General features: G+C 42.7%; 1 protein-coding gene, 25 non-coding genes and 8 pseudogenes across 27 annotated transcripts; 1 reads left to right on the top strand and 33 right to left on the bottom strand.

Moving 5' to 3' along the window:
• Positions 1-27682: 27682 nt before the first annotated feature.
• Positions 27683-27766, bottom strand: LOC123100939 (small nucleolar RNA U36a). The gene has a single exon (XR_006448547.1). It is a non-coding gene; the product is annotated as a small nucleolar RNA U36a (small nucleolar RNA).
• A 322-nt stretch (positions 27767-28088) lies between these two features.
• On the bottom strand, positions 28089-28171 carry LOC123100884 (small nucleolar RNA R16). The gene has a single exon (XR_006448511.1). It is a non-coding gene; the product is annotated as a small nucleolar RNA R16 (small nucleolar RNA).
• A 601-nt stretch (positions 28172-28772) lies between these two features.
• On the bottom strand, positions 28773-28868 carry LOC123100837 (uncharacterized; annotated as a pseudogene).
• A 312-nt stretch (positions 28869-29180) lies between these two features.
• On the bottom strand, positions 29181-29301 carry LOC123100971 (small nucleolar RNA SNORD14). The gene has a single exon (XR_006448574.1). It is a non-coding gene; the product is annotated as a small nucleolar RNA SNORD14 (small nucleolar RNA).
• Positions 29302-30935: 1634 nt separating this feature from the next.
• LOC123100834 (small nucleolar RNA R30/Z108) lies at positions 30936-31031 on the bottom strand. Its single transcript, XR_006448471.1, has one exon. It is a non-coding gene; the product is annotated as a small nucleolar RNA R30/Z108 (small nucleolar RNA).
• Positions 31032-31126: 95 nt separating this feature from the next.
• On the bottom strand, positions 31127-31230 carry LOC123100924 (small nucleolar RNA Z107/R87). Its single transcript, XR_006448534.1, has one exon. It is a non-coding gene; the product is annotated as a small nucleolar RNA Z107/R87 (small nucleolar RNA).
• An 88-nt stretch (positions 31231-31318) lies between these two features.
• Positions 31319-31405, bottom strand: LOC123100935 (small nucleolar RNA U31b). Its single transcript, XR_006448545.1, has one exon. It is a non-coding gene; the product is annotated as a small nucleolar RNA U31b (small nucleolar RNA).
• A 342-nt stretch (positions 31406-31747) lies between these two features.
• LOC123100908 (small nucleolar RNA Z43) lies at positions 31748-31843 on the bottom strand. Its single transcript, XR_006448522.1, has one exon. It is a non-coding gene; the product is annotated as a small nucleolar RNA Z43 (small nucleolar RNA).
• Positions 31844-31949: 106 nt separating this feature from the next.
• LOC123100892 (small nucleolar RNA snR60/Z15/Z230/Z193/J17) lies at positions 31950-32044 on the bottom strand. Its single transcript, XR_006448518.1, has one exon. It is a non-coding gene; the product is annotated as a small nucleolar RNA snR60/Z15/Z230/Z193/J17 (small nucleolar RNA).
• Positions 32045-32475: 431 nt separating this feature from the next.
• LOC123100934 (small nucleolar RNA snoR8a) lies at positions 32476-32561 on the bottom strand. Its single transcript, XR_006448544.1, has one exon. It is a non-coding gene; the product is annotated as a small nucleolar RNA snoR8a (small nucleolar RNA).
• Positions 32562-32745: 184 nt separating this feature from the next.
• LOC123100916 (uncharacterized) lies at positions 32746-32832 on the bottom strand (annotated as a pseudogene).
• A 165-nt stretch (positions 32833-32997) lies between these two features.
• LOC123100923 (small nucleolar RNA Z102/R77) lies at positions 32998-33081 on the bottom strand. The gene has a single exon (XR_006448533.1). It is a non-coding gene; the product is annotated as a small nucleolar RNA Z102/R77 (small nucleolar RNA).
• Positions 33082-33177: 96 nt separating this feature from the next.
• On the bottom strand, positions 33178-33264 carry LOC123100919 (small nucleolar RNA Z102/R77). The gene has a single exon (XR_006448531.1). It is a non-coding gene; the product is annotated as a small nucleolar RNA Z102/R77 (small nucleolar RNA).
• Positions 33265-33328: 64 nt separating this feature from the next.
• LOC123100917 (uncharacterized) lies at positions 33329-33427 on the bottom strand (annotated as a pseudogene).
• Positions 33428-33475: 48 nt separating this feature from the next.
• Positions 33476-33556, bottom strand: LOC123100922 (uncharacterized; annotated as a pseudogene).
• Positions 33557-33617: 61 nt separating this feature from the next.
• Positions 33618-33705, bottom strand: LOC123100921 (small nucleolar RNA Z102/R77). The gene has a single exon (XR_006448532.1). It is a non-coding gene; the product is annotated as a small nucleolar RNA Z102/R77 (small nucleolar RNA).
• Positions 33706-33907: 202 nt separating this feature from the next.
• Positions 33908-34022, bottom strand: LOC123100868 (small nucleolar RNA Z278). Its single transcript, XR_006448495.1, has one exon. It is a non-coding gene; the product is annotated as a small nucleolar RNA Z278 (small nucleolar RNA).
• A 137-nt stretch (positions 34023-34159) lies between these two features.
• LOC123100847 (small nucleolar RNA Z223) lies at positions 34160-34254 on the bottom strand. Its single transcript, XR_006448480.1, has one exon. It is a non-coding gene; the product is annotated as a small nucleolar RNA Z223 (small nucleolar RNA).
• Positions 34255-34705: 451 nt separating this feature from the next.
• Positions 34706-34801, bottom strand: LOC123100836 (uncharacterized; annotated as a pseudogene).
• Positions 34802-35195: 394 nt separating this feature from the next.
• Positions 35196-35292, bottom strand: LOC123100859 (small nucleolar RNA Z103). Its single transcript, XR_006448492.1, has one exon. It is a non-coding gene; the product is annotated as a small nucleolar RNA Z103 (small nucleolar RNA).
• Positions 35293-35520: 228 nt separating this feature from the next.
• On the bottom strand, positions 35521-35613 carry LOC123100879 (small nucleolar RNA R64/Z200 family). The gene has a single exon (XR_006448506.1). It is a non-coding gene; the product is annotated as a small nucleolar RNA R64/Z200 family (small nucleolar RNA).
• Positions 35614-35828: 215 nt separating this feature from the next.
• Positions 35829-35902, bottom strand: LOC123100864 (uncharacterized; annotated as a pseudogene).
• A 184-nt stretch (positions 35903-36086) lies between these two features.
• Positions 36087-36179, bottom strand: LOC123100878 (small nucleolar RNA R64/Z200 family). The gene has a single exon (XR_006448505.1). It is a non-coding gene; the product is annotated as a small nucleolar RNA R64/Z200 family (small nucleolar RNA).
• A 214-nt stretch (positions 36180-36393) lies between these two features.
• Positions 36394-36467, bottom strand: LOC123100863 (uncharacterized; annotated as a pseudogene).
• Positions 36468-36519: 52 nt separating this feature from the next.
• On the bottom strand, positions 36520-36634 carry LOC123100869 (small nucleolar RNA Z278). Its single transcript, XR_006448496.1, has one exon. It is a non-coding gene; the product is annotated as a small nucleolar RNA Z278 (small nucleolar RNA).
• Positions 36635-36864: 230 nt separating this feature from the next.
• Positions 36865-36953, bottom strand: LOC123100851 (small nucleolar RNA Z223). Its single transcript, XR_006448484.1, has one exon. It is a non-coding gene; the product is annotated as a small nucleolar RNA Z223 (small nucleolar RNA).
• A 194-nt stretch (positions 36954-37147) lies between these two features.
• On the bottom strand, positions 37148-37231 carry LOC123100883 (small nucleolar RNA R16). Its single transcript, XR_006448510.1, has one exon. It is a non-coding gene; the product is annotated as a small nucleolar RNA R16 (small nucleolar RNA).
• Positions 37232-37755: 524 nt separating this feature from the next.
• On the bottom strand, positions 37756-37851 carry LOC123100838 (uncharacterized; annotated as a pseudogene).
• A 723-nt stretch (positions 37852-38574) lies between these two features.
• On the bottom strand, positions 38575-38689 carry LOC123100870 (small nucleolar RNA Z278). Its single transcript, XR_006448497.1, has one exon. It is a non-coding gene; the product is annotated as a small nucleolar RNA Z278 (small nucleolar RNA).
• A 128-nt stretch (positions 38690-38817) lies between these two features.
• On the bottom strand, positions 38818-38913 carry LOC123100848 (small nucleolar RNA Z223). Its single transcript, XR_006448481.1, has one exon. It is a non-coding gene; the product is annotated as a small nucleolar RNA Z223 (small nucleolar RNA).
• A 44-nt stretch (positions 38914-38957) lies between these two features.
• LOC123100938 (small nucleolar RNA U36a) lies at positions 38958-39042 on the bottom strand. The gene has a single exon (XR_006448546.1). It is a non-coding gene; the product is annotated as a small nucleolar RNA U36a (small nucleolar RNA).
• A 54-nt stretch (positions 39043-39096) lies between these two features.
• Positions 39097-39180, bottom strand: LOC123100881 (small nucleolar RNA R16). The gene has a single exon (XR_006448508.1). It is a non-coding gene; the product is annotated as a small nucleolar RNA R16 (small nucleolar RNA).
• Positions 39181-39226: 46 nt separating this feature from the next.
• Positions 39227-39314, bottom strand: LOC123100882 (small nucleolar RNA R16). Its single transcript, XR_006448509.1, has one exon. It is a non-coding gene; the product is annotated as a small nucleolar RNA R16 (small nucleolar RNA).
• An 836-nt stretch (positions 39315-40150) lies between these two features.
• LOC123098386 (J domain-containing protein required for chloroplast accumulation response 1) lies at positions 40151-45987 on the top strand. 2 transcript variants are annotated; one of them, XM_044520358.1, is made up of 9 exons: positions 40151-40670; positions 41453-42087; positions 42258-42568; positions 42733-42847; positions 43223-43308; positions 44317-44376; positions 44474-44551; positions 44871-45047; positions 45712-45987. In XM_044520358.1, the coding sequence occupies exons 1-9, from the start codon at positions 40240-40242 to the stop codon at positions 45748-45750; spliced, it is 1932 nt and encodes a 643-aa protein (XP_044376293.1). In that variant the 5' UTR covers positions 40151-40239; the 3' UTR covers positions 45751-45987. The 2 variants fall into 2 exon arrangements, with proteins under 2 accessions (XP_044376293.1, XP_044376294.1); XM_044520359.1 differs by lacking the exon at positions 40151-40670 and adding an exon at positions 40832-41049.
• The last annotated feature ends 23133 nt before the right edge of the window (positions 45988-69120 follow it).

Raw genomic sequence — 69120 nt, 5'->3', positions numbered from 1 at the left:
GGAACAAGTGATCGAGCGACGACATACAAGAGGCGAACCACCAATCACAACTTGGACGGAAATGAAGGATGTCATGAGAGCTCGCTTTGTGCCTACACACTACACTCGTGATCTCTTCAAGAAGTTGCAACTCCTCAAACAAGGCACGAAGACGGTAGAAGAATACTACCAAGAAATGGAGATTGCCAAGATACGAGCCAATGTCAAGGAAGACGACGAGCAAACTATGGCACGCTTCTTGAACGGCCTCAACCACCAAATCAAGCGGATTGCCGACTTCCAACCATACTCAAACCTTCTCAAACTAGTTCATCAAGTGACCAAGGCCGAGCGACAAGTCCAAGATGACTTCAAATACGCCAAGTACTCGTCCAAGACTTACGGCTCCTACTTTCAAGCTCCCGAGACTTCGGCAACTCCTACCTCAACTAGAGCATCACCAAGTATCGGCGACAAGTCAAGTTCCAAGCAAGCTACGCCTTCCTCGACTCATTCTCTGGCAAGCACCTACAAATCCAAGACTCCCTCATCTTCGGCGCCACCGAACGACCCCGTCAAGACAAGTTCTTTCAAGTGTTTCACATGTGGTGGCCGAGGACACAAGTCCTTCGAGTGCACCAACAAGCGAACCATGATCTTCAACGATTATGGCACATATGACTCGATGAGTGAAGAAGAAATTGAAGCCCTTGAGCACGTGGCCATGCACCGGCGCGTCAACGAAGATGAAGATGATAAAGTGTTTTGTGACAATGATTCAAGTCCCTCTCTCGTGGTCTCCAAGGTCTCGGCGCTCCAACACCATCAAAAGGAAGACCAACGGTGCCACATCTTCCACACCAAGGCCGGCATCAATGGAAGTTCCGTGAAGGTCATCATCGACGGAGGAAGTTGTCACAACTTGGCAAGTGACGAGCTATGTTCCAAGCTCCAATTGGTTAAGAAGAAGCACCCTCGTCCCTATAAGGTGCAATAGCTAAGCGACTCCGGCACTATTCAAGTGGAGCATACGGTGCAAGTTTCTTTCAAGATCGGCACCTACGAGGACTGATACGTCTCCGTCGTATCTACTTTTCCAAACACTTTTGCCCTTGTTTTGGACTCTAACTTGCATGATTTGAATGGAACTAACCCGGACTGACGTTGTTTTCAGCAGACTTTCCATGGTGTTATTTATGTGTAGAAACAAAAGTTCTCGGAATGACCTGAAACTCCACGGAACGTCTATTTGGAAATAATAAAAAATCCTTGCAAAAGATTAAGACCAGGGGGCCCACACCCTGGCCACGAGGGTGGAGGGCGCCCCCCCTAGGGCGCGCCCCCCTACCTCGTGGGCCCCCTGGAGCTCCTCCGACCTCAACTCCAACTCTATATATTTGCTTTCGGGGAGAAAAAAAATCAGAGAGAAGAATTCATCGCGTTTTACGATACGGAGCCGCCGCCAAGCCCTAAAACCTCTCAGGAGGGCTGATCTGGAGTCCGTTCGGGGCTCCGGAGAAGGGGATTCGTCGCCGTCGTCATCATCAACCATCCTCCATCACCAATTTCATGATGCTCACCGCCGTGCTTGAGTAATTCCATCATAGGCTTGCTGGACGGTGATGGGTTGGATGAGATCTATCATGTAATCGAGTTAGTTTTGTTAGGGTTTGATCCCTAGTATCCACTATGTTCTGAGATTGATGTTGCTATGACTTTGCTATGCTTAATGCTTGTCACTAGGGCCTGAGTGCCATGATTTCAGATCTGAACCTATTATGTTTTCATGAATATATGTGAGTTCTTGATCCTATCTTGCAAGTCTATAGTCACCTACTATGTGTTATGATCCGGCAACCCCGAAGTGACAATAATCGGGACCACTCCCGGTGATGACCATCGTTTGAGGAGTTCATGTAGTCATTAGCTTTGTTCTGATTCTCTATTAAAAGGAGGCCTTAATATCCCTTAGTTTCCATTAGGACCCCGCTGCCACGGGAGGGTAGGACAAAAGATGTCATGCAAGTTCTTTTCCATAAGCACGTATGACTATATTTGGAATACATGCCTACATTACATTGATGAATTGGAGCTAGTTCTGCGTCACCCTATGTTATGATTGTTACATGATGAATCACATCCGGCATAATTCTCCATCACCGATCCAATGCCTACGAGCTTTTCACATATTGATCTTCGCTTATTTACTTTCCCGTTGCTACTATTACAATCACTACAAAACACCAAAAATACTATGTTTGCTACCGTTACCACTACTATCGTATTACTTTGCTACTAAATACTTTGCTGCAGATATTAAGTTATCCAGGTGTGGTTGAACTGACAACTCAACTGCTAATACTTGAGAATATTCTTTGGCTCCCCTTGTGTCGAATCAATAAATTTGGGTTGAATACTCTACCCTCGAAAACTGTTGCGATCCCCTATACTTGTGGGTTATCAAGACTATTTTCTGGCGCCGTTGCTAGGGAGCATAGCTCTATTCTTTGAGTCACTTGGGATTTATATCTGCTGGTCACTATGAAGAACTTGAAATATGCTAAGACAACAATTTATCCCTCAACTACGAGGGGAGGTAAGGAACTGCCATCTAGCTCTGCACTTGATTCACCTTCTCTTTTGAGTAAGCTTGCGACACCTAAACCTGCTTCTGTTGTTCATTCTGATATGTCGCATGTTATTGATGATGCCACTTCTGCTATGCATGATACTTATGATGAAACTACTTATATGCTTAATACTACTGTGCCACTTAGTGAATTTCTTGATGAACAAATTGCTAGGGCTAGAGAGAAAGAAATTATTGAAACTGATTATATTGATGAAAGTGATGATGAAGACTCGCCTGTTATTCCTGAGGGTTATGTTTTTGATAAAGAAGCTTCTTTAGCTATTTTAGCTTGCAAAGATAGGTATGAGCTCAAAAGGTTATTAGCTAAATGGAATCAGCAATCTCTTATGGATAGAATGAAACCTGACCCTGCTTTTTCTACTTCACCTATCAGTGTTACCGATAAGGATTATGAATTCTCTGTTGATCCTGATATAATTACTTTGGTTGAATCTGATCCTTTTCATGGTTATGAATCTGAAACTGTTGTGGCACATCTTACTAAATTAAATGATATAGCCACCCTGTTCACTAATGATGAGAGATCTCGCTACTTTTATATCCTTAAAATATTTCCGTTCTCATTAAAGGGTGATGCTAAGATATGGTTTAATTCTCTTGATCCTGGTTGTGTGCGTAGTCCCCAGGATATGATCTATTACTTCTCTGCTAAATATTTCCCTGCTCATAAGAAACAAGCTGCTTTGAGGGAAATATACAACTTTGTGCAAATTGAAAAAGAGAGTCTCCCACAAGCTTGGGGGAGGCTTCTCAAGTTACTTAATGCTTTGCTTGATCATCCTCTTAAGAAAAATGAAATACTTGATATCTTTTATAATGGACTAACCGATGTTTCCAGAGAGTACCTGGATAGTTGTGTTGGTTCTGTTTTCAGGGAAAGAACACCGGATGAAGCTGAAATTCTATTGAATAATATGTTGACAAATGAAAATAATTGGACACTTCCTGACCCAATTCCTGAGCCTATTCCTAAACCAACTCTGAAGAAGAGAGGTGTTCTATTTCTCAGTCCTGAAGATATGCAAGAGGCAAAGAAATCTATGAAAGAAAAAGGTATTAAAGCTGAAGATGTTAAGAATTTACCTCCTATTGAAGAAATACATGGTCTTAATTTACCGCCTGTTGAAGAAACATATGATCTTAATCCTTCGCCTATTGAAGAAACTCATGGTCTTGATAACCCGACACAGGTAGTAAAGGTAAATTCTCTCTATAGATACGATAAAGCTGAAATCCCTCCTACTAAAATTGCTAGCCAATGCTTGGATGAGTTTGATAACTTTATGGTTAAGCAAGAAGATTTCAATGCTTATTTTGGTAGACAATTAAAACAAAATGCTTATATGATTGAACACTTGGGTGATTATATGGCTAATGTTAGAGGTGAACTTAAACTCATTAGTAAACATGCTTCTATGGTTACCACTCAAGTAGAACAAGTACTTAAGGCTCAAAATGATTTGCTCAATGAATTGAATAGTAAGAAAAATGATTATGCTGTTAGAGTGGCTACTAGAACTGGTAGAATGACTCAGGAACCTTTGTATCCTGAAGGCCACCCTAAGAGAATTGGGCAAGATTCTCAGAGAAATAATATTAATGCACCTAGTCCTTCTAAAAAGAAGAAAAATAAAAATGATAGGACTTTGCATGCTTCTAGTGAACCTATTGCTGAAACACCTGAGAATCCAAATGATATATCTATTTCTGATGCTGAAACACAATCTGGTAATGAACATGAACCTAGTGAAAATGCTAATGATGATGTTCATGATGATGCTCAACCTTGTAATGATAATGATGTAGAAATTGAACCTGCTGTTGATCTTGATAACCCACAATCAAAGAATTAGCGTTATGATAAGAGAGACTTTGTTGCTAGGAAACATGGTAAAGAAAGAGAACCATGGGTTCAGAAACCCATGCCTTTTCCTCCCAAACCATCCAAGAAAAAGGATGACGAGGATTTTGAGCGCTTTGCTGAAATGATTAGACCTATCTTTTTGCGTATGCGATTAACTGATATGCTCAAAATGAATCCTTATGCTAAGTATATGAAGGATATTGTTACAAATAAGAGAAAGATACCGGAAGCTGAGATTTCCACCATGCTTGCTAATTATATTTTTAAGGGTGGAATATCAAAGAAACTAGGAGATCCAGGAGTACCAACTATACCATGCTCCATTAAAAGAAACTATGTTAAAACTGCTTTACGTGATCTTGGAGCCGGTGTTAGTGTTATGCCTCTCTCTTTATATCGTAGACTTGACTTGAATAAGTTGACACCTACTGAAATATCTTTGCAAATGGTAGATAAATCAACTGCTATACCTGTCGGTATTTGTGAGGATGTGCCTGTTGTGGTTGTAAACATTACTATTTTAATGGACTTTGTTATTCTTGATATTCCCGAGGATGATAGTATGTCTACTATTCTTGGAAGACCTTTTTTGAATACTGCAGGGGCTGTTATTGATTGCAACAAAGGCAATGTCACTTTTCATGTTAATGGTAATGAGCATACGGTACACTTTCCGAGGAAACAACCTCAAGTTCATAGTATCAACTCTATTGGAAAAATTCCATCGATTATATTTGGTGGTTTTGAATTTCCTCTTCCTACTGTCAAGAAGAAATATGATATTCTTATTATTGGGGATGTGCATATCCCCGTTGAGGTAACATAGTGTTATTCGGAATTTCTCCGGTTCCATGTTATTCGGAATGAGTTTATTAACAAGACTTGATCAACCTTGTTAGTGGATTCTTTTTGATGAGCATGAGATGGATGAAACTAGAAGACACAACCTTCTGTACCCTCTTTCTACTTTCAGTTATTTAGTTGAAATAAAGTAAAAATAGTATTCTTCTGTCTGCTTTCTGATTTATCCGTGCAATATAAAAATACCCCAAAAATAAAAGTTCTCCAAATGCCCTGAAAATGGAATATGATTTTTTCTAGAATTTTTGAGAATATCTGGCAGTGAGAGCATAGCAGGAGGGGCAAGCACCTGGCCATGAGGGTGGAGGGCGTGCCCTACCCCCCCCCCCCAAGGGCGCGCCCCTGCCTCATGGGCCCACGGTGGCCCTCCTCCACTCATTCCTGCACCCATACACTCCTTCTTCCTCCCACAAACACCAATATCCAGCTCAAGCACGAGTTCTAGCTCATTTTGCTGCGATTTTCGATCTCCTTGCTCAAAGCACCTCTCACAAAACTGCTTGGGGAGATTGTTCCTTGGTATGTGACTCCTCCATTGGTCCAATTAGTTTTTGCTCTAGTGCTTTATTCATTGCAAATTTGTGCTGCCTAGGTGACCATGTTCTTGAGCTTGCATGTCAAATTTATATGGTTCCAAGTATTTCTAATGCATGCTATAGGCTCTAGGCACTTGTAGGAGTAGTTGCTATCAATTTTATTGAGGTCCGTTCACTTTTGTTTGAAGTTACTAAAAAATTCCGAATATTTCAGAAAATAATGAAGAGATTTTTGAGGGGCTCGTCGAGCCGAAGCTCGAAGGAAAAGCAACATGAAGAAGCACAGAGGCCCAAATATAATTTACCTCGCACCGCGGAGGTTCGGCCGTGTGAATGGCCTTCCGATAATTTCTTGAGAGAAGCCGGGATTTATGATGATTTTCATTGGCTGAGAATGCTGGCCTCACCGACTTCCTCCGCGACCAACGTCATCAGTATCTCTTACTCACTAATACTTTTGTGCAAAACTTCTACTATTTTCCTAAAGAAACACCTCCTTCAGTAGAGTTTCATTTATATGATGTTGTTAAGAAAATGCCACTAGAAGAATTTTGCAAGGTTTGCAAAATACCTTTCGAGGGTACCTTAGATGAACCACATCGTAAATATGTGGACGGGTTTATTGACACCATTACTGTGGGGGAAACTAGGAAGGTTTCCGATGCAAGAATCACTAGCATACATTTTCCTGTTTTACGCTACTTTGCCATATTTGCTAGTCGTTGCCTGATTGGTCGCAGAAACTGTGGAAACCTTAGTGTTCCTGATATTATCATTTTGTTCCATGGTTTATTTTCTGATAACTCTGTTAGTATGGGCGGTATTATTGCTAAACGGTGAAGTTTGAACCGTACTAAGGGTCCCATCTTTGGAGGTATTTATGCTTCACGCCTTGCTGCACATTATAACATACCTATTAGGCTCTATGAGAAAGAAGAAAAATTGCTGCCCAATGCTTATTTAGATTATAAGAGTATGGTAGTGCATGATTTCATTGTTAAGAATAGGGAAGGGGAGCTTAAATACAAATTGTTCTTTGATAAACATCACCATGAGACTATTACCTTGCCTGCTCCTTCCCTGTTTAATTTATCTGAAGGTCCGTATCTCGTTCCGTGGGCGGCCATTCAAGCTTACCGGAACCCTACACCAGCCCCGGAGCCAGAACCACAATTTGAGCCTCCACGACAGTCTGATTACTTTTGGGAACCGGAGATGACTGCCAGCCAGTGGCAGTCAGAGTCCTCTTCATCTCAGTACGACCCCAGCTACACCTACGGGTATCCGCCAGGCCATCCTTGGCAATGAACCAACTTAGGCCAAAAGCCTAAGCTTGGGGGAGTACGTATTTCCCACCGACATTACATTTATGTTCACACACTCATTGCTAAATGTCGGTGCTCATACTTTTTCATTGTAATATCCATGCTAGTTTATTTTCTTTTTCCTGCTTTCTTCTTGTGTGTTTAATAAAATTTAAGAAAAACAAAAAAATTAGTGTAGTTTTTAGTTAGTTTACTTTTCTTGCTGTAGTAGTAATAATTAAAAAGAAAACCCAAAAAGATTTCCCGTTCTTCTTTTGCTTGTTGGGAGCTTTCCCGTGTAAATAGTTTTCATTTCTTTTCTTTTCTTTGGGGGTCGATAGGAGAAGACCATGATTAAATTGTTGAAGTGGCTCTTATATGCATTATTGTTGATTTAACCAAGAGCCCATATTACCTTGTCTTCTCCTGTTTATTGAATGCTCGCAGATTCCAGCTTAGTCCAATGCATGTGCACTCTTATTATTATTCACATCGTTTGGTCGTACAAGTGAAAGGCAATTATGATGATATATGATGGACTGCCTGAGATGAGAAAAGCTGGTATGAACTCGACCTCTCTTGTTTTTGTAAATATGATGAGTTCATCGTTCCTGATTCAGCTTATTATGAATAAATATGTTTGCAATGACAATTAGAGATCATAGTTGCTCGTGCCATGCTTGATTAGCTATGAGTTATAATGGTTTACCTTGCGTGCCAACATGCTATTAAAATGGTTGTGATGTGGTATGATGGGGTGGTATCCTCCTTTGAATGATTTAAGTGACTTGACTTGGCACATGTTCACACATGTAGTTGAAATAAAATCAACATAGCCTTCACGATATTTATGTTCATGGTGGATTATATCCTACTCATGCTTGCATCCAATGTTTATTAATTTTAATGCATGTTTATGAATGTTGTCGCTCTCTAGTTGGTCGCTTCCCAGTCTTTTGCTAGCCTTCACTTGTACTAAGCGGGAATACTGCTTGTGCATCCAATCCCTTAAACCCAAAAGTTATTCCATATGAGTCCACTATACCTTCCTATATGCGGTATTTACCTGTCGTTCCAAGTAAATTTGTATGTGCCAAACTCTAAACCTTCAAATAAACATTCTGTTTTGTATGCTCGAATAGCTCATGTATCAACTAGGGCTGCCCTTATCTTCCATGTTAGGCGGGTTATTCTCAAGAGGAGTGGACTCCGCTCCTCATTCACGAGAAAATGGCTGGTCTCCGGGATGCCCAGTCCCATGCTTTATGCAAACTAAATCAAAATAATTGCAAACAAAACTCCCCCTAGTTCTGTTGCTAGTTGGAGACACTCGTTGTTTCGAGCAAGTCATGGATTGATGCTTGTTGGTGGAGGGGGAGTATAAACTTTACCATTCTGTTTAGGAACCGCCTATAATGTGTGTAGCATGAAAGATATCACCATCTCTTGGTTGTTATGTTGACAATGAAAGTATGCCGCTCAAAATATTATTTATCTCTATTTCAAAACCGAGCTCTAGCACCTCTACAAATCCCTGCTTCCCTTTGCGAAGGGCCTATCCATTTACTTTTATGTTGAGTCATCACCCTCTTATTAAAAAGCACTAGCTGGAGAGTACAGCTGTCATTTGCATCCATTACTATTAATTTATATTGGGTATGACTATGACTGGATCTATTTTACCATGAATTACAATGTCTAGTCAGTCCTTGATCTTTAAAGGTGCTCTGCATTTATGTTTTGCGGTCTCAGAAAGGGCTAGTGAGATACCATCTTGTTATATCATATTATGATTGTTTTGAGAAAGTGTTGTCATCCGAGATTTATTATTATGGCTCGCTAGTTGATTATGCTATTGATATGAGTAAACATGAGACCTAAGAGTTATTGCAAATTTGGTTAGTCATAATCTTTGCTGAAAACTTGAATGCTGGCTTTACATATTTACAACAACAAGAGCAAACAGAGTTTGTAAAAGTTTTTCTTTATCACTTTCAGTTTATCAACTGAATTTCTTGTGGACAAGCAAAGGTTTAAGCTTGGGGGAGTTGATACGTCTCCGTCGTATCTACTTTTCCAAACACTTTTGCCCTTGTTTTGGACTCTAACTTGCATGATTTGAATGGAACTAACCCGGACTGACGCTGTTTTCAGCAGACTTTCCATGGTGTTATTTATGTGCAGAAACAAAAGTTCTCGGAATGACCTGAAACTCCACGGAACATCTATTTGGAAATAATAAAAAATCCTTGCAAAAGATGAAGACCAGGGGGCCCACACCCTGGCCACGAGGGTGCAGGGCGCCCCCCTAGGGCGCGCCCCCCTACCTCGTGGGCCCCCTGGAGCTCCTCCGACCTCAACTCCAACTCTATATATTTGCTTTCGGGGAGAAAAAATCAGAGAGAAGAATTCATCGCGTTTTACGATACAGAGCCACCGCCAAGCCCTAAAACCTCTCGGGAGGGCTGATCTGGAGTCCGTTCGGGGCTCCGGAGAGGGGGATTCGTCGCCGTCATCATCATCAACCATCCTCCATCACCAATTTCATGATGCTCACCGCCGTGCTTGAGTAATTCCATCGTAGGCTTGCTAGACGGTGATGGGTTGGATGAGATCTATCATGTAGTTTTGTTAGGGTTTGATCCCTAGTATCCACTATGTTCTGAGATTGATGTTGCTATGACTTTCCTATGCTTAATGCTTGTCACTAGGTCCTGAGTGCCATGATTTCAGATCTGAACCTATTATGTTTTCATGAATATATGTGAGTTCTTGATCCTATCTTGCAAGTCTATAGTCACCTACTATGTGTTATGATCCGGCAACCCCGAAGTGACAATAATCGGGACCACTCCCGGTGATGACCATAGTTTGAGGAGTTCATGTATTCACTAGCTTTGTTCCGATTCTCTATTAAAAGGAGGCCTTAATATCCCTTAGTTTCTATTAGGACCCCGCTGCCACGGGAGGGTAGGACAAAAGATGTCATGCAAGTTATTTTCCGTAAGCACGTATGACTATATTTGGAATACATGCCTACATTACATTGATGAATTGGAGCTAGTTCTGCGTCACCCTATGTTATGATTGTTACATGATGAACCACATCCGGCATAATTCTCCATCACCGATCCAATGCCTACGAGCTTTTCACATATTGATCTTCGCTTATTTACTTTCCCGTTGCTACTGTTACAATCACTACAAAACACCAAAAATACTACTTTTGCTACCGTTACTTTTGTTACCGTTACCACTACTATCATATTACTTTGCTACTAAATACTTTGCTGCAGATATTAAGTTATCCAGGTGTGGTTGAACTGACAACTCAACTGCTAATACTTGAGAATATTCTTTGGCTCCCCTTGTGTCGAATCAATAAATTTGGGTTGAATACTCTACCCTCGAAAACTGTTGCGACCCCCTATACTTGTGGGTTATCAAGGACACCTTGGAGTGTGATGTAGTTCCTATGTTGGTGTGCCGCCTTCTCTTGGGATGACCTTGGCAATTCGATCGCGGAGTCATCCACAACGGAAGAACAAACCACTATAGCTTCAAGATGAAAGGCAAGGAATATGTGCTCCGACCAATGTCCTCAAGCCAAGTGATCGCCGATAAGCAAGCATCCACCCATCGTGGAGATCCTAGTGAGAGAGTGAACCACCAAAAAGAAAGTGAGAGCCACAAGCCAAAATTGAGCGCCTCTTCGCCAAGAGAGAAAAACTTAGTCCTCCTAGCCACAAAAAGAGAGATGAGAGAAGTGTGTGAGAACCCATCGAGTGTCATCCACTTTGTCCTCCTATGCAAAGATGAGGTGGCAAAAACTAACACTCCTAATCCTCTTCCTCTAGTGTTTTCTAATTTGTTGCAAGAATTCGAGGATGTCTTTCCCGATGAGCTACCTCCCGGTCTTCCTCCTCTACGTGGCATTGAACATAGGATCGACCTCATCCTCGGAGCACCTCTTCCGAACAAGGCTCCCTACCGCGTCAACCCCGAAGAAACTAAGGAGATCCAACGGCAAGTACAATAACTCATCGACAACGGCCATGTACATGAAAGCTTAAGCCCTTGTGTCGTTCCGGTTATACTTGTGCCCAAGCAAGATGGTAGTTTTCGCATGTGCTCCGATTGTAGAGCCATCAATGCTATCACCGTTCATTATAGGCATCCCATACCTTGCCTTGATGATATGCTAGATGAACTTAGCGGTGCCACTATTTTCTCAAAAATTGATCTCAAGAGTGGTTACTATCAAATACGCATACAAGAGGGTGATGAATGGGAAACCGCTTTCAAAAACAAATTTGGTTTGTATGAGTGGTTGGTTATGCCTATGGGTTTATCGGAAGCACCCGGTACTTTCATGCATCTTATGCATTATGTGTTTCGCCCTTACATTGGTGAGTTTGTTGTGGTCTACTTCGATGATATCCTTGTTTTTAGCAAATCTCTCAAAGAGCATGTCACCCACCTTCGCACCGTTTTGCAAACCCTTCGCAAGGAACGTCTTTTTGCAAACATGAAAACGTGCACTTTTGGAGTTGACAAGCTTTTTTTCTTGGGTTTTGTTGTTTCCTCAAAGGGTGTTCATGTTGATGAGTCTAAAATAGAAGCAATTAAAACTTGGCCACAACCCACTAATTTGCAACAAGTGCGTAGTTTTCTTGGCCTTGTGGGTTTCTATCGTTGCTTTGTGAAAGATTTTAGCTCTATTGTCGCACCTTTGCATGCCTTGAGTAAGAAGAATGCACCCTTTGTTTGGGGACCTTTGCAATCAACCGCTTTTGATGAGCTCAAATCATTGCTTACTCATGCTTCGATTCTTGCTTTGCCCAACTTTGACAAAACTTTTGAGGTTCATTGTGATGTGAGTGGTAATGGAATTGGTGGAGTTTTGATGCAAGAAAAGCGAGCTATTGCATATTTTAGTGAAAAACTCTCCGGTGCTCAACTTAACTACCCCATCTATGATAAAGAATTGTATGCTTTAGTGCGTGTGTTGCATGTTTGGGAACATTATCTTAGACCGCATGAGTTTGTCATACATACCGATCATGAGACTCTAAAGTACCTTAAAGGTCAAACCAAGGTGAATAAACGGCATGCTAAATGGACTGAATTTATTGAATCTTTCCCCTATGTGATCAAGTACATTAAGGGCAAAGAGAATGTTGTGGCGGATGCCCTTTCCGCAAATGCATGTTACTTACTCAACTTGAATTGAATGTTATTGGATTTGATCATATCAAAGATTTATATGAGAATGATGTGACTTTTGCTACTCCTTATGCTAAGTGTGTGACGCATACTTCCTGGGAACGATACTACATCAAAGATGGTTATCTTATGAGAGCTAGCAAACTATGCATTCTCGAGTCTTCTCTTCGTTTGTTACTTTTGCAAGAGGCTCATGGAGGTGGACTCATGGGACACTTTGGTCGCGACAAGACTTTTTCCACGCTCTCCAAGACTATTTTTGGCCCAAGATGTTTCACGATGTCGCCCGCTTCACCAACCGATGCTTTACATGTTGCAAAGCTAAGTCACAATCTCAATCCCATGGTTTACATATGCCACTTCCTATTCCACATCAACCTTGGGAAGATATTAGCATGGATTTTGTGCTTGGATTACCTAGGACTCAAAATGGCAAGGACTCCATATTTGTCGTTGTGGACCGTTTCTCTAAAATGGCTCATTTTGTCCCATGCAATAAGATAGACGATGCTTCACATGTTGCCAATCTCTTTTGTAGGGAAATATTGAGATTGCATGGTGTGCCAAAGACAATTGTGTCGGATCGAGACGTCAAGTTCTTAAGCTACTTTTGGAAGACGCTATGCGCCAAGCTCGGAATCAAGCTACTCTTCTCCACGGTGTATCATCCTCAAACCGATGGCCAAACGGAAGTCACCAACCGGACGCTTGCAACTCTCCTACGCGTGTTGATAAATAAGAACATCAAGGAGTGGGAGGAGTGCCTACCCATCGCCGAGTACGCCTACAACCGCACAAGACACTCTACAACCGGCAAGTCCCCCTTCGAGGTTGTCTACGGCTTCAACCCTTTGTCACCTTTGGACATTCTCCCTCTACCGCTTCAAGAACGAGCAAACATGGACGCTAGCGCAAGGGCCACCTACCTCAAGAAGATGCATGAAGAAACACGTTCCACGATCGAGCGCCAAGCACACCGACTCGCCTCCAAGCTCAACATCAACAAGTCTCCGATGGTGTTCCAACTGGGTGATCAAGTATGGATACATCTCCGCAAAGACCGCTTCCACAAGGAACGCAAGTCCAAGCTACTCCCGAGAGCCGACGGACCATTCAAGGTGATCGCACGCTACAACGACAACGCCTACAAAGTTGACATCCCACGCGACAAGTACAACGTAAGCGACATCTTCAACGTCAAAGACTTGGCCAAGTACCATGGTGATGAAGAGAACGATCCGTGGACGGATCTCTCCCAAGGGGGGGGGGAGATGATGCGGAGCATCCCTCGACTACCCGCACCGACACTCTATCACCACCGCAAGCACCAAGAGGGCCAATGACAAGAGCACGTGCACGCAACATCGAGAACGAGGTCACTTCTTTCCTATTCGAGTCTCGTTTGGGTTCGTGTAAGAATTGGATTCAACCATCATCGGAAACATTGTTCATTCTTAGGTACCAAGAAGATGATCGTGAGAAGGAGAGGACGGAGACTCGAGCGACCACGAAGCAAGGGAAAGAAGAGAAGAAGGAGAAGAAGCAAGGGCCACAGCCCCTGGACACCCCGGGTGTCCGGCCTCCTTGGCCCCGGGTGCCCGGCCTCTGCCTGGGAGGCGCCCCAGCCGGCCCCAGGTGCCCGGCCCCTCCCCCAGGCCTCGGCCAACCCCGGGTGCCCGGGCCCTCAACCCCGGGTGCCCGGCCCCTCCAGCGCCTGCCACCAGCCCCCGCCCGGGTGCCTGGACATGGCGGCCCCGGGTACCCGGCCCTAGCCACCCAGCCGCTAGCGCCTACACCGGGTGCCCGGGCCTTGGACCCCCGGGTGCCCGATGCCTCCTTCGCCAACTCCCTGTTCGGTCCGGGTGCCCGGCCCCTTTGCACCGGGTGCCCGGACACTTCCGAGGGCCTGCGTGCCTTTTTGGGTTGATGCCCTTGTATCCCCCTCCCCCTCCTAATTTCGTCCCTAGACTATAAGTACCTCCCACCTAGCTCATTAGAGGGATAGAATAGATTTGGATGAGATATTTGTGAGCTTTGCTCTTCCCCTACCTCCTTGGGAGATCAAGACCTCTTTGGAGAGGATCCACTTGTGGAATCAAGACCTCCTCCTTGGAGTGGACTACCACCATCAAGACCTCACCTCTTAGGAGTGGGATGAACATCATCATTGTATCTTTCCTTTGATTGTGATTGTGAACTTGTGGATCTTGTGATGCTATTCTAGTGGATGTGTCATTGGGATTTGTTTGAGTGATTTCCTCTTGTGTTCTTGTGTGTTCTTGCCCTTTTCCCCCTCCAAGTGTGAAAATATCCCCTCTAGGGTTTCACCCTACAACACCAAGGGTGTTTATAATTACTATGATGTTCAACAAATTAAAGAATTTGTTGCTTTTAAGGGTGTTTATGAAATTGCTTCTTTGATTGAAAAGTATGATGCTACTCTTTACAAATCTTTTTTTTTTGCCATACTTAAATATTGCTATGAAAATTATTCTTCTAATGCTTATATTAAACCATATGTTGAGGACTTCTCCGCTGTCCAAGAAGAGACTAATATTTAACTTGCTATAGTAGCTCCATTAAGGATTATGTTGATGCGTTGCATTATGCCAATATGAATTATGCTTATGGAGATGAACTTGCTATAGTTCCTTATGTTAAGAATGAAATTGTTGCTATTGCACCCACACATTATAGTCCTATTATCTTTTTGAATTCTCCAAACTACACTATATCGGAGAAGTTTGCTCTTATTAAGGATTATGTTGATGGGTTGCACTTTGCTACTACACATGATGATTTTGATAAATATAATATGCATGTGCTTGCTGCTCCTACTTGCAATTATTATGAGAGAGGAAATACATCTCCGCCTCTCTATGCTTCCAATACAATAGAATTGCAAGAAATTGTTTATACTATGCATTGGCCTTTACTTTGTGTGCATGAATTGTTCTTTTATGACATGCCGATGCATAAGAAGAGAGTTAGACTTCGTCATTATATGATATATGTTACTTTGTGCTCACTACTAAATTACAAATCATTGCTAATTAAAATTGGCTTTGATATACCTTGGGATCCGGATGGATCCATTACTTGAGCACTATATGCCTAGCTTAATGGCTTTAAATAAAGCGCAGACAGGCAGACAACCTGGAAGTTTTAGAGAGTCATTTATTTTTGTTGAGTGCTTTTAAAGAGTTTAAAAACCAATAAAATAAAGTGGGGAACTTAAAAACATTTTCAAAAAGAAAAGCGAAAGTGTGAAAGACGAGCATTGTTAAAATGGGAGCTAGCCTTGAACTTTGTTCATGCCCATGGAAACTTTGTGAACCTTGATTACAGAAACTTTTCAACAAAAATAATAATCCTCTTGTACAATTCCATTGTATTATAAAAATAATGTGCCAAGATTTCCCTTTAGGATGATTAGATTTCTTGTTTGGTATGTGCGGTGTAAAAACAGAAACTTTGGCTGTAGTGCGTGATTTTACATTTTTACTGGAAAGTCAAACGCTTCTGAAACTTTTTGTACAGTACTTCTATACAAATTGTTTATTTTGTCCTAATTTTTCAGAAGTTTTGGAGTTACATAAGTATGGTTGATGTTCAGATTACTACAGACTGTCCTGTTTAGGACAAATTCTGTTTTTGATGCATTGTTTTGCTCGTTTTGATGAAACTATCGATTGTATCGGTGGTATAAGCCATGGAAAAGTTATATTACAGTAGGTACAATGCAAAACTAAAATATGAATGAGTTTGCAGCAGTACTTAAAGTGGTGATTTGTTTTATTGTACTAACGGATCTCACGAGGGTTTTGTTAAGTTTTGTGTGATTGAAGTTTTCAAGTTTTGGGTGAGATCACGATGGATGAAGGAATAAGGAGTGGCAAGAGCCTAAGCTGGGGGATGTCCGAGGCACCCCAAGGTAATATTCAAGAACTCCTCCCCTCTTTCTTCTAACAATCTTCGGCAATTTTACTTAGAGCTATATTTTTATTCGTCACATGATATGCGTAAATCTTGGAGCGCCGTGTGCCTTTTTATTTTAATAATGCACCATGCTGGTATGAGATAGTCCTTGGTTGATTTATAGAATGCTCTTTGCACTTCACTTATATCTTTTGAGTGTGGCTTTATAGAATGCTTCATGAGTTTCACTTATATGATTTGAAGTTTGGATTGTTTGTTTCCCTACACATAGAAAACCGCCATTTGTAGAATGCTCTTTTGCTTCACTTATATTTATTAGAGCGTGGGCATATCTTTTGTAGAATTAAACTCTCTTGCTTCACTTATATATATTTAGAGAGTTGACAGGAATTGGTCATTCACATGGTTAGTCATAAAATCCTACATAAAACTTGTAGATCACTGAATATGATATGTTTGATTCCTTACAATAGTTTTGCGATATAAAGATGGTGATATTAGAGTCATTCTAGCGAGTAGTTGTGAATTTGAGAAATACTTGTGTTAAATTTTGTGATTCCCATAGCATGCACGTATGGTGAACCGTTATGTGATGAAGTCGGAGTATGATTTATTTATTGATTGTCTTCCTTATGAGTGGTGGTCGGGGACGAGCGATGGTCTTTTCATGCCAATATACCCCCCTAGGAGAATGCGCGTAGTACTTTGTTTTGATAACTAATAGATTTTTGCAATAAGTATGTGAGTTCTTTATGACTAATGTTGAGTCCATGGATTATACGCACTCTCACCCTTCCACCATTACTAGCCTCTCTAGTGCCGTGCAACTTTCGCCGGTGCCATAAACCAACCATATAACTTCCTCAAAACAGCCACCATACCTACCTATTATGGCATTTCCATAGCCATTCCAAGATATATTGCCATGCAACTTTCCACCATTCTGTTTATCATGACATGCTCCATCATTGTCATATTGCTTTGCATGATCATGTAGTTGACATCGTATTTTTGGCAAAGCCACCGTTCATAATTCTTTCATACATGTCACTCTTAATTCATTGCACATCCCGGTACACTGCCGGAGGCATTCATATAGAGTCATATTTTGTTCTAAGTATCGAGTTGTAATTCTTGAGTTGTAAGTAAATAAAAGTGTGATGATCATCATTATTAGGGCATTGTCACAGTGAGGAAAGGATGATGGAGACTATGATTCCCCCATAAGTCGGGATGAGACTCCGGACGAAAAATAAAAAAATAAAACAAAGAGGCCAAACAAATAGTGGGCCCAAAAAACAAAAAAAATGAGAGAAAAAGAGAGAAGGGGCAATGCTACTATCCTTTTACCATACTTGTGCTTCAAAGTAGCACCATGTTCTTCATAGAGAGAGTCTCCTATGTTTTCACTTTCATATACTAGTGGGAATGTTTCATTATAGAACTTGGCTTGTATATTCCGATGATGGGCTTCCTCAAATGCCCGAGGTCTTCATGAGCAAGCAAGTTGGATGCACACCCACTTAGTTTTCAGTTTGAGCTTTCATACACTTATAGCTCTAGTGCATCCGTTGTATGGCAATCCCTACTCCTCGCATTGACATCGATTGATGGGCATCTCCATAGCCCATTAATTTGCCTAGTTGATGTGAGACTTTCTCCCTTTTTGTCTTCTCCATACAACCTCCACCATCATATTCTACTCCACCTATAGTGCTATATCCATGGCTCACGCTCATGTATTGCGTGAAAGTTGAAAAAGTTTGAGAACATCAAAAGTATGAAACAATCGCTTGGCTTGTCATCAGGGTTGTGCATGATTTAATACTTTGTGTGATGAAGATGGAGCATAGCCAGACTATATGATTTTGTAGGGATAAGCTTTCTTTGGCCATGTTATTTTGAGAAGACATGCTTGCTTTATTAGTATGCTTGAGGTATTGTTGTCTTAACGTCAAATGATAGACTATTGCTTTGAATCACTTGTGTCTTTGCCATGACTAGGTTATATGATCAAGATTATGATAGGTAGCATTCCACATCAAAAATTATCTATTTTATCATTTACCTACTCGAGGACGAGCAGGAATTAAGCTTGGGGATGCTGATACGTCTCCGTCATATTTATAATTTTTTATTGTTCCATGCTAATATTCTACCACTTTTACATACTTGTGGCAAATTTTTATACTATTTTTGGGACTAACATATTGATCCAGTGCCCAGTGACAGTTCCTGTTTGTTGCATGTTTTTTGTTTCACAAAAGTTCCATATCTAACGGAGTCCAAACGCGATAAAAACTTACGGAGATTTTTTGTGGAATATATGTGATTTTTGGGAAAAAGAATCAACGTGAGACGATGCTCGAGGGGCCCACAAGGACGGAGGGCGCGCCCGAGGGGGTAGGGCGCGTCCCTGGTCCTTGTGGCCACCCCGTAGGGCTGTTGGTGCCCTTCTTCTGGCGCAAGAAAGCTAATATCCGGATAAAAATTGTGTTAAAATTTCAGCCCAATCAGAGTTACGGATCTCCGGGAATTTAAGAAACGGTGAAAGGCCAGAATTAGGGAGCGCGGAAACAGAAGGAAATAGGGAAAGAGATCCAATCTCGGAGGGGCTCCCGGCCCTCCGCCGCCATGGAAGCAAGGACCAGAGGGGAAACCCTTCTCCCATCTAGGGGGAAGGTCAAGGAAGAAGAAGAAGAAGGGGGGCTCTCTCCCCCTCTCTCCCAGTGGCGCTGGAACGCTGCCGGGGCCATCATCGCAACGACAATCTACACCAACAACTTTGCCGCCGTCATCACCAACTCTCTCCCCCTATATGCAGCATCGTAACACCCCTTCTCCCCGCTGTAATCTCTACTTGTACATGGTGCTCAGTGCTATATATTATTTCCCAATGATGTATGGTTATCCTATGATGTTTGAGTAGATCTGTTTTGTCCTATGGGTTCATTGATGATCGTGATTGGTTTGAGTTGCATGTTTTATTATTGGTGCTGTCCTATGGTGCTCTCTATGTTGCGCAAGCGTGAGGGATCCCCGCTGTAGGGTTTGCAATATGTTCATGGTTTGCTTATTGTCTGCGTTGCGTGAGTGATAGAAACACAAACACAGATAAGTGGGTTATGGCGTATGGGAATAAAGAGGACTTGATACTTTAATGCTATGGTTGGGTTTTACCTTAATGATCTTTAGTAGTTACGGATGTTTTCTAGAGTTCCAATCTTAAGTGCATATGATCCAAGAAGAGAAAGTATGTTAGCTTATGCATCTCCCTAATATAAAATTGCAATAGTGATTACCGGTCTAGTTATAGATTGCCTAAGGACAAATAACTTTCTTCTGACAAGAATTCTCTACTAAAACTAACTTAGTTGTGTCTTTATCTAAACAACTCCTAGTTTTTATTTACGTGCTCTTTATTATCTTGCAAACCTACCATATCACACCTACAAAGTACTTTTAGTTTCATACTTGTTCTAGGTAAAGCAAACGTTAAGCGTGCGTAGAGTTGTATCGGTGGTCGATAGAACTTTAGGGAATATTTGTTCTAACTTTAGCTCCTCATTGGGTTCGACACTCTTACTTATAGAAAGAGGCTACAATTGATCCCGTATACTTGTGGGTTATCAATCATAGTTTAAAGAATTTCTATCAGCATCCAATCATTATGATTTATTCCATCCCTTCAACACTATTTGTCAAAACAAAATCCATGTTAGAAAACTAAATGATGAGATGAAATGAAAATTAGAGAATGATGGATACTTGGAGGGTATGAACCTACCTAGAAACACATATATGTTATAAGTTCATGACTGGTTTTGTTAAAGTTACTACTCTCCTTTCCAAAACATAAGGTGTGATCTTTCATGCACGACTTTGACCATTAATATATACTAAAGTGCATTGATTGAACATGTATAAATGCATCGCCATATTTGTCTTCCAAACTAATTTTAGTTCATATGTCTTTATACTAATTTTTTAGGTATGCAATAAGTAGAAATCATCGTCAAAGTTGTGTGACGAAGACCCAAAAAAGTCAAGCACGCCTTATATTTTGAGAACGAGGGAGTATATTATCTAGAATGCAATTCTACGCTCAAATATACAATTTACATGGATGCCACACAATTGGGAATAACAAAGCCCCTTTAAGAAATAATTTTCAATCCTTTAGCTAATAAATACTAGCTTGATCAAAATTAACTTTATGTTGCAATTCGTAATGCTGTAAATGGTTTTAATCTCGTCTAGGTAACCCAAATAAGTCCACCACAAAAATAATCCACCACCAACAAACAAAAACATAATCGACAACCATCCAACTAAAATATTTAAAGTTTTAGGATTTATGTTACTTTCCGTCAAAGGTTGCACTATAATTCTCATTGTGGTCCTTTTTTTGAAAGATCCAGGCTTGTTGGATTTTCATTGGCTTAGCAGGGGAGAGGTTACAAAAAGGTTGATCAAGTGATCGAAGTCTTTTCGGGGGGGGGGGGGGGAGAGAAGCACGCAGACTTGCTTCCACCCTCCCTACAGAATTACATGGTCGATGTCTCGCGTTATCTCCCCGAAAGGAGGCTAGTCTCCATTGTTCCATATCCCTCCGGCAGGCTGCGATCACGTCGCGTGAGCTCGACGTCTTCCTTCTGAAGGTGCAGTTGTTCCTCTCCTGCCAAATGTGCCAAGCAAGCAGGGCCACCATTGTTTTGACACCCTTTCTTTCCGTCGGTGCCATTGAGTCCATGATCGCGGTGATTGCCTCGGTGGTGGTCGTGCATGCACTCCAGGAAGCAGGGGAGAGCGCAGCGCAGCCACCCCAGGAAGCTGCACTTGCCCAAATTTCTCACGAGGTTTGGCATTCCCACAACAAATGAAAGGAGGACTCCAGATTTCAGTTGCAGAGCTGGCAGAAGTAGGAGCTCTCCCATCCCCTTCGTTGTAGACGATCGTTGCACCACAGCTGGTCGTGGTGAAGCAGCCATAGGAAGAACTTTATCTTCCCTGGTGCCCAAATCTTCCAGACCAGGCGATGCATGCTCTCCCTCGGTTGCTCTGGGAATTGGATGTTGTAAGCTGCCCTTGCTGAGTATTGGCCTCCTGCTTTCCACATGATCTCGTCCTCTACTCCTTCCCACATCTCCAAGTTAGCCTCCCGGATGCGGTTCCGCAGCAGCATGAACCGGGGGATGATCGCCACATTGTGTTGCCGTGCCTGAGGTCGAGGACCCATCTGTCTCCCCGTAGGGCCTCCGCCACCGTGCGGTTCTTTCTGATGGAGTGGTTGTACAACACGGGGAAGGCTTGCCGGAGCGGCTGCTCACCCAACCAGGAGCAGTTCCAGAAGAGAGCTCTGTTGTCGTTTTCGACCACCACCCTTGTTGCCGAGGCGAAGAGCGTCCGGTCCTTGTCGTCGCACGGCGTCCCCGTGCCCACCCACGACCTGCCTAGGTCGTTCCATGCTAGCCAGAGCCATCAGAGGCGGAGGGCGCGCGCGAAGCGTTCCATGTCAGGAATACCAAGGCCGCCGCGGTCCACAGGAGAAGTGACCAGCCACTAGTTCACTTTGCACTTTCCTCCGGTGATCTCCTCATCTTGCGCCCACAGGAACCGTTGCCTTGCCTTGTCGATGTCCTTGTAGACTTTCTTCGGGGCGCGCAGGACAACAAGCGCAAAGGCAGGCAGCGCAGACAGTACGCTCCGAACCAACACTCGACGCCATGTGATTGGCATCAGTCGGCCCTTCCAGGCCGCTAATTCTTGCACGGACATGGTCGATGATGTATTGGATATGCACGAGCCGCAACCTACCGGTGCAGAGAGGGAGGCCGCCTAGGTACCTCATCGGGAAAACTACTCAGTTGCCGCCGAAATTGTGCATGAAGTTCGTGAGGTCTACGCTGTCGCACTTCAGTGTTGCCACTGACGATTTTTGCGGGTTACTACGCAGCCCCGTTGCCTTGCCGAACCCCTCGAGGATCTGCATGAGAGTGTCGACCTCTAATCGCTCCGGGTTGGCGAAGATGATCGTGTCGTCGGCGTAGAGCGTGACTCGTAGGCGTGACTCATTGTGGTGTTAAAGACGACAAATTTGCAATGGCCTAAACCCTAATATTTGGAAGGAAATGTAACTTTGCACGTCAGCACATTTTTATTATATTTGTGCCCAATAATTAACCCTTCAATTTTAGCATGCCAATAATTTGGTCTTTTTTCAATAGTATTTATCTTTTGGCATGACCGATTGATCGTGCTTAAATTGACCAAATCAACTGCAGTTGAACCATCATCCGAAATTTGGCTAGCCAAGTTTTCAATATAGGATTCCTTTAGGCTTAGGCTAAACGGTGGGTACATGTGATGTTCTCCCACGACCGAGAACATGCCGCACAGGCCTAGACTTGCGCCTTGGGGTCCGACAGACCGCATCCTCAGACGAGCTAACAGAAAAATGCTGAAAAAACCTAACAAACCGAGCCCTTGCCATGGCCGCGAACTTGGGCCAAAAACGGCTGCCATGGGAAAAAAAAGGTGACGGCTAGTTTGTTCAACATGTGTTTCATGTGCACATTTAAGAAAATCATGCTGAAGGCAAGTTTGACTTTTAAATCCGTTGGTACCAATGCAACCACAGTTTGATCCCACCATTCAACATTTAGCACATTGCGAATTGCAACATAAAGTGATTTAGGATAGGGATATGCGGCGACCAATTTGGTGCCAACACAAGAGTGGCTGCCAAGCAGGCGGGAATGCAAGCTGCAGAGCTGATGCAAACATTACCCTAATTAAAAACTTAGTTGGCGTGCTGAAGCATTTCATTTGTCTTCTTGGCGCAGAGAATCTGGTGCACGTGATGCCCTCCGCAGTTCCATGCTTTCAGCTGGATTCGTGCAAAGGCAGCTTGCATTGCATTGCATTCCCTAGTGCCACCAGTCGCACCGGCTTATCCATAGCCGGTCGTGTGGTTTTTGGTCTCTGGCGATCGGCTGACTGAGTCATCAACTGACAGGGAGCACAATTTCGTGTGTTTCCAAATCCAAACTGAAGCCTTCGCTCGCTGTCTGCCTGCTGTTGCAATGGCCTAGAGGTGAGACATCGTTTGAGGTTGTGGTCCATTGACCATCTGTTCCATGCAGCTCAGCTCACGGCTCACTCGCATTCAGTGAATTGTGATAGTGGTACCTGCCAACTCTGCCTCGCCGTGGTTAAATAGTGGTACCTACCACCACGATCCGGATTGCCTCGGCGGCAAATCGTCAACAGCTCCGCAGGCGATTTTCGAAATCGAAAGGCCCCCTCTCGTCATTCAACCCCTTGCATTCACCGCACGTAGTACGTACTGGTTTGCTACTTCAATCGTGTCCTACATCTTGCTCTGTAGCTGTACCGAAGGCGCCGATCCGGCAAATGGGCAGACAAAATTACGACCCAAACACACGAATGGTTGCACACACGTCACGGTAAAACAAACAATGTGATCGGTTGATCATCGACGCACGAGTGCATCACAGAGTGGCGCTCTGCCGAATCTGCGCGCAAGTCCGGGAGATTGCTTCCTGCAGCGCAACAGGCGTGGCGTCTGCGTCTGCACGCATGTCCCGGGGCCCGGACAGTAGATCGAGTGGTCAAGGTCCGGTGCGGCGCGAGCGTACGTGCGAGCAGCGCGACTGCGCCGTCCTCCCCGTCGCCGCGCCGAGGCAGGCGCTTCGACGGACGATGGATGGATGGATTTGATGGGGGCAGGTGGCAGCAGCGCCCGTGCGCGCGCGCGCGCGCGCTGACGCCCGCCCATGACCTGTCCCGGGGCGCTTGTCCGCGCTCGCTTGTCGCGGGCGACGCGGGCGGGCGGTGCTCCAAGTGGACGCGGCGGGGGAGGGCTTCCGGCCGGGCCGGTGGGTCATCACCCCGGGCCCTGGGGTTGGTTCGTCACGGTGGTACGTACGTCGGGTGAATGGGTCACAGTCCGGAGCTCCGGATTCCAAGTCCAGGCTGCCGCGGGAGAACCGCGGTGCATTTGCGTGAACCGCGCGCACTGCACGGGTGCTTTCTCTATCGTGGCGTATGCCTGAGAAATTTAGAATTTCGCGCGCAGCTGTCGAGTACCGGTTGAGATCAGTTCTGGGGTCAACTTGCAAGCAGGGAGCTGGTGGGTTACCAAACCAACTACAATGACAGCTATTATTCTGGGAAAGAGGGGAGACGGTTTTTCGGACCTAGGTACATTGAACGCAGTATATACAACTTGCCAAAAATAATATAGCTCGTTGATGGACGAGCACTCCCCGGAGAGGCGGGAGGCCTGCGGGTACACGTGGAAGCCGGGCATCGGGTTGCAAGCCGACACGCGGAGCGAGTCGGGCAGCACCATCCGAGAAAACGCCGATGAGCCGGTGCTGGCCGCGGCGACGACAGCGTTGAGGAGGCTGTGCTGGCTAGGGTTTAGCCCTAGCATGTAGAGCGCCTCCCTCGTTAAGGCGGCGACGCGGGCGGTGGTGTCCTCCTGCTGCGCGGCGGCCTCATCCCTTGCGTCCGCGGCGTGCCTCCGGTCCTTCCTCTTGGCCGACTCCCTTGCCCTCTGTGTGGGCGTCAGCGGCTTTTTTGGCTTGGCCGCGGCGGCGGTCTTGCGCGCGGCACGAGACTTGCCTTTCCCGGAGGGGGCGGCGGCGCCGGACGAGGCGAGGGAGGCGAGGCCGGCGGCGGCGTCGAGGTCGATGGCGTCGTCCATGGCGGGTGTGGGGCGGGAGCGCGCGGGCGGGAGGTGTTTTGGGGGAAATGGAGGAAAATGATGGTGGCTGCCACCGACCGGCGGGCCCGGGGAGAGGAGTAGGCGCGCGCGTGCGTCCGTCTCGTGTCCGCGCCGACGCAAATCCGGCTCAAAATTGGGCCGGGAATGGGTCGCCATGCGGACACCAAGCGGACGCCTTTTCTGTCCGCGCCGACCCAAACGGACGCCAGCGGATGAAATGGGTCGCCCCATTGGAGTTGCTTTCATGCACATAGGTATAGGTATAGATTTAGCAAACCCATTTTGTAAAATAATATGACCATTTATGATTTAAGTAAAAGAGAAGATAACAGTGTAGCTTTAAATTTCAAAACATAAATGGTAGCATTCTCAATTTATCAGTTCCAAACAGCTCGCAATTCATCATATTAGAGCATCTACGCCATGTATCTCCATATCCCATCAAACGTTCGGGCGGCCTGTCCGATCATTGCTTGGACAGGAAAAAAAATCCAACCAACTGGAGCACTTATACTCAGCCCAAATGTCTAGGCTGACCCGACACCTCCATATTCAATCCATATCTAGAACAGATATGGGGAGGCCGGGATGCGTCTGCCACATCAGACTAACTGCAGGAGACTGTCTTGAATCTCTTGAAGACATCGCGACTTGCTCTCTTCCTCTTATTTTTTTTGCCTCGTCCGCACAACCACCATTGGACCTCCGCCGGCCCGAACCCACAATGCTGCCGGCTGTGCCGCCACCGAATGTCGCCCTGGTACATGCAACTCCTCTGATTGGGTGAACAAACCCGCTGATTCAAAGAAAAATTGTAACATTTTGTAATTCGGAATGGAAGGAGTATATTTTAGTTTAATTTTGTGCATATCACCTAATGTCTTCTTAAGCAACCTTTCCAATTGTCTTAGTGTACGACGGGGACACGAGTAAAAAATGTGTACAACGGTCGTCGGGGATGAAATTGCCCATGCGCCATGAAAAACAAAGCAAAACCATGGGCACGCCACCAGCGGCGACACGGACCAAAAAAGTGTACGACAAAGACACAGGCGAAAAACGCGTACGAGGAGTGTCGAGGACAAAACTGATTGTAACTGTGTATTTGTTTGGTATAAAAAGTTTTTGATTGGGAAGAAGTATGTAAGATTCATCACCTGTATATTTTTAGGAATAGATTTGTCATAAGAGCATTTTCAATAGCTGCCCTATTTAGGGAAGCAAAAAGTGTTTGAAGTAAAATATAGGACACAAAAAGGTGTTTGGCACGACAAAATGAGGGTCTCCAACAGTTGCCCTAAATTAGGGCAACATAAACATGGAAACTCCTCATTTTTAAAATGAATATACAAACTACTTCGATCTCACATTGCATACTTTGATTCAAACTTAAACATGCAAGGTTTAAACATAGAACGAGCTAAATATCCAAACATTACATAGATTAAACGGACATCCAAACTAGATCACCCTAAACACTACTACGGCCAACTCCTACAGACACCCTACAAGTTGTCCCGGTCAATCTCGTCGGACTCCCCACTCTCCTTACCATCACTCTCACACGCAAGGTCATTCCAGTCAGACTCCACCTTGTCACTCTTCTTACCATCACTCTCACATGCAAGGTCATTCCAATCAATCTCGGAACCCTCATCGCCGGTCTCCACCTTCACCACCTATGAAGGCCCTGCCTCGTCCTCTTCTTCTCATGGTCATGCTCCCAGAATCATTCCACCTATATGCCTGCACGAGGTGTGAATTCTTCCTCGCAAACCTCGCCATCGCCGCCTCGTCGCTCCCTCGGGCGTCCCTCCGCTTGAGGACGATGCGGGTGTCCTACAACGGGCGGGATTTGGTCATTGTCTTGCCGTTTTTTGTGTGCTGCCTTGCAAATTTCTTTTGCATTTAGAGCAGCCGCTGGAGGCTGTATTCTGGCTCCAAAAAACTCTAAAAAAACGGATAAGCCCTAAAATAGGCCTGTTATTGGAGTTGCTCACAATGCTCCATACCATTACTAATTTTCCTCGTGGCCTAGCTTATCATAAAAGCTAATACAGAGTTTGAGCATGAAAAACTGACTATTACTTTTACGGCTTAGGAAATGCTTTATAACTTTATTACATAGACATCACGTGCGCTCACCACAACTTCAGCGATCATTGCTGGTACATCTGATAGAAGTGCCTCTCAGATTACAAGCGTAGCCTAGCATCACGGCAACAAGAATGAATGTTGCAACTAGAAAACCACACACAGGCTTGCATATTTAGGCCTTCAACTTGCACAGCACACCTGGCTCCCTCCTGAGCAAAGCATCAGTTTCGACCGCTATTCGAATAGCGCTAACGAATGAGAGCAAGTACCAGAGTCGCACCGAGGTCCATACTTGCATTCAAAGGGAGATTTCAAGAGGGGACCGTAAGAGGGGCGAACTCGGTACGAGGATTCCAAAACATCTCTTCCCGACAGGGGTGAACCTATAATTCAAAGTGTTATCATCACCGCCATGTCAAACCAGAAAAAAATAATCTAAAGAGTGCAAAACAAGAACTAATATTTGAATGGCTCGTATTCAGAAATTCAACCATGTTTCCCTTGTACGTCATGAATTAATCAGAAGCACGGGTAAAATTCAAACCATTGCCATCATAAAAAAAATACTAAAACTAAAACTTCTTAAAGATAAAGTTAGCTTGATATGCTTAACTATAGGATATTAAAAAATAAAATTATAGAATTTATTGGTGTTTTCATTCATCAAATGGAAACCACGGAAGAGTTAAACAAACACATGCCATTGTAACTGGATTAAAAGCTAAAACTGATGGTTGCATCAGATAATAAGCAGGGTTTTGGAAACATATCAAACTTCAGGGGGACCAGCTTCATATTTAACAAAATTTTACACCGTTTGCACAGGTAAATTCACAAGGGGGAAAAAGAAGAGACAAACAGAGCACATTAATGCAAAGGCATCAGATATTAAGCAGAGATTATTAGTACACACATGGAAGTTTCCGTTGAGTGTAGAATATCTGATCAGTTGCCAGCACTAAGGGTCAAAGCTTTTGAGAAAAACATCTTAACAGAAAATCTCAGTTAGATCAGTTGACTAGGAAATCTCGGCTAGACCTTAAACTATCCACACCCGCAGCATCCCCATCAGAACTCAGTCGAGAAAAGAACTGGAGATATAAGAAGGATCACCCGTCCATTCTTAGACCATGAGGACTGGCTCTATTTTTCTGTTGTGCTTCCATATTGTTCAAATAGGGCCAGGGCATCTCCAGAGTAGTGGTTTGAGTTGTTCAAATAAGGCCAGGGCATCTCATGCTGATCATCAACCAGATAGGGTGCTTCCAGAACGCCAACACGCCACCATGGAATGAGAAATAGAAGCTAAGCCACTGTTTGACATTTACATGCTATCAACGTCCCATCGACTTGTATGTTTGTTGTTCTGATTCAGTAAATTTCATCAAAAGAGAAAGCAATACAGTTCCTTGACATCCAATCACGTCACAAGAAGTTCTGTGCTGGACTGCGATTGCTTTCTGCTTACCATCTTCTCATGGCCCGGGAATCATACATATTAGCTTACAGGCTTGAATACCTTTAAGAGAAGAAAGACAGGAAAGATCCAAAATACAAAGACAACTCAGTCCCTTAGATGTTCTTTGACCATGCGATCATTTCCGCAGGAGTCATTACAGGTCTGTAACTGTAAAATTGGCTCATCACAGTTGTCAAAATCAGAACACCAAGAGAGCATCAATGGGGATTTTGTGTGTGACAAGAACATGTATTAAGAGCCACCGGTGCAATAAAAATAAGATACTGGTAATACTATTAACGTTTTTCAGAAAATTTCAACATCAATACGCACATTGAAGGCTTAAGAGCCTTGAGAGATTCAAAGAAAGGATCTAGCAACATTAACTCTCAAATATGGCAGGGCAAAAACTCTCTGGCAGAAACTGTCAACATTTGCGCAATGCAAATAAACGAGTTTACACGACAAACAAAAATAAAAACAATGATAACAATGGGGATGCTAACAAGGCTCAGACATCCAAGGAAGGAATTAGCAGCATTAGCTCTCAAGCCTGGCTGGGCGAAAGCTCTTAGTCAGCAACTGCGAATGTTTTGAGAAACAAGCCTTAAATTTATCATCATTGCCAGACAATATCAGTGATGATTAGTTGCCGCTGTTTACAACATAAAAAAAGCAAAAGACCTGAGCTGTTTTAAACCTCAAAAAGCAGCAAAATTATCGTCTTTTCAATCTGACGGTAATTGCATTCTAGATCTAATTTGGAAGATAAGATTGCCCAACGATTGTTGTGGTTAAAAATTTCAAGGTCTATCATCAAAATGTAAATGCCTTCACAGGAACTGTGGCAGAAAGTGTCCAAAGATTGTTTTCAAGGTTTCATCCACTGACAACAACGAAATAAAGAAAAAGCTGATGGGCTCAGATGCGAAGATTCAAGGTTTCATCCATTGACACTAACAAAATAAACAAAAAGCTGATGGGTTCAGATGCCAAGAGCATATGCACAACCTAAAAAGCACGGACACGGGGACGGAAAGACGGGGATACGCATACAGGGATACAGGATACGGCATTTTTCAAAAACAGCCATTCAGGGATACGTCGAGTATATATAAAATAAAATAAAAATATGCCATATAATATACAATTAAGACAGAAAATTAATGAGAAAGAGATCATCCACTGACACTAACAAAATAAACAAAAAGCTGATGGGTTCAGATGCCAAGATGAAGCATATGCACAACCTAAAAAGCACGGACACGGGGACGGAAAGACGGGGATACGCATACAGGGATACGGGATACGGCATTTTTCAAAAACAGCCATTCAGGGATACGTCGAGTATATATAAAATAAAATAAAAATATGCCATATAATATACAATTAAGACAGAAAATTAATGAGAAAGAGATCATAATAGAGGATAGTGCCCCATTTGGTGTCTCTTTTATCAAGTGATGATTGATTGATCCTCATCCCCCCATGTCATGTTGTCATTGCAAGCTGCATCTATCTTGCAAAACACATCAAACACAGACAGTACAGAAGATTAGAAGACAAGACATAATTGGAAGACAATGCAAGCATGAGAAGCAGCAGCACCACCAGCATAAGCGGCAGCTCAAGCAAGCAGCAAGCCAGCAAGCAACCTCCAGCAGCACAAGCAAATCTGAAGGATAAAAGAGGAAGAGGTTGAGGAAAGAGGAGAGGGGAGAGGCTGCTGGGTTACCTGCGAGGCTGGGGGTAGTACCAGCGGTCGCCGGTCGAATCCAGGCGCCGCCGCCGGCGGTGGCGACGAGTCAAGGCGGCGGCGGCTTCGATCCAGGAGGCTGGCGGCGCGGGGAGGCTGGGAGGGAGCACTTCGTCCTTGAGACGAGAGCGTGCGGGAGTTCCTCCAAATAGGTTAGGTATACTGGGTTGGTCCGAGGCTGTTTTGGGCCCGGCCGTGTCCCAAACGAATCCCGCACGTGTCCCAGCGTATCCCTATGTTTTTTCTTTTTTCAAAATTGAAATTCGGGGGATACTGCAAATTTCGCGTATTCCGGCGTATCCCGCCGTATCCCCGTATCCTGCCGTATCAGAACGGCAGTTCGGCACTTCCAGCCATGTCCATGCTTCACAACTCAAGCCACCCTCAGATAAAATGTAGAACTATGCATCAATAACTCCTAACAATCCAAACAGATAATGTAACTGGAAGGTAAGAAGAAGCAAACGATCAATAACATCCAAGAGAGATTGTTCGACGATACAGAGTTGCTCAGTGGTGGCAATATTTAATTGGTTCGATTCTGCCAGCGATGTCGTCAATGCTTTCAGAAGAGGGAGCTTATTATCCTCATCGCAACTACATCCCCCAAAAGAAACAAACAAAATCAAACACAAAAGATACATTGAGAATTGAGAGAAAAGAACAATGAACCACAGAAAAACAAAATCAGGTATCAGATGGCTCGGTTCAGCGGGGTAATCGGCATACAAATCAACTCCGGAGAGAAAATCTTTGATTAGGTCTGTTGAGCTTGAATATTTGCAAATCGTCACTGCCATCACCAAAGAAAAAGAACAAGTCTGCAAAGAAAAATCAACCAACTAGAAAAGATGACTAACAGAGCGCAAATATAATATCACCATCTACCGAGTCAGATTCAGAAGTATGTCAATCAGCACAGATCCACCAATGCAGACCCTAAGACTGGGGCGACAAATATGAAATCATCATCCTCAAATTGGTTTGGAAAAACATTGCAAGCATCAAAGTATCTGTTGTGCATTCGCAATCAAAGTTTAAAGTGATCTGAAGAACCTAATCCTTCTGACAACAAGCTGAACTTCGAAAATTAGTGAACAGATCACAACAACCACAGAAGATATCTCAAAAACAAACGAATAGGAACTCGCTAAGAACGTGGCAACTGATAATCACACTGGAAGATCATATTTATTGTACAAAAATTCAACATATTTAATGAGCAGATAGAAATTGATTCTCTATTTAGTTTAGTTTAATCATAAGCCAAATACCAAAACAGAATTAACATGAAAAACCAAGATAGTATATAATAAGAGGACTCAGAATATGGGTGGTGATATAGCAGGATGGTCGGCAAGGCAAATAAATGCCAGTTACGACAAACGAGACCAAATATCAATCTTCACCATCCTCTAAGGAATCTATACATCTACACCATAATAATGTAGGGTTCTACATGTAAATGCGAAAAAGACAAAAAAAACTTTTGTTTGATTCTCCTGAAAAGGATGAGGATGAAAGGTCGTCAGATAGGAGCAAAAGACTATTTTTTGTTCAAGTAATCACGATTTGATCATATGAACTATGAACTTGTGATCATCATTCGACCTGGGCAAACCACTGAATCAACAGGCAAACCAAAACGAATTAACAGAAAAAAAACACAGAAGAATTCCAGGAATCATGATGCCTCAGAAGGAAGGCAGTAGGTTATGTAATCATTAGTGATTTCATTGAGAAAAGGTCACGCTAATCATTAGCGGCTTCACACAACATCAGAACACATCAAATAAAACTGCAGATAAAGAAATGAAAAAGATTGGCCTCATAGAGAAGATTAGATCGCTCCACATGACGAGAATTCAGACATATGCTTGTCTATAGATTAGTTTAATCCTCGGCACAGACAAACAAAAAGACTAAGGACTCAGAGTATGGTGGTGATATATAACAGAATTCTTAAACATTAGTTTGGAGTCCAAGAACAAAACAATCTCAGGGCGAATAAGCACAAAAAGGAAGAATCTAATGAAACCATATTGTTGGTGCTCAGATTCTATGGGTATATAGGAGTCGTTCACAGGGATCTCCCATCAGTACGAGGAATGTTTTATAATCACTGCACCAGCAAAGGTTCAAATTTAAATCAGTGCCACAAGAACTTGAATTAAACTAGATAAAAAGGCATCACAAACTACAGAAGCACATAGGATAAACTGGAATTTGGGGGCAAGTATAACCCAAGATCGATCTAGACATCATCAGAAATAAAGGAAACACAAAGTAAGAACACAACATAAGTGAACTTTATCAAGGATGCATCAGATCTCCAAGGTGAAAAGGGTGTGACATCACAGAAACAAATTACCCATAAAACTTGTGTCTCATCATTTGCATCAATAATACTCATCCCAGAACAACAAACAACTTGAAAAAACAAGATTTCAAAAGAACAAGAAAGAGAGACAGCAAGAAACAATTCAGGCTCGTTTTAGTAGCATATACAAAGAAGATTTCCAATATTTCAAAAACAAAATATATTACTTTCTCGTATCAAACCAGTGATGACGATCAGACTAGATTCAGTATATAGGCCATTATGCTGGCCAATCAAACCAATAGGGAAATAAATCATTCATCATCTCACTTCCACCGATTGAATTAGAAAATTAATAGATGATATTACTCTACAAAGAATAAAACAATCGGCAAGTAAAATCAGATAACTTTTTCTAGGAAGCAAGAAGATGATCAGATTCGGTTCAGTACTTTAGGCCATCATATCAGCCAATCAAACCAATAGGGAAATTAATCTTATTCATCATCTCATCTCATTAAAACAAAAAAAAATATTTTCCAAGAAAAGTACCAAGAACGCAAAAGACATGAGGGAGGCAGGATGCATCAGATCTCCCAAGGTGAAAAGAGTGACATCAAAGAAATGCCTCAGACACAAATTACCCATAAACTCGTGTTTATCAAAAACAGGCGTTCAAACAACAAAAAAGAAATACTTAAAAATGAAAGAACAAAACTCAGTAGAGAATGATCAGATAGAGCTAATACATGATTCAATGGACATCATACCGTCCATCAATAAAATTATTTAATCCTCATTTCACCCACAGGAATCAAAATCGGGAAATTAAACCAATAGGGAAATTAAATAAAAAATGTCAAAAAGAGAGAGGTCAGATTTGGTTCAGTATTGAGGCCATCATATCAGCCAATCAAACCAATAGGGAAATTAATCTATTCATCATCTTATCTCCCACTGATTAAACCAAAAATTAAATATAGTTAAACTCAGCCTCAGAAATGGTTAAACTCAATCACATCTAAATTAACATTTTACAAGAAAATACAGAGCTTAGTTAAACTCAGCAAAGACGTTAAACAAATTGTTAGTTTTATCAGTTAAAAAAACAGAGGTCAACCTGAAAACAGCAAGAAAAGTTTGATGTGATAATCAAGAACCTCAGACTTGCCCGTGGATGTCATGTGGATACAGCGCCTCCAGGTAGGTTCATCCTGTAAACAGGATCCTGGAGCCATATGCACCTCTAAATGTTGGGCATAGCATCATTGGGATTTCAGACAATTTTCAGAACGAATTACAAGCTCCAAATTTAGATCAAGAACACATGGAAGATACACAGGTTTAACAGAAACATTAATCATGATTTTCCAGGTATCACCACTGGGATGACACAGCTTTTGTCAATTGCAATGGCTCAGATCAATATAACAGGTTTTTCAGTCATGAATTCTCAGAAGCAGAACTGGCATGTTTGCTGAAAGTGTTTATCATCACCGCCATATCAAACCAGAAAATACAGAGATTAGTTTACCAGTTTGTCTAATTTACATCTACTCTCTCTGTTCCTAAATATTTGTATTTTTAGATATTTCAAATGGACTACCAGTTGAAATCTCTAAAAAGACAAATATTTAGTAACGGAGGGAGTAGAGGCTTTTTAAGGATGTCACATCTAAGCTCCCACAAATATATAATGCAGGACAAGAAACAAAAAAACTAAGAAAAAAAATAGATCACAAACAGAGTGGACATCAGTTTAGATGTGACATAATTATGTCACATCTAGATGTGTCCTAGACCCTTAGTTTACAGGCACAAATACTGTTAAGAGAAGCAATCAAAACAAACACTGCAATATCACTACTGGCAGGTAAGATGCCCGGTGCATGTAGCTCCCGCTTGCAGGGTCCGGGGAAGGGTCCTACCACTGCCAGCAATGATTCAAAATAAAAAGACAACTCAGTCCCTTAGATGTTCTTTGACCATGCGATCATTTCCACAGGAGTCATTACAGGTCTGTAACTGTAAAATGGGCTCATCACAGTTGTCAAAATCAAAACACCAAGAGAGTATCAACGGGGATTTTGTGTGTGTGACATGTACATGTATGTAAAAGCCGCCAGTGCCCCGGGAGAGAGAACTCGGAGGGCACACAAGAGGGGCGAACTCAGGATACAACAGGGTGATGTTGCTTCAAGGGAACGAGTCCATTGGGAACCGATCAGACTCAAGAGACTGATCATCCCAATGACCAGATGATGAAGCACAAACAAATCACAAGTTGAGACCAGATGACGAAGCACCCCAAATTCAGAGTAAATGTGACCCTATAATTCGAATGGACGACATGCATAGATACAACAGATGGCGATCCTCGTATCCATTCAACTTCTAAAAAGTGAAAATCCAAAAAGGAATATTAAATAGAATGAAACAAAGCAAGATGGATCATACTTCTGGCTTGGAATCCTCTAATAAAGATTACAGTGGCACACAGTATAATCGTAGTCGATAATTTGGGAAAGGGACCTCACATCCATCAATTTTCTGAGGAGCACTGCTACATGTAGCTTCATATATGTGAAACTATCATATCTACATGTAGTATAAGGGATGTGTGTGTGACAAAACAGCACATTTTTCGTTATTTTCGTCAATCGTGCCAACTCTGCTTTATTGCAGGGCGTATGAACTTCCCTCCATCAGTAGAAATTGCAAAAGCATCCACAGTAGCAAGGACGCAGTAACAAAACATTACAAATGGTATTTCATTGCTCAGTCATATGACATGACTTCTCATTGACACCAAAGGCATCTCTGAAGTCTGACATGCGAAAATTCATAATTCATCAATGCAATGCCACAAAACTAGGCAAATACGAGAAAACATCTAAAAAGACAATTACAAGAAAAATGGATGAACGGAGATGCATTTGCACGAGGAATCAGAAGGAAATTACAGATGGTTATCAGTTACTGGACATCAGAAACACAGAACAACTTTTCTTCATCACACCCCATGAAGATCAACTTTTCATAACAAAAAACAAGAGAAAATAAGAAAATTTGGCAAAGTGATCATCAGAGACTTAAATACTAAGAATCAGATCATGGATCATATTGTTGCAGTATTCTCTCATCATTTGATACACAAAGACTTAGTATTATCAGATACACGGACCAACTTTTCATCACATCCCACAAGAGATCAACTTTTGGAAACAAAACACGAGAGAGAAAAAAAAGTGATCATCAGAGACTTAAATACTAAGAATCACGGTTGCAAGGCACAAGGACAAGGGTGAGGCAGTCCTGAAACATTACAGATGGTATTTCATTGCTCAGTAATATGAAATGACTTCTCATTGAAGCCAAAGACATCTCTGAAGTCTGACATGCGAAAATTCATAATTCATCAACGCAATGCCAAAAAACTAGGCAAATACGAGATAGCATCTAAAAAGACAATTACAAGAAAAATGTCTGAACAAAGATGCACTTGCACAAGGGATCAGAAGGAAATTAAAGATGGTTATCAGTCACAGGACATCAGAAACATGGACCTTTTCTTCACATCCCATGAGGATCAACTTTTGAAAAAAAAAAACAAGCGAGAAAAAAACAAGAAAATTTGGCAAAGTGATCATCAGAGACTTAAATACTAAGAATCAGATCATGGATCATATTGTTGCAGTATTCTCTCATCACTTGATACACAGAGGCTTAGTTTTATCACTTAAAAAGAATAAGTCATGTGATCATCAGCAACCTCAGACTTGCGCGTGGATGTCATGTGAATACAGGGACTCCAGGTAGGTTCGTCCTGTAAACAGGATCCTGGAGCCATCTGCACCTCCAGATGTTGGGCATAGCATCACTGGCATTTCAGAAAAAATTACAAGCTCCTAATTCAGGATCAACAAGAACACATGCAAGATACAAAGGTTTAACAGCTATATTAATTATGAATATCCAGATATCACCAGTGGGATAGGACACATCAACATTGTTCTTGTAAACCATCTCTCTGATTAGGTTCAAATTACTTCCCAAAACAACTATACCATTAGAATGTTCCAGTTATTTTGGTACACAGCTTTTATCAATTGCAATGGCTCAAGATGAATATAACAGGTTTGTCAGTCATGAATTCTCAGAAGCAGAACTGTTTGCTGAAAGAGTTTCATCACCTATTAAACCAGAAAACACAAATCTAAAGAACGCAAAAATAAGAATTAACATTCGTATGGCTCATATTAAGAAATTCAACCATATATCCACTTGTACTTCATGAATTAACACAGGTATGATGGCATTAAGAAAACACCAATACTAACAGCAACCAAATTGCTCAGCTAACCTCTTCAAAAACTGGGTAGAAAGTTGAAACTGATGGGTGGCATCAGATAATAAGCAAAGTTTTGTAAACATATCAAAGATTCAGTGTTTAGCATATCATATCTCACATCATTTGCAACCCTTGATTTGCACAGGAAGATAAAAAATTTAACAAGGGAAAAAAATAAGAGAAGAGGCCAGCGGTACGGCTCAATTTTTTTGAGAAAACATCAGAAACGGGAAACTTTGGTTAGACCATTTGAGTCCAGAGCAACAGCAATACGGTGCAAAGGGTTGGTAAGTACACCACCCCACCCACCATTATCACCATACCTCTTTCCTCTGGACCTTCCTCCACCACCACCACGTAGTCCATTCTCTGGATAGGCTGCTTTTGTCAAAAGCTTTGTTTGTCGTTCCAATTCATATGTGTTGAGGTTGTTCAAATTGGAAGACAAAAGTTCAATCAAACTCCTCAACGTTCAATCACATCACAAGAAATTCCACACTGGATAGCGAGAAGCACATTTGCTTTCTGCTTAACATTTTCTCATTGTCCAAGAACCATACGGATTAGTTTACAAGCACAAATACGGTGAAGAGAAGCAGATAAAAAATAAGGCAGCAACATCTAAACTGCTGACAGCAAAAATCCAAAATACAAAGACAACTCAGTCCCTTAGATGTTCTTTGACCATGCGATCATTTCCACAGGAGTCATTACAGGTCTGTAACTGTAAAATTGGCTCATCACGGTTGTCAAAATCAAAATACCAAGAAAGTGTCGACGGGCATATGTGCATGTATGTAAGAGCCGCTGTTGCCCTGGGAGAAAAAACTCAGGGCACACAACAGGGGGAACTAAGGATACAACAGGATGCTTTTGCTTCAAGGTAACGAGTCCAGTGGGAACCGACCAGACTCAAGAGACTGATCATCCCAATGACCAGATGATGAAGCACAAACAGATCACAAGTTGAGACCAGATGACAAAGCACACAAAATTCAGAGTGTGTTGTTCATGATCTATTGGTGATTTACTGGGTGTTGGGAGAAATCGATGCCTGAAGGCACCCCAACAGAGGTTCTTGTATTCAGCATGTTAGGAGATATGCTGACCGTAGGTGGATCATTTATCATTGTTGAGATCATTTATTAGCACATTAGGAAGATATGCTACCGTAGGTGATCATTTATCATTGTTGAGATCCGACTTTGCTTACCACAAATGATCATTAGAGCGTCCGAGTTTGTTTCTTCAGATATCTTGCAGCCGGTTCTGCTGACAAGATGATTCAGGCAGGGAATGTATGAGTGAATCTCATGCCATTATTTAACTCCCATCTCATAGAATCAAGAGACAAAGCTGATTTCAGCCTCTTCCAAAAATCAGAGATATTTGTGAGAGATAGTTAAACTCAACTTGTTCTCAGTTCAAAAATAGCAGAACTCAAATTGAGAACAGCAACAGAAGATTCATCTGAAACTCAGACTTGCCCATGAATGTCATGTGGGTACAGCGCCTCCAGGTAGGTTCATCCTGTAAACAGGATCCTGGAGCCAACTGTACCTCCAAATCTTGGGCATAGCATCATCGGCAATTCAGATGGTGTTTCACAACAAATCACCTGCCACTAATCCTGATTCATAATGCAAGGAAGAAACTAATGTAATCAATCATTAATTTCAGTTACCAAAACTGGGAGATCAAGTAAAAAATCAAAGTGCAATGGCTCAGATCTTGTATAACAGGTTTTTCAGTCATGAATTGTCAGAAGCAGAACTGGCATGTTTGCTGAAAGTGTTTATCATCACGGCCATTGTCAAACCAGAAAACACAAATCTATAAAAGGAGCTTATATTTGTATGGCTCATATTAAGAAATTCAACCATGTTTTCCCTTGTACTTCATGAACTAATCAGAAGCGCGGGTAAGATTCAAATCACTGCCATCAATCAAAACAAAAATACACTAAAGAGTCATGTAAAGTGGGTTCAAACCGATGGGTGGCATCAGATAATAAGCGGAGTTTTGTAAACATATCAAAGATTCAGTGTTTAGCATACAATATTTCACATCATCTGCCACCCTACGGTAATACTGATACATTTGCAAGGAAATATAGAGCGATAGTGCAAGGCATCAGATAATAAGCGGAGATTATTAGTCCACACATGGAATTTTCCATTGAGAGTGTAGGATATCTGATCATCACTTGCCAGCACGAAGAATATTTTTTTTTCGAAAACTATGTTTTAACTAAAAATCTCGGTTAGTCTATTTGACTCCAGAGCAATGGCAAACGCTGCTAAGGGTTGGTAAGTAAACCATCTCACTATCCGCGCCGGCTGTGCCCCCATTAGATCCGAGCCCAGTGAAAACTGAACTACGTCTAAGAGGATGAATATGAGCCGAGCGCAAACATGAACAGAACAAAAAAAAAATTAACAGATCGGACTCCTAGTGTTCCTCTCGGATGCCAACCACAGGGGCAGGCACGGATGATGCAGACATATCAACATGGCATCAGTTCAGACCGCCCGTCTGCTTGTACTCTCGTCATCGAGAAAGATTTCGGAACCAGAGATTATCTGATCTGATGATTCCAATCTAATCCCACAAGAAAAACTCAGAAGCAACACGAACGTACCACATCTATCTACAGAGTAGAAACGAGGCGGAAGCGGAGGAAGAGCGGCTGCGGCCTTGGATGAGAGGAGGCAGGGGCGGAGGCGATGGTGGCGGCCGTGTTGGCTGTTGCTTGGGAGGAAAGCGGCTCATATAGAGGAGGAGGGAGGTTAGGTTTCGGTAGTCGGTAGCAACGGAAATCAACCTTAACATGGGCCTTCGGCCGAAACTTCATAACTGGGCTGGGAAGTAAGAGAAGCCCATCGCCAGAACTGGGCTGATCGCGACCCGCCAGCCGCGAAAGCGACGCGAGTGAGCGAAATCACTCACAGGCGGCCGTCGCAACGGACAACCCAGTCCGGCCCACCGATGCCGACGTGGAGGGTCCGACGTCCGAGCGAGCGAAAACCGCAGCCATGCGAGACCCCCACTCCCAGCGACGCTCCCCGCCACAAACCCACGCTGCGCCCGCCACCTGCTCGGCCGTTCCCCGCTGCCACACCCACACGCGCCCGTCGCCATGGCCGGCGCCCCGCGCAGGTCCGACGTCGACTTCGCGGACGTCTTCGGCGGCCCGCCCCGCCGCTCGTCGGGGAGCGACCGCGGGCGGCGCTCCTCGCTCGACTCGCCCTCCGGCTCCGGCTCCGGCCCCGCGTCCAGGGAGCGGAGCGGGGCCGAGGAGAGGCCCGTCTTCGGGGACCGCACCAGCTCCGGCTTCGCGTCCAGGGAGCGGCGGAGCGGCGGGGAGAGCGGGCCCGGGGAGAGGCCCGTCTTCGGGGACCGCACCAGCTCCGAGCGGAGGCAGCTCGGCCAGGAGTTCTACAAGGATATCTTCCCGGGGGCCGAGCCGCCGGCGTCGCCCAGGCCGGGCGGCGCCTCCGGCGATCGGGACGTGTTTGGCGCGCCCACGTCGCCCGGCGGGTCCACCAGCCGCCTGCTGTCGCGGTCCAGGTATTTGGTTTAGTTATTAGCATTCTGCGGGATTTTCATACTGAACTACTGAACTGATACATCGGTGCCTATTGTTCTTGCCGATTATAGATACTGTCACGCTGAGAAATGCGACATTGTATACCGTTTATTTCTCTAGTGTGGAATTTAAACAAAGAAATGATAGAGCATTGGACATGACCCTGTTATCTGGCTGCTCCAAATTGGCTGCACTCTTTTGGGGTGACACTGAAGATATTGACCATTTCCTGCTTGGCTGCGCTGATCAGGGAATTATATGGTCGTTTCTGATGGACTGGTTGGGTTATACTCATCGGGCGCCTTACCTTCACTCAGTGTTCAAGGATTGGTGGATGCAGCCAGAGAGTGGTTTGATAAGGTGTGCAGGCATGGTATCGACAGTTTCGTCATTCTGACGTCATGATGTAAGGAAAGAAACAATAAGACCTTCAACGATGTGGCTTGGCCGCTGTCCCACGTCATCCAAATGATCAAAGATCATTTCATCATATGGAGAATGGCTGGGGCGAGAGGATTGGGCTATCTGCTTTGATTTGTGGCCATAGTGCAGTTTTTCTTTTCTTTTTGCTCAGAGCCGTTATTCTCTATTTTAATTGATTTGTTCGAATATGCTATATTTAATGATTGATGTCCATTTCCCCTGCATTATCTTGTAAATAACCACTATCTGATTACACCTTGTGAAATTTAACTCCACATAGGAATGCACAGAACTACTTATCATACTTTATTTTTATTTTGCTTATATCTGCTTCTTGCAGCTTCTCCATGAAGTTCACCAGAGGTGTGGACAGTTCAGTGCCTACTTCTCCATCCCGGCATATATCCAACAGAAATGATGATGACACATCTTATGGTTACAGTGTTCCAGCTTCACCGAATTCATCCACGAACAGTTCTCTTGCCCAGGGGGTATCCCAGCAAGATTCGAAGAGGAATCCCTTCTCGTGGCATCGATATCCCTTCCTATCCCGGTTCCGTTCAAGTGGAGATAAGAAGGACAGCTCTCAACATGTTAACTCTATGGACAGTGAATGTGAAGGGACTCCTATTAGTTCAGCAAGCTTCATCAGCAGTGACAAGTTCCATTTTTCATTCTATAAGTGGGCAGGGAAAGGAGCTTTGTTAATGTTGCCAGCTAGTGTGCAAGAAAAAGATGGAAATATTATTGGGGTTAGAAGCTTCCCTCAAGTAGTTGTGCAAGGCATCGACCTAATTGATGAGGAAGAAAGCATGTCAACCGCCACGCCTGCATCAAAAAGTCAGACCGACTATGAAGATTACAAATCTGGGAAAGATGGCTTGTTTGAAAGAAAACACAGTATAAACTCAACAACCAGGGAGGAATCTTCAGTGTTTGATGACTACCTGCAGGGTGATAAATCCAAAGAAGCAGGTACCTTTTTATTTAGAACGCTGCTCGCATGTCATTAAGTACGTAGTCTGTCAGCTTATGTAACTTCTGTACCAGTAAACGGCATGCCTCTTTTCTAGGACAGTAATATAAAGTGTTTTCGTGTCGTTTTGATGTAACTTTATTGAGGCTGGTGCTCTCTCTCTCTTCAGGAACAAAGAAGAGTATCAATAATGCAAAGAACAATGTATCAGCAGGGAGCCCCAGAACTCAAAGTTCACGTCCACCTTCAGACGAGAAAAGTCGTGGTAGCAGAGTGCTAAAGGATTTCATCAAAATCTTCAGTCCTGAGGTTTCACCAAAGCGAAAAGCGGCAGTTGAGGCTCAAGATCAGTCCAGTGGAAAAAATGGAAGCAAAGGTGGAGTTGAAGATAAATTTAGCATCTCGGATTTAGAGACTGGTGAGGATATTAAGACGGATAAAACAAACAATCAGAATGCATTTTCCCCTGCAGCTGCTCAAGTAAGTCAAATCTGTGTGGTCATATTTCCTGGATACTTCGTTGAATGCTGATCAAGCTCTGAATTATAAATGTGTGAAATTTTCCTTTGTACTATCTTTAAACAAGATAAGCAGTTTGACATTACACAGATACACCAGTTAGATTAATCTTTAATTTCATTCAGATAAGAGACGTACAAGGTAGGATGGAGAAACCCGTCCTTACAGTCGATGATGAAATACTCACAAGAACAGGCAAACTCTCGGGAACCGAAGATGTTAAACCTCCATCTGCTGATAGTAAGTATACCTGAATGAATTAATGAATCAAACCTGTGAATTGTTTTTGCTTTCTAGGAATAACTTTAATTGGTTAAACCATTGGTTGCTTTTTCAATAACCCTGCAGCACATAAATCCCACATAGTTCTTTCTAGTCTCTGGGTGTCCTCTATAACATTTTTGGGGCTTGCAATACTCGGTATGTAGCAGGGGGGGGGGGGGGGGTACTGTAGGACCGTAAGTGGTTTATTCATGTTTGGCCATAAGTTTCTCCAGATGCTGGTTGGCAAAAACATTTCTGTATGATTGTTGTCATCATTTTACTGAACTTGTGTCGCTAGCGTAATCTCCAAGAACTCATCTGTGATGTATTTCTTGTTGTTGTGTTTCCTAGAGTCGTTCCATGTTGAAACAGAGGAAAAGGTGCGTGACACAACAAGTCGTGAGGAAAGTCACATGGAAAATCTTGAAGAATGTGTGGTACGTGCAAAGTCTTTCTGTTATTAAAAAACGAATTATTCTAGCCTTGTAGGTATAAGAAAATACAATTGTTATTGTTGGTTTGTATACTGAGCAGCCATGCTAACCCTGCTTGCTATAATCGGTATATAAACTCCAAGGACCCTGAAAGTTGAAATTCCATCATTGGACTGGTATATAGTATTACTGCTGTTCTGCTAAGCAAGCTGACTATGTCAGTTTACAGCCAGTTAATTGCTAACCTACATGTCTTATAACAAGGCACTGTCAAAGGTTGAGACACAAGCCCATGACAACTTGGAATTCGCCAGTTTCTATGCTAATAGCCAGTTTCTTGCTCTTCTTCAGAGCCATGTTGACTGTTTCAACGTTTTAAACTTTCACACTTTTAACAGGTACTGTTATGAACCATTATGCCTATCCGCAAACAACACGTACACTGACCATAACCATTTACGTCATCATCTCAGAATGACATGGCACGGATAGCCCTTTTTTTTCCGAATAAGGGCATAGATAGGCCTAACTGTAACACCCAAATGTTTCTGATTTAACTTATGGTAATGCTGTTCAGTTAAAGCTGTCTACGTAAGTGTTACATTTGGACATGAGTTGCTACCCTCCCACACAATATTTTAAAGAAAGCACATCTCCACACCCTGTTATTCTGGTCTCAAGAGATTCAACATATGCACCATTAGAGTGCCATACCTACTATATTCAGCTGTAACCCAGGGCCAACATGAAAAATAACATTATCTTACAATAGGAAATAATGTAAGAATCCAACTTAGATATAGTTTCCTAATTTATACCATGAAACCTGACCTAGTGATGATTCATTAGCAGAAACCACCAGCATTTGAGCAGTTTGTCATTAAATTTTGGGGACCAGACTAATAAAAGTGTGTGCCTCTAACAAAAGATAAGTATGAAAGTTGTTCAGCCCATTAGATGTTTTCTCTAACCTTTTTTTTGTGTTTTACCATCTCTTATTTTACAAACCAGGTTGAGCATTTGGACGAAGATCAGATTCTTCAGGATGACAATGAAAAGGAACAAATAAAGGTACCACACGAAATAGGAATCAGAGTTCACAACTTGTTGCTTCTTTCCCATGAACTTCCTGTTCTATATCTCAGCTCTATTGCTTGTTGCAATGTAGATATCTCAATCCAAAATCCGGGAGTGGTCAAAGGGAAAAGAAGGAAATATTCGGTCATTGCTTTCTACACTGCAATATGTAAGTGCAAGAGCATCGTTTGCATGTAATCTCATAGTGTATGGTATCTCTGAATTCCCCAGGGCAATGTTTCACGTCCACATTTGCAATTTTTTGTTGACTCGTCTTCTGCACTAACCCATTATTAAAATAAATTACTATCTTCTTCCTACTTTATTGGCACATTGAAGATCAATGCCAAGTTATGTACATAAAGAAAGATATCTCTTGAACAGGTGTTGTTTTTGTTAAACGAGGCTTTCCTCCTTTTTTTCTCTTTAGAGTATGACATAATGATACCAGGGTTATGCTTTTTTTTTAACTTCATGTGTTTCTGTAGGTTCTCTGGCCTGAGAGTGGATGGAAACCAGTTCCATTGGTTAACATAATTGAAGGAGCAGCGGTTAAGAAAGCTTATCAGAAGGCGTTGTTATGTCTTCATCCAGATAAGTTGCAACAGCGAGGAGCTGCCATGCATCAAAAGTATATAGCAGAAAAGGTTTTTGAGATTCTACAGGTACCATGGATTATCCCAAATGCCTTTATGTAAAAGAAAAATAAATAACGTTATGGATTGACTAGAAGTTCACAACAAATGGCTAAGTTACTTCAGGGTAATTGCTCTATACCATTTTTAAAATCATTTTTTAGGGTGAAACTCTATGCTTGTCCGATTGGAAGTGGTGATAGCTAGTTTGGTATGTGGTTTATGGCATAGCTGATGGTGGAGTTCACAACAAGTTGTTAACTTATGTCAGGGTACTAGTTGTATAGCAGTTTTTTTTTCCTTTTTTGTGAAACTCTATACCGGCTCAATTGAAGGTTAGGATAGCTAGTTTGGTATGCCGTCTGCAAGCAAAACTGACAGTGTAGGGCAACGTGATATTATGCAATTCTGCTCCACTGCCGTTGCCTTTTACTTATTACTCCAACCTGATTTTACTCAAATCTGTTGGTGGTTTTCAAAATCATCTCAAATGCGCATATCAGAGGCTTTAACTTGCTAACCAAATCATTTGAAATTAAGTATCAAACCTGTAGTATGGATTTCTAGTTGATTTTGTAGAAAATAATATCTTATGTGATGGCTGCGACCATTTCTCACACTGATTCATTGTTCTGAAGAAAAATTGTTTCGACTAACCAAAATAATTTACACGATCCCCCTTTTGTTTCTGCAGGAGGCATGGAAGGAATTCAATTCGGTCACTTTTGGATAGTCTTTCATAGCTTTTTTGTTCAGCATGTCTACACTGTCTGTCCTCGTGCCAAAATGGACATGGATAGTCTTATCTACGATAATGTGTAGAAATGGTACAAGGACATTTTGTAAGCTGGCAAACTGCGCCTTATGTACTTGTTTTGGCGTAAATGCAACTGTCAATTGTAGAACCGACCAATGCTGCCCTTTGCTAAAAAAAGAAAGATTTTAGCAATTAAATTGCAGTGTTGGGTTCTGGTGTATTTGTTGGGAAACATAGTAGAAAACCAAAAAAACCGTGCGTACGTACACCCAAGATCAATATGAAGATGCATAAAGGGTTGAAATCACGATCGTTACCGTCATTGAGTTGCAGCGGAAGAAGAACGTGTCGGTGTAAGTCGTACTTGGAGTCCCTCGAACTGTCAATGAACGATCTCGTGAACAGCCCACGAATAATCCCTCGAACCGAAGACCGAAAACAAGGCCTCTCTACTTGGTTGCAAGCGTGCAACCTTCACGATCCAGCAGTGCTTCACCGTCTAGAGCTAATCGTCGCCAGAGAATTAGAGAGAGGAGATTATAACCACATTGGGCTTCTAATTATAAGGATTAGAGGAACTAGACCTAGCTCTAATTAGTCAACTAGGACCAACTAAAACTAGAAGAACTAGAGAAGGCTCCAAAAACTTGTGTGTCCATAGAATGGAAACCCTCTCATATATATAGGTTGGAGGGGAGAGGAGGGGCGCCACAAGGGGAGGGAAAGTCCCTCTACATTGGTCGACCAAGAGGGGGAGGAGTCCCCTCCAATTCGGCATCCCTTCCCTTCCCAAGTGGGAAAAGGGGGGCGCCACCTCTACTTGGGCTTTGGTGGCCCAAGTTGCCTTCCACCACTAGGCCTTTTATATATAATTTAGGGATAATTGGTTTTATACCCTTAGTTGTGTCCCCCTCGTCAGGATTGCCCCTAGTTTCTGAAAACACGTGCTCTTGCCCAACCCACTTTGGCGTCTTGTGCCTTTGCCCTTTGACCGTTTGACCGTCACTTTGAAAACTTCATAACTAATTCATACTAAATCAAAAAATGCAAATAAGATACCAAAATGTTCGGGAAAACATCACATGTATGTCGATGCCACTTGCATTCATGACAAAAGTGTTGGGAAGGGCCCATCCGAGTTTTAGCTCTTATGATACCACCATGTCATTTGTCATACTTTGCCACCAACTTTTTTTTGAACTTTTTAGATTGTACTGTTCATGGTGGTATCATAAGAGCTAAAACTCGTCACTTACCAACACTTTTGTCATGAATGCAAGTGACATTGACATACATGTGATGTTTTCCAAACATTTTGGTATCTTATTTGCATTTTTCTGATTTAGTATGAATTAGTTGTGAAGTTTTGAAAGTGACGATCAAAGGGCAAAAGCATAAGACGCCAAAGTGGGTTGGGAAAGACCACGTGTTTTCAAAAACTAGGGGCAATCCTGACGAGGGGGACTCAACTAAGGGTATAAAACCAATTATCCCTATAATTTAACAGCCCCAGAAATATTTTCCACCTATATATTATTTATCGGTAATACCCGATACTCTCTGAAACCCTTCCGGTGACCTCAAAACACTTACAGATCCTGTCAAAACTGTTTCGAATATTAATGGAACACTTTCACAAATATGTTCTCATCACTCCCGTCCTACTAACACTCAGCAGATCGTGATTGCCTTAAGCTTGTGACCCCGTAGGTTCAGTAACTCATAGACATGAATGAAACCCTTCGTTCAGTGATCGATAGCGGAACCGTGGACGTCCATATCAATCCCTATGAGCATACGAATGAAATTCGAGTGAATCTTTGGTTATCATGTGATGTTCCCTTTGCTTCGCGATACTTCACAAAACCCGGGATGCATCGGTATCCTCCTGAGTCATCACATGCTCATTATACCATTATTCTCTTACAGGTTTTGTTCTTCTTTCTCGTTGTCGTGTTCCGGCATCCCCGTGACGTAGCCACGTGTCTGGCCAAACGATAATGGATGTCGCCACAACGAGAGGGCCCTAAGAATATCTCTCCATCATCGAGGGAGAAAATCCCACTCTCGAGCTATCTAGTCCCTTGTTAAACTTTTCTATGAACCTGTAAGTTATCGTTATGATCACGGTGTTACATGTGACGTTTGAGCAACCCCAAAAATCCATCGTACAGTAAGAAGTGATTACGATACTCTCATGGTCTAAGGAGCAAAATCACATGTTAACACTCATATTATTGCAATTAATTACAGACAATATTATCTCAATTCATAATAAACAAGTTTGGGTCGATTCAATATGATCGTTCTTCCAATGTCATAATCTCAATGTTGTTTTAGAACTATCACTACACTTAACGATATCCTAAGATCTGGAAAATGTGATCACCAATAACACTTGAGCTAGTCTTAGAGGCGAGACTAGGCACCTTTTTTTATGGTTTATCATTTCACACGTGCATATGAGTTTTCCACTGAATCGCATATTCCAGGTATAAACAATTAATTATGAATATAAAAAATATAAGAATACAATATTATTGCCTCTAGGGCATATTTCCAATAGTCTCCCACTCGCACTAGCACTACTGCAGGATACTGCTAACGCGACACTACGATCAGAGTCCCTTTGACGAAACTGTGTGTGATCCATTAATCGCAAACGGTGATGTAAAAAAACCCGTAAAAAAAGATGCAAAACGTTTGCGATGGCGTATACATCAAACACGGTTCATATTACAGTTGCGTGTGTGATGCGTGACAAATGGTTAATCCATAAGAACTGTTTGCGATGAGGCAGAACAACAGAAACGGGCGGCTATATAAAGGTGTGTGGGATATACGGCATATAGTTCGCTCGGATGAACTGTTTGCTATTAGGGAATGCAACAGAAACGGTTAGCCAGATCAAGATGTGTGATATACGACATACGGTTCACTCGGACAAAGTGTTCTCGATTAAGGAACATAATAGAAACGGTTCAACTTAACAAGATGTGTGTGATATGCGGCACACACTTCACATAGATGAACTATTTGCGATGAGCCAAAAGAACAAAAACGATTCATGTAAACAAGATGAGTGTGATACGCGACAAATAGCCCACTTGGATGAACTGTTTGCGAGGAGAAAATATAATACAGACGATTACTACAGTTAATTCGTGTGCGATTCTGTGTGTACAAAAAAACTTTGAAAAATGCAAATTAGTTGCTTGCGGTGGCTAGGAGTAGCACACACGATGCGTCTGCGAGTACTCATGTGCGTGAAGGAAATATGCCCTAGAGGCAATAATAAAGTTGTTATTTATATTTCCTTATATCATAATAAATGTTTATTATTCATGCTAGAATTGTATTAACCGGAAACTTAGTACGTGTGTGAATACATAGACAAACAGAGTGCCACTAGTATGCCTCTACTTGACTAGCTCGTTGAATCAAAGATGGTTAAGTTTCCAAGCCATAGACATGAGTTGTTATTTGATTAACGGGATCACATCATTAGAAAATGATGTGATTGACTTGACCCATTCCGTTAGCCTAGCACTTGATCGTTTAGTTTATTTGCTATTGCTTTCTTTATGACTTATACATGTTCCTATGACTATGAGATTATGCAACTCCCGAATACCGGAGGAACACTTAGTGTGCTACCAAACGTCACAACGTAACTGGGTGATTATAAAGGTGCTCTACAGGTGTCTCCAATGGTGTTTGTTGAGTTGGCATAGATCGAGATTAGGATTTGTCACTCCGATTGTCGGAGAGGTATCTCTGGGCCCTCTCGGTAATGCACATCACTATAAGCCTTGCAAGCAATGTGACTAATGAGTTAGTTGCGGGATGATGCATTACGGAATGAGTAAAGAGACTTATCGGTAACGACATTGAACTAGGTATTGAGAAACCGACGATCGAATCTCGGGCAAGTAACATACCGATGACAAAGGGAACAACGTATGTTGTTATGCGGTTTGACCGATAAAGATCTTTGTAGAATATTGATACGTCTCCAACGTATCTATAATTTTTGATTGTTCCATGCTATTATATATTCTGTTTTGGATGTTTAATGGGCTTTATTATACACTTTTATATTATTTTTGGGACTAATCTATTAACCGGAGGCCTAGCCCAAATTGCTATTTTTTGCCTATTTTAGTGTTTCGAAGGAAAAGGATATCAAATGGAGTCCAAACGGAATGAAACCTTCGGGAACGTGATTTTCGGAACAAACGTGATCCAGAGGACTTGTAGTGAACGTCAAGCAATCAACGAGGAGGCCATGAGGCAGGGGGCGCGCCTACCCCCTTGGGCGCGCCCTCCACCCTCGTGGGCCCCTCGTAGCTCCACTGACCTACTTCTTCCTCCTATATATACCTGCGTGCCCCGAAAACATCAGATACGGAGCCAAAACCCTATTTCCACCGCCGCAACCTTCTGTACCCGTGAGATCCCATCTTGGGGCCTTTTCTGGCGCTTCGCCGGAGGGGGCATTGATCACGGAGGGCTTCTACATAAACACCATAGCCTCTCCGATGATGTGTGAGTAGTTTACCTCAGACCTTCGGGTCCATAGTTATTAGCTAGTGGCTTCTTCCCTCTCTTTGGATCTCGATGCAAAGTTCTCCTCGATTCTCTTGGAGATCTATTCAATGCAACTCTTCTTTTTGCAGTGTGTTTGTCGAGATCCGATGAATTGTGGGTTTATGATCAAGATTATCTATGAACAATATTTGAATCTCCTCTGAATTCTTTTATGTATGATTGGTTATCTTTGCAAGTCTCTTCGAATTATCAGTTTGGTTTGGCCTACTAGATTGATCTTTCTTGCAATGGGAGAAGTGCTTAGCTTTGGGTTCAATCTTGCGGTGCTCGATCCCAGTGACAGTAGGGGAAACGACACGTATTGTATTGTTGCCATCGAGGATAAAAAGATGGGGTTTATATCATATTGCATGAGTTTATCCCTCTACATCATGTCATCTTGCTTAAAGCATTACTCTGTTCTTATGAACATAATACTCTAGATGCATGCTGGATAGCGGTCGATGTGTGGAGTAATAGTAGTAGATGCAGGCAGGAGTCGGTCTACTTGTCATGGACGTGATGCCTATATACATGATCATACCTAGATATTCTCATAACTATGCTCAATTCTATCAACTGCTCGACAGTAATTCGTTTACCCACCGTAATACTTATGCTATCTTGAGAGAAGCCACTAGTGAAACCTATGGCCCCCGGGTCTATTTTCCATCATATTAATCTCCCGTCAACAAACTATTTATTTTGCCGTTTATTTTGCTTTCTTTACTTTTAGTCTTTATCATAAAATACCAAAAATATTATCTTATCATCTCTATCAGATCTCACTTTTGCAAGTGGCCGTGAAGGGATTGACAACCCCTTTATCGCTTTGGTTGCAAGGTTCTTATTTGTTTGTGTAGGTGCGTGGGACTCGAGCGTGGTCTCCTACTGGATTGATACCTTGGTTCTCAAAAACTGAGGGAAATACTTACGCTACTTTACTGCATCACCCTTTCCTCTTCAAGGGAAAACCAACGCAGTGCTCAAGAGGTAGCAAGAAGGATTTCTGGCGCCGTTTCCGGGGAGTCTACGCACAAGTCAAGACATACCAAATACCCATCACAAACTCTTATCCCTCGCATTACATTATTTGCCATTTGCCTCTCGTTTTCCTCTCCCCCACTTCACCCTTGCCGTTTTATTCGCCCTCTTTTTTTGTTCGCCTCTTTTTCGCTTGCCTCTTGTTTGCTTGTGTGTTGGATTGCTTGTTTGTCACGATGGCTCAAGACAATACTAAATTGTGTGACTTTACCAATACCAACAACAATGATTTTCTTAGCACTCCGATTGCTCCTCTTACTAATGCTGAATCTTGTGAAATTAATGTTGCTTTGCTGAATCTTGTCATGAAAGATCAATTCGTCGGCTTCCTAGTGAAGATGCCGCTACCCATCTAAATAGCTTTGTTGATTTGTGTGATATGCAAAATAAGAAATATGTGGACAATGATATTGTTAAATTGAAGCTATTTCCCTTTTCGCTTAGAGATCGAGCTAAAACTTGGTTTTCATCTTTGCCTAAAAATAGTATTGATTCTTGGAATAAGTGCAAAGATGCTTTTATCTCTAAGTATTTTCCTCCCGCTAAAATCATCTCCCTTAGAAACGATATTATGAATTTTAAGCAACTTGATCATGAACATGTTGCACAAGCTTTGGAGAGGATGAAATTAATGATACGTAATTGCCCTACTCATGGTTTGAATTTGTGGATGATTATACAATTTTTTTATGCCGGATTGAATTTTGCTTCTAGAAATCTTTTAGATTCGGCCGCAGGAGGCACTTTTATGGAAATCACTTTAGGGGAAGCCACTAAACTCCTAGACAATATTATGGTTAATTACTCTCAATGGCACACCGAAAGATCTACTAGTAAAAAGGTTCATGCGATTGAAGAAATCAATGTTTTGAGTGAAAAGATGGATGAACTTATGAAATTGTTTGCTAATAAGAGTGTTTCTTCCGATCCTAATGATATGCCTTTGTCTACCTTGATTGAAAATAATAATGATTCTATGGATGTGAATTTTGTTGATAGGAATAATTTTGGTAACAATGCTTATAGAGAAAATTTTAATCCTAGGCCGTATCCTAGTAATTCCTCTAATAATTATGGTAATTCCTACAACAATTCTTATGGAAATTTTAATAAGATGCCCTCTGATTTTGAGACTAGTGTTAAAGAATTTATGATTTCTCAAAAGAATTTCAATGCTTTGCTTGAAGATAAATTGCCTAAGATTGATGAATTGGCTAGAAACGTGGATAGAATTTCTCTTGATGTTGATTGTTTGAAAATTAGATCTACTCTACCTAAGCATGATATCAATGAGTCTCTCAAAGCCATGAGAATTTCCATTGATGAGTGCAAAGAAAGAACCGCTAGGATGCGTGCTAAGAAAGATTGCTTTGTAAAAGCGTGTTCTTCTAATTTTTATGAGAATAAAAATGAAGATCTAAAAGTTATTGATGTGTCCTCTATTAAATCTTTGTTTTGCAATATGAATCTTGATAATGATGGGACTGGAGATGAGTCAACTTTAGTTAGAAGGCTTCCCAAAAATTCGGAGTTTTTAGATCTTGATGCAAAAATTGGTAAAAGTGGGATTGAAGAGGTCAAAACTTTAGATATCAATGAACCCACTATCTTGGATTTCAAGGAACTTAATTATGATAATTGCTCTTTAATAGATTGTATTTCCTTGTTGCAATCCATGCCAAATTCTCCTCATGCTTATAGTCAAAATAAAGCTTTTACCAAACATATCGTTGATGCTTTAATGCAATCTTATGAAGTAAAACTTGAGTTGGAAGTTTCTATCCCTAGAAAACTTTATGATGAGTGGGAGCCTACTATTAAAATTAAAATTAAAGATCATGAATGCTATGCTTTGTGTGATTTGGGTGCTAGTGTTTCCACGATTCCAAAAACTTTGTGTGATTTGCTAGGTTTCCGTGAATTTGATGATTGTTCTCTAAACTTGCATCTTGCGGATTCCACTATTAAGAAACCTATGGGAAGAATTAATGATGTTCTTATTGTTACAAATAGGAACTATGTGCCCGTAGATTTCATTGTTCTTGATATAGATTGCAATCCTTCATGTCCTATTATTCTTGGTAGACCTTTCCTTAGAACGATTGGTGCAATTATTGATATGAAGGAAGGAAATATTTGATTCTAATTTCCGTTAAGGAAAGACATGGAACACTTTCCTAGAAAGAAAATAAAATTACCTTATGAATCTATTATGAGAGCCACTTATGGATTGCCTACCAAAGATGGCAATACCTAGATCTATCCTTGCTTTTATGCCTAGCTAGGGGCGTTAAACGATAGCGCTTGTTGGGAGGCAACCCAATTTTTTTTTCTTTTTGCTCCTGTTTAGGAATAAATCTTTGATCTAGCCTCTGGTTAGATTTGTTTTTTGTTTTAATTAGTGTTTGTGCCAAGTAAAACCTATAGGATCTTCTTGGATGATAATTATTTGATCTTGCTGAAAATTCCAGAAACTTTCTGTTCACTAAAACAATTGTCTAAAATCACCAGAACGTGATAAAATACTGATTACAATTGCAGCAGATCAATAAACAAATTATTTAGGTCGTCCTATTTTGGTAGATTTTTCTGAGTTACAGAAGTTTGCGTTAGATACAGATTACTACAGACTATTCTGTTTTTGACAGATTCTGTTTTTCGTGTGTTGTTTGCTTATTTTGATGAGTCTATGGTTAGTAAAATAGTTTATAAACCATAGAGAAGTTGGAATACAGTAGGTTTAACACCAATATAAATAAAGAATGAGTTCATTACAGTACCTTGAAGTGGTGTTTTGTTTTCTTTTGCTAACGGAGCTCGCGAGATTTTCTGTTAAGTTTTGTGTTGTGAAGTTTTCAAGTTTTGGGTAAAGATTTGATGGATTGTGGAACAAGGAGTGGCAAGATACTAAGCTTGGGGATGCCCAAGGCACCCCAAGGTAAATCCAAGGACACCAAAAAGCCAAAGCTTGGGGATGCCCCGGAAGGCATCCCCACTTTCGTCTTCGTCCATTGGTAACTTTACTTGGAGCTATATTTTTATTCACCACATGATATGTGTTTTGCTTGGAGCGTCTTGTATGATTTGAGTCTTTGCTTTTAGTTTACTACAATCATCCTCTCTGAATACACTTTTGAGAGAGACACACATGATTCAGAATTTATTAGAATATTCTATGTGCTTCACTTATATCTTTTGAGGTATATAATTTTTGTTCTAGTGCTTCACTTATATATTTTAGAGCACGATGGTGGTTTTGTTTTATAGAAACTATTGTTCTCTCAGGCTTCACTTATATCATTTTGAGAGTCCTACAAAACAGCATGGTAATTTTCTTAAATTGTGAAATCAGTCCTAATATGATAGGCATCCAGGATTAGTAAAAACTTTCTTATAAGTGCGTTGAATACTAAGAAAAGTTTGATGCTTGATGATTGTTTTGAGATATGGAGGTAGTAATATTAATGTTGTGCTAGTTGAGTAGTTGTGAATTTGAGAAATACTTGTGTTGAAGCTTGCAAGTCCCGTAGCATGCACGTATGGTAAACGTTGTGTAACAAATTTGAAACATGAGGTGTTCTTTGATTGTCCTCCTTATGAGTGGCGGTCGGGGACGAGCGATGGTCTTTTCCTACCAATTTATCCCCCTAGGAGCATGCGCGCAGTGCTTGGTTTTTGATTACTTGCAGATTTTTGCAATAAGTATGTGAGTTCTTTATGACTAATGTTGAGTCCATGGATTATACGCACTCTCACCCTTCCATCATTGCTAGCCTCTTCGGTACCATGCATTGCCCTTTCTCACCTTGAGAGTTGGTGCAAACTTCGCCGGTGCATCCAAACCCCGTGATACGATACGCTCTATCACACATAAACCTCCTTATATCTTCCTCAAAACAGCCACCATACCTACCTATTATGGTATTTCCATAGCCATTCCGAGATATATTGCCATGCAACTTTCCACCGTTCCATTATAATGACACGTTTCATCATTGTCATATTGCCTTGCATGATCATGTAGTTGACATCGTATTTGTGGCAAAGCCACCATGCCTATTATTTCATACATGTCACTCTTGATTCATTGCCCATCCCGGTACACCGCCAGAGGCATTCATATAGAGTCATACTTTGTTCTAGTATCGAGTTGTACTCATTGAGTTGTAAATAAATAGAAGTGTGATGATCATCATTCATAGAGCATTGTCCCAAAAAAAAAGAAAGGCCAAGAAAAAAAGAAAGGCCCAAAAAAAGAAAATAAAGAAGGGACAATGCTACTATCCTTTTTTTCCACACTTGTGCTTCAAAGTAGCACCATGATCTTTATGATAGAGAGTCTCTTGTTTTGTCACTTTCATATACTAGTGGGAATTTTTCATTATAGAACTTGGCTTGTATATTCCAACAATGGTCTTCCTCAAATGCCCTAGGTCTTCATGAGCAAGCAAGTTGGATGCAAACCCACTTAGTTTCTTTTGTTGAGCTTTCATGCATTTATAGCTCTAGTGCGTCCGTTGCATGGCAATCCCTGTTGGATATATGCCCTAGAGGCAATAATAAATTGGTTATTATTATATTTCCTTGTTCATGATAATCGTTTATTATCCATGCTAGAATTGTATTGATAGGAAACTCAGATACATGTGTGGATACATAGACAACACCATGTCCCTAGTAAGCCTCTAGTTGACTAGCTCGTTGATCAATAGATGGTTACGGTTTCCTGACCATGGACATTGGATGTCGTTGATAACGGGATCACATCATTAGGAGAATGATGTGATGGACACGACCCAATCCTAAGCCTAGCACAAGATCATGTTGTTCGTTTGCTAAGAGCTTTTCTAATGTCAAGTATCATTTCCTTAGACCATGAGATTGTGCAACTCCCGGATACCGTAGGAATGCTTTGGGTGTACCAAACGTCACAACGTAACTGGGTGGCTATAAAGGTGCACTACAGGTATCTCCGAAAGTGTCTGTTGGGTTGGCACGAATCGAGACTGGGATTTGTCACTCCGTGTAAACGGAGAGGTATCTCTGGGCCCACTCGGTAGGACATCATCATAATGTGCACAATGTGACCAAGGAGTTGATCACGGGATGATGTGTTACGGAACGAGTAAAGAGACTTGCCGGTAACGAGATTGAACAAGGTATCGGGATACCGACGATCGAATCTCGGGCAAGTAACATACCGATTGACAAAGGGAATTGTATACGGGATTGATTGAATCCTCGACATCGTGGTTCATCCGATGAGATCATCGAGGAGCATGTGGGAGCCAACATGGGTATCCAGATCCCGCTGTTGGTTATTGACCGGAGAGTCGTCTCGGTCATGTCTGCATGTCTCCCGAACCCGTAGGGTCTACACACTTAAGGTTCGGTGACGCTAGGGTTATAGAGATATTAGTATGCGGTAACCCGAAAGTTGTTCGGAGTCCCGGATGAGATCCCGGACGTCACGAGGAGTTCCGGAATGGTCCGGAGGTAAAGATTTATATATGGGAAGTCTTATTTTGGTCGCCGGAAAAGTTTCGCGCATTATCGGTATTGTACCGGGAGTGCCGAAAGGGGGTCCGGGGGTCCACCAGCCCCGGGGGGCCACATGGGCTGTAGGGGTGTGCGCCTTGGCCTATATGGGCCAAGGGCACCAGCCCCAAGAGGCCCATGCGCCAAGAGATAAGGGAAAGGGAGAGTCCTAAAGGGGAAGGCACCTCCGAGGTGCCTTGGGGAGGATGGACTCCTCCCTGGCCGCACCCTTCCTTGGAGGAAGGGCCAAGGCTGCGCCCCCCCTCTCCCTTGGCCCTATATATAGTGGGGGGAGGGAGGGCAGCAAACCTAAGCCCTGGCGCCTCCCTCTCCCTCCCGTGACACATCTCCCTCCTCCCGCAGCGCTTGGCGAAGCCCTGTTGGAATCCCGCTACTTCCACCACCACGCCGTCGTGCTGCTGGATCTCCATCAACCTCTCCTCCCCCCTTGCTGGATCAAGAAGGAGGAGACGTCGCTGCTCCGTACGTGTGTTGAACGCGGAGGTGCCGTCCGTTCGGCGCTAGGATCATCGGTGATTTGGATCACGACGAGTACGACTCCATCAACCCCGTTCTCTTGAACGCTTCCGCTCGCGATCTACAAGGGTATGTAGATGCACTCCTTCCCTCTCGTTGCTAGTAAACTCCATAGATTGATCTTGGTGATGCGTAGAAAATTTTGAATTTCTGCTACGTTCCCCAACAGTGGCATCATGAGCTAGGTCTATGCGTAGTTTCTATGCACGAGTAGAACACAAAGTAGTTGTGGGCGTCGATTTTGTCAATTTACTTGCCGTTACTAGTCTTATCTTGATTCGGCGGCATCGTGGGATGAAGCGGCCCGGACCGACCTTACACGTACACTTACGTGAGACAGGTTCCACCGACTGACATGCACTAGTTGCATAAGGTGGCTAGCGGGTGTCTGTCTCTCCCACTTTAGTCGGATCGGATTCGATGAAAAGGGTCCTTATGAAGGGTAAATAGAAATTGGCATATCACGTTGTGGCTTTTGCGTAGGTAAGAAACGTTCTTGCTAGAAACCCATAGCAGCCACGTAAAACATGCAACAACAATTAGAGGACGTCTAACTTGTTTTTGCAGGGTATGCTATGTGATGTGATATGGCCAAAAGGATGTGATGAATGATATATGTGATGTATGAGATTGATCATGTTCTTGTAATAGGAATCACGACTTGCATGTCGATGAGTATGACAACCGGCAGGAGCCATAGGAGTTGTCTTAATTTATTGTATGACCTGCGTGTCAATGAAAACGCCATGTAATTACTTTACTTTATTGCTAACCGTTAGCCATAGTAGTAGAAGTAATAGTTGGCGAGACAACTTCATGAAGACACGATGATGGAGATCATGGTGTCATGCCGGTGACGAAGGTGATCATGCCGCGCCTCGAAGATGGAGATCAAAGGCGCAAGATGATATTGGCCATATCACGTCACTTTATGATTTGCATGTGATGTTTATCATGTTTACATCTTATTTGCTTAGAACGACGGTAGCATAAATAAGATGATCCCTCACTAAAATTTCAAGAGACGTGTTCCCCCTAACTGTGCACCGTTGCGAAGGTTCGTTGTTTCGAAGCACCACGTGATGATCGGGTGTGATAGATTCTAACGTTCGAATACAACGGGTGTTGACGAGCCTAGCATGTACAGACATGGCCTCGGAACACATGCGAAACACTTAGGTTGACTTGACGAGCCTAGCATGTACAGACATGGCCTCGGAACACAAGAGATCGAAAGGTCGAACATGAGTCGTATAGTAGATACGATCAACATGGAGATGTTCACCGATGATGACTAGTCCGTCTCACGTGATGATCGGACACGGCCTAGTTTGACTCGGATCATGTATCACTTAGATGACTAGAGGGATGTCTATCTGAGTGGGAGTTCATTAAATAATCAGATGAACTTCATTATCATGAACATAGTCAAAAGGTCTTTGCAAATTATGTCATAGCTTACGCTTTAGTTCTACTGTTTAAGATATGTTCCTAGAGAAAATTTAGTTGAAAGTTGGTAGTAGCAATTATGCGGACTGGGTCCGTAAACTGAGGATTGTCCTCATTGCTGCACAGAAGGCTTATGTCCTTAATGCACCGCTCGGTGTGCTGAACCTCAGCGTCGTCTGTAGATGTTGCGAAACATCTGACATACACGTTTTGATGACTACGTGATAGTTCAGTGCGTAATGCTAACGGTTTAGAATTGTGGCACCAAAGACGTTTTTGAAACGTCGCAGAACATATGAGATGTTCCGAAGACTGAAATTGGGATTTCAGACTAGTGCCCACGTCAAGAGGTATGAGACCTCTGACAAGTTTCTTAAGCCTGCAAACTAAGGGAGAAAAGCTCAATCGTTGAGCATGTGCTCAGATTGTCTGAGTACCACAATCGCTTGAATCGAGTGGGAGTTAATCTTCCAGATGAGATAGTGATGGTTCTCCATAGTCACTGCCACCAAGCTATTAGAGCTTCGTGATGAACTATAACATATCAGGGATAGACATGATGATCCTTGAGCTATTCGCGATGTTTGACACCGCGAAAGTAGAAATCAAGAAGGAGCATCAATTGTTGATGGTTAGTAAAACCACTAGTTTCTAGAAGGGCAAGGGCAAAAGGGATACTTCATGAAACAGCAAATCATTTGCTGCTCTAGTGAAGAATCCCAAGGTTGAACCCAAACCCGAGACTAAGTGCTTCTGTAATGAGGGGAACGGTCACTGAAGCAGAACTACCCTAGATACTTGGTAGATGAGAAGGCAGGCAAGGTCGACAGAAGTATATTGGATATACATTATATGAATGTGTACTTTACTAGTACTCCTAGCAGCACCAGGGTATTAGATACCGGTTCGGTTGCTAAGTGTTAGTAACTCGAAATAAAAGCTGCGGAATAAACGGAGACTAGCTAAAGGTGAGATGACGATATGTGTTGGAAGTGTTTCCAAGGTTGATGTGATCAAGCATCGCATGCTCCCTCTACCATCGAGATTGGTGTTAAACCTAAATAATTGTTATTTGGTGTTGAGCATAAACATGATTGGATTATGTTTATCGCAATACGGTTATTCATTTAAGGAGAATAATGGTTACTCTGTTTATTTGAATAATACCTTCAATGGTCTTGCACCTAAAATGAATCTCGATCGCAGTGATACACATGTTCGTGCCAAAAGATATAAAATAGTAATGATAGTACCACATACTTGTGGCACTGCCATTTGAGTCATATTGGTATAGAACGCATGAAGAAGCTCCATGTAGATGGATCTTTGGACTCACTCGTTTTTGAAAAGATTGAGACATGCGAACCATGTCTATTGGTATATATGCATGAAGAAACTCCATGCAGATGGATCGTTTGGACTCACTTGATTTTGAATCACTTGAGACATGCAAATCATACCACATGGGCAAGATGACTGAAAGGCCTCGTTTTCAGTAAGATGGAACAAGAGAGCAACTTGTTGGAAGTAATACATTTGATGTATGCAGTCCAATGAGTGCTGAGGCATGCAGTGGATATCGTTATGTTCTTACTTCACAGATGATTTGAGTAGATGCTGAGTGTATTTACTTGATGAAACACAAGTCTGAATTATTGAAAGGTTCAAGTAATTTCAGAGTGAAGTTGAAGATCGTCGTGACAAGAGGATAAAATGTCTATGATATGATCATAGAGATATCTGAGTTACGAGTTTGGCACACAATTAAGACATTGTGGAAAGTGTTTCACAATTAATACCGCCTGGAACACCATAGTGTGATGGTGTGTCCGAACATCATAACTGCACCCTATTGGATATGGTGCATACCATGATGTCTCTTATCGAATTACCACTATCGTTTATGGGTTAGGCATTAGAGACAACCGCATTCACTTTAAATAGGGCACCACGCAATTCCGTTGAGACGACACCGTTTAGAGAAACCTAAGTTGTCGTTTCTTAAAAGTTTGGGGCTGCGATGCTTATGTGAAAAAGTTTCAGGCTGATAAGCTCGAACCCAAAGCGGATAAATGCATCTTCATAGAATACCCAAAACAGTTGGGTATACCTCCTATTTCAGATCCGGAAGCAAGGTGATTGTTTCTAGAAACAGTCCTTTCTCGAGGAAAAGTTTCTCTCGAAAGAATTGAGTGGGAGGATGGTGGAGACTTGATAAGGTTATTGAACCGTCACTTCAACTAGTGTGTAACAAGGCACAAGAAGTTGTTCCTGTGGCACCTACACCAATTGAAGTGGAAGCTTATGACAGTGATCATGAAACTTCGGATCAAGTCACTACCAAACCTCGTAGGTCGACAAGGATATGTACTACTCCTGAGTGGTACGGTAATCCTGTCTTAGATATCATGTTGTTAGACAATACTGAACCTACGAGCTATGGAGAAGCGATGGTGGGCCCATATTCCGACAAATGGTTAGAAGCCATGAAATCGAGATAGGATCCATGTATCAGAACAAAGCATGGACTTTGGTGAACTTGCCCGATGATCGGCAAGCCATTGAGATAAATGGATCTTTAAGAAGAAGACGGACATGGACGGTAATGTTACCGTCTATGAAGCTCGACTTGTGGCAAAGAGTATTTTCACAAGTTCAAGGAGTTGACTACGATGAGATTTTCTCATCCGTAGCGATGCTTAAGTCCGTCGGAATCATGTTAGCATTAGCTGCATTTATGAAATCTAGCAGATGGATGTCAAAAACAAGTTTCCTTACCAGTTTTCGTAAGGAAAGGTTGTATGTGATACAATCAGAAAGGTTTTGTCGATCCTAAGGATGCTAAAAGGTATGCTAGCTCCAGCGATCCTTCCATGGACTAGAGCAAGCATCTCAGAGTCAGAATATACACTTTGATAAGATGATCAAAGTTTTTGGGTTTATACAAAGTTTGTTAGAAACTTGTATTTACAATAAAGTGAGTGGGAGCGCTACAACATTTCTGATAAGTATATGTGAATGACATATTGTTGACCCGAAATGATGTAAGATTTCTGGAAAGCATAAAGGGTTGTTTGAAAGGAGTTTTTCAAAGGAAGACCTGGATAAAGCTGCTTACATATTGGGCATCAAGATCTATAGAGATAGATCAAGACGCCTGATGATACTTTCAAAGAACGCACACCTTGACATGATTTTGAAAGAGTTCAAAATAGATCAGCAAAGAAGGAGTTCTTGGCTATGTTACAAGGTGTGAGTATTGAGTAAGACTCAAGACCTGACAACAGCAGAAGAGAGAGAAAGGACGAAGGTCGTCCCCTATGCTTTAGACGTAGGCTCTACAGTATGCTATGCTGTGTACCGCACATGAAGTGTGCCTTGCCATGAGTTGGTCAAGGGGTACAATAGTGATCCGGGAATGGATCACATGACAGCGGTCGAACTTATCCTTAGTATCTAGTGGACTAAGGAATTTTCTCGATTATGGAGGTGAAAAGGAGTTCGTCGTAAAGGGTTACGTCGATGCGAACTTTGACACTAATCCGGATGACTCTGAGTAGTAAACCGGATTCGTATAGTAGAGCAGTTATTTGAAATGGCTCCAAGTAGCGCGTGGTAGCATCCACAAGATGACATAGATATTCGTAAAGCACACACGGATCTGAAAGGTTCAGACCCGTTGACTAATAACCTCTCTCACAAGCATAACATGATCAAACCAGAACTCATTGAGTGTTAATCACATAGTGATGTGAACTAGATTGTTGACTCTAGTAAACTCTTTGGATGTTGGTCACATGGTGATGTGACCTGTCAGTGTTAATCACATGGTGATGTGAACTAGATTATTGACTCTAGTGCAAGTGGGAGACTGTTGGAAATATGCCCTAGAGGCAATAATAAATTGGTTATTATTATATTTCCTTGTTCATGATAATCGTTTATTATCCATGCTAGAATTGTATTGATAGGAAACTCAGATACATGTGTGGATACATAGACAACACCATGTCCCTAGTAAGCCTCTAGTTGACTAGCTCGTTGATCAATAGATGGTTACGGTTTCCTGACCATGGACATTGGATGTCGTTGATAACGGGATCACATCATTAGGAGAATGATGTGATGGACAAGACCCAATCCTAAGCCTAGCACAAGATCGTGTAGTTCGTTTGCTAAGAGCTTTTCTAATGTCAAGTATCATTTCCTTAGACCATGAGATTGTGCAACTCCCGGATACCGTAGGAATGCTTTGGGTGTACCAAACGTCACAACGTAACTGGGTGGCTATAAAGGTGCACTACAGGTATCTCCGAAAGTGTCTGTTGGGTTGGCACGAATCGAGACTGGGATTTGTCACTCCGTGTAAACGGAGAGGTATCTCTGGGCCCACTCGGTAGGACATCATCATAATGTGCACAATGTGACCAAGGAGTTGATCACGGGATGATGTGTTACGGAACGAGTAAAGAGACTTGCCGGTAACGAGATTGAACAAGGTATCGGGATACCGACGATCGAATCTCGGGCAAGTAACATACCGATTGACAAAGGGAATTGTATACGGGATTGATTGAATCCTCGACATCATGGTTCATCCGATGAGATCATCGAGGAGCATGTGGGAGCCAACATGGGTATCCAGATCCCGCTGTTGGTTATTGACCGGAGAGTCGTCTCGGTCATGTCTGCATGTCTCCCGAACCCGTAGGGTCTACACACTTAAGGTTCGGTGACGCTAGGGTTATAGAGATATTAGTATGCGGTAACCCGAAAGTTGTTCGGAGTCCCGGATGAGATCCCGGACGTCACGAGGAGTTCCGGAATGGTCCGGAGGTAAAGATTTATATATGGGAAGTCTTATTTTGGTCGCCGGAAAAGTTTCGCGCATTATCGGTATTGTATCGGGAGTGCCGAAATGGGTCCGGGGGTCCACCAAGGGGGTCCACCAGCCCCGGGGGGGGCACATGGGCTGTAGGGGTGTGCGCCTTGGCCTATATGGGCCAAGGGCACCAGCCCCAGGAGGCCCATGCGCCAAGAGATAAGGGAAAGGGAGAGTCCTAAAAGGGGAAGGCACCTCCGAGGTGCCTTGGGGAGGATGGACTCCTCCCTGGCCGCACCCTTCCTTGGAGGAAGGGCCAAGGCTGCGCCCCCCTCTCCCTTGGCCCTATATATAGTGGGGGGGGGGAGGGAGGGCAGCAAGACCTAAGCCCTGGCGCCTCCCTCTCCCTCCCGTGACACATCTCCCTCCTCCCGCAGCGCTTGGCGAAGCCCTGTTGGAATCCCGCTACTTCCACCACCACGCCGTCGTGCTGCTGGATCTCCATCAACCTCTCCTCCCCCCTTGCTGGATCAAGAAGGAGGAGACGTCGCTTCTCCGTACGTGTGTTGAACACGGAGGTGCCGTCCGTTCGGCGCTAGGATCATCGGTGATTTGGATCACGACGAGTACGACTCCATCAACCCCGTTCTCTTGAACGCTTCCGCTCGCGATCTACAAGGGTATGTAGATGCACTCCTTCCCTCTCGTTGCTAGTAAACTCCATAGATTGATCTTGGTGATGCGTAGAAAATTTTGAGTTTTTGCTACGTTACCCAACAATCCCTACTCCTTGCATTGACATCAATCGATGGGCATCTCCCTAGCTCGTTGATTAGCCGCGTCAATGTGAGACTTTCTCCTTTTTTGTATTCTCCACATAACCCCCATCATCATATTCTATTCCACCCATAGTGCTATATCCATGGCTCACGCTCATATATTGTGTGAAAGTTGAAAAAAGTTTGAGGTTACTAAAGTATGAAACAATTGCTTGGCTTGTCATCGGGGTTGTGCATGATGAGAGCATTCTTGTGTGACAAAAATGGAGCATGACCAAACTATATGATTTTGTAGGGATGAACTTTCTTTGGCCATGTTATTTTGAGAAGACATAATTGCTTAGTTAGTATGCTTGAAGTATTATTACTTTTATGTCAATATTAAACTTTTATCTTGAATCTTTCGGATCTGAATATTCATGCCACAAATAAGAGAATTACATTGAAAATTATGCCAAGTAGCATTCCACATCAAAAATTCTGTTTTTATCATTTACCTACTCGAGGACGAGCAGGAATTAAGCTTGGGGATGCTTGATACGTCTCCAACGTATCTATAATTTTTGATTGTTCCATGCTATTATATATTCTGTTTTGGACGTTTAATGGGCTTTATTATACACTTTTATATTATTTTTGGGACTAACCTATTAACCGGAGGCCTAGCCCAAATTGCTGTTTTTTTTGCCTATTTTAGTGTTTCGAAGGGAAAGGATATCAAACGGAGTCCAAACGGAATGAAACCTTCGGGAACGTGATTTTCGGAACAAACGTGATCCAGAGGACTTGGAGTGGACGTCAAGCAATCAACGAGGAGGCCACGAGGCAGGGGGGCGCGCCTACCCCCTGGGCGCGCCCTCCACCCTCGTGGGCCCCTCGTAGCTCCACCGACCTACTTCTTCCTCCTATATATACCTACGTACCCCGAAAACATCAGATACGGAGCGAAAACCCTATTTCCACCGCCGCAACCTTCTCTACCCATTAGATCCCATCTTGGGGCCTTTTCCGGCGCTCCGCCGGAGGGGGCATTGATCACGGAGGGCTTCTACATCAACACCATAGCCTCTCCGATGATCTGTGATTAGTTTACCTCAGACCTTCGGGTCCATAGTTATTAGCTAGATGGCTTCTTCTCTCTCTTTGGATCTCAATACAAAGTTCTCCTCGATTCTCTTGGAGATCTATTCGATGTAACTCTTCTTTTTGCGGTGTGTTTGTCAAGATCCGATGAATTGTGGGTTTATGATCAAGATTATCTATGAACAATATTTGAATCTCCTCTGAATTCTTTTATGTATGATTGGTTATCTTTGCAAGTCTCTTGGAATTATCAGTTTGGTTTGGCCTACTAGATTGATCTTTCTTGCAATGGGAGAAGTGCTTAGCTTTGGGTTCAATCTTGCGGTGCTCGATCCCAGTGACAGTAGGGGAAATGACACGTATTGTTTTGTTGCCATCGAGGATAAAAAGATGGGGTTTATATCACATTGCATGAGTTTATCCCTCTACATCATGTCATCTTGCTTAAAGCATTACTCTGTTCTTATGAACTTAATACTCTAGATGCATGCTGGATAGCGGTCGATGTGTGGAGTAATAGTAGTAGATGCAGGCAGGAGTCGGTCTACTTGTCACGGACGTGATGCCTATATACATGATCATACCTAGATATTCTCATAACTATGCTCAATTCTATCAACTGCTCGACAGTAATTCGTTTACCCACCGTAATACTTATGCTATCTTGAGAGAAGCCACTAGTGAAACCTATGGCCCCCGGGTCTATTTTCCATCATATTAATCTCCCGTCAACAAGCTATTTATTTTGCCGTTTTTTTATTTCTTTACTTTTAGTCTTTATCATAAAAATACCAAAAATATTATCTTATCATCTCTATCAAATCTCACTTTTGCAAGTGGCCTTGAAGGGATTGGCAACCCCTTTATCACGTTGGTTGCAAGGTTCTTATTTGTTTGTGTAGGTGCGTGGGACTCGAGCGTGGTCTCCTACTGGATTGATACCTTGGTTCTCAAAAACTGAGGGAAATACTTACGCTACTTTACTGCATCAGCCTTTCCTCTTCAAGGGAAAACCAACGCAGTGCTCAAGAGGTAGCAAATATGTGGGAGCCAATATGAACATCCAGGTTCCGCTATTGGTTATTGACCGGAGACGTGTCTCGGTCATGTCTACACAGTTCTCGAGCCCATAGGGTCCGCACGCTTAACGTTCAGTGACAATCGGTATTATGAGTTTATGTGTTTTGATGTACCGAAGGTAGTTTGGAGTCCCGGATATGATCATAGACATGATGAGGAGTCTCGAAATGGTCGAGACATAAAGATTGATATATTGGACAGCTATATTCGGACATCGGAAGTGTTCCACGTGATTTCAGAGAAAACCGGAGTGCCGGAGGGTTACCAGACCCCCCCCCCCCGCGGGAACTAGTGGGCCTAGATGGGCCTTAGTGGAGAGAGAGAGAGGGGCTGCTAGGGCAGCCGCGCGCCCCCTCCCCCTTGAGTCTGAATTGGACTAGGAGGGGGGTGGCGCCCCCCATTTCCTTCCCCTCTCCCACTCCTTCCTTTCCCCTCCTAGTAGGACTAGTAAAGGAGGAATCCTACTCCTACTAGGAGGAGGATTCCTCCCCTCCTTGGCGCGCCCTAGGGCCGGCCGGCCTCCCCCTTGCTCCTTTATATACGGGGGTAGGGGGGCACCCTAGAACACACAACAGACAACTGTCTTAGCCGTGTGCGGTGCCCCCCTCCACCATAATCCACCTCGGTCATATCGTCATAGTGCTTAGGCGAAGCCCTGCGTCGGTAACTTCATCATCACCATCATCACGCTGTCGTGCTGACGAAGCTCTCCCTCGACACTCAGCTGGATTGAGAGTTCGTGGGATGTCACCGAGCTGAACATGTGCAGATCGCGGAGGTGCCGTACTTTCGGTACTAGGATCGGTCAGATCGTGAAGACGTACGACTACATCAACCGCGTTGTCATAACGCTTCTGCTTTCGGTCTACGAGGGTACGTAGACAATACTCTCCCCTCTCGTTGCTATGCATCACCTAGATGGATCTTGCGTGTGCGTAGGAATTTTTTTTAAATTACTGCGTTCCCCAACAGTGGTATCAGAGCCAGGTCTATGCGTAGATGTTATATGCACGAGTAGAACACAAAGAGTTGTGGGCAATAATAGTCATACTGCTTACCAGCATGTCATACTTTGATTCAGCGGTATTGTTGGATGAAGCGGCCCAGACCGACATTACGCGTACGCTTATGCGAGACTGGTTCTACCGACGTGCTTCGCACACAGGTGGCTAGCGGGTGTCAGTTTCTCCAAATTTAGTTGAATCGAGTGTGGCTACGCCCGGTCCTTGTTGAAGGTTAAAACAAATCACTTGACGAAAAATCGTTGTGGTTTTGATGCGTAGGTAAGAACGGTTCTTGCTCAGGCCGTAGCAGCCACATAAAACTTGCAACAACAAAGTAGAGGACGTCTAACTTGTTTTTGCAGGGCATGTTGTGATGTGATATGGTCAAGACATGATGCTAAATTTTATTGTATGAGATGATCATGTTTTGTAACGGAGTTATCGGCAACTGGCAGGAGCCATATGGTTGTCGCTTTATTGTATGCAATGCAATCGCCGTGTAATTGTTTTTTACTTTATCACTAAGCGGTAGCGATAGTCGTAGAAACAATGTTGGCGAGACGACAACGATGCTACGATGGAGATCAAGGTGTCGCGCCGGTGACGATGGTGATCATGATGGTGCTTTGGAGATGTAGATCAAAGGCACAAGATGATGATGGCCATATCATATCACTTATATTGATTGCATGTGATGTTTATCCTTTATGCATCTTATTTTGCTTAGTTCGGCGGTAGCATTATAAGATGATCTCTCACTAAATTTCAAGGTACAAGTGTTCTCCCTAAGTATGCACCGTTGCGAAAGTTCGTTGTGCCGAGACACCACGTGATGATCGGGTGTGATAAGCTCTACGTTCACATACAACGAGTGCAAGCCAGTTTTGCACACGCAGAATACTCGGGTTAAACTTGACGAGCCTAGCATATGCAGATATGGCCTCGGAACACTGAGACCGAAAGGTTGAGCGTGAATCATATAGTAGATATGATCAACATAGTGATGTTCACCATTGAAAACTACTCCATCTCACGTGATGATCGGACATGGTTTAGTTGATTTGGATCACGTGATCACTTAGATGATTAGAGGGATGTCTATCTAAGTGGGAGTTCTTAAGTAATATGATTAATTGAACTTTAATTTATCATGAACTTAGTACCTGATAGTATTTTGCATGTCTATGTTGTTGTAGATAAATGGCCCGTGCTGTTGTTTCATTGAATTTTAATGCGTTCCTAGAGAAAGCTAAGTTGAAAGATGATGGTAGCAATTACACTGACTGGGTCTGTAACTTGAGGATTATCCTCATTGCTGCACAAAAGAATTACATCCTGGAAGCACCGCTAGGTGCCAAACCCGCTGCAGGAGCAACGTCAGATGAACGTCTGGCAGAGCAAAGCTGATGACTACTCGATA

This window comes from Triticum aestivum, chromosome 4D (assembly GCF_018294505.1).
Source record: "Triticum aestivum cultivar Chinese Spring chromosome 4D, IWGSC CS RefSeq v2.1, whole genome shotgun sequence".
In the NCBI taxonomy this organism is placed as follows: domain Eukaryota; kingdom Viridiplantae; phylum Streptophyta; class Magnoliopsida; order Poales; family Poaceae; genus Triticum; species Triticum aestivum.
The sequence above is the reverse complement of the archived record's forward strand: the minus strand, read 5'-3'. Positions and strand labels throughout refer to the sequence as shown.

What these genes read in the sequence shown, in the direction of transcription:
- LOC123098386 (XM_044520358.1), top strand. Translation starts at nt 40,240, where the DNA reads ATGGCCGGCGCCCCGCGCAGGTCCGACGTCGACTTCGCGGACGTCTTC. An exon ending in TTTCCCCTGCAGCTGCTCAA is followed by an intron (nt 42,569 to 42,732) that starts GTAAGTCAAATC and finishes AATTTCATTCAG; the next exon opens with ATAAGAGACGTACAAGGTAG. An exon ending in ATGAAAAGGAACAAATAAAG is followed by an intron (nt 44,377 to 44,473) that starts GTACCACACGAA and finishes GTTGCAATGTAG; the next exon opens with ATATCTCAATCCAAAATCCG.